We start from the raw sequence: 72,089 nt of genomic DNA, 5'->3' as shown, positions 1-72,089 counted from the left end.
TCCAGGAGGAAATTGCTGAGAGACACGAGTAGACCTTGTTTATGGTGGTGGATGAGAGATCGGGGGTATGGAGGTAAATCTGAGTGTCATCTGCATAAAGGTGGTAATTGAAGCCCAGGGAGGAGATAAGCTTGCCAATGGAGAAAGTGTATATGGAGAAAAGAAGGGGGCCTAGAACAGAGCCCTGGTGGACCCCAACTGAGAGGGGGGCAGGGGTTGAGGAGGAGCCATTGAAGGAAGTGGTGAAGGAGCGATTGGATAGGTAGGAGGAGATCCAGGCCAAGGCAAGACCATGGATGCCCATGGACTGTAGTGATTGGAGGAGGAGGGAGTGGTCAACAGTGTCAAATGCTGCAGAGAGGTCAAGGAGGAGCAGGATGGAATAACTGCCTTTGGCCCTGGCAAGGGTAAGGTCGTTGACCACCTTGGCGAGGGCTGTTTCAGTTGAGTGTGCAGGTCGGAATCCAGACTGTAGGGGGTCAAGTAGGGTATTGGTGTTGATGTATTGGGTAATGCGCTGGTGGACTAGGCGTTCGAGGAGTTTAGAAGCATAGGGAAGGAGGGCGATTGGGCGGTAGTCTGAGAGTAGGGATGGGTCGAGTGAGGGTTTTTTCAGCAGGGGAAGTACAGTGGCCTGTTTGAATGCTTTGGGGAAGATGCCTGTGGAAAGGGAGAGATTGAACAAGGAGGTGAGGACTGGGGCCAGGTCAGGGAAGTGGGGACGAAGAGTATTTGCGGGTACCGGATCACAGGGAGAGGATGTGGGGGGGGGGAGCCCAGGGCCGGGCCGAGGCATAGGCTGGAGAGGCTCCAGCCTCAGGGCGCAGTGTAGGAGGGGGCGCAGAATTCATTCAGCTGTCATTCCTAATTGTGTTTGAAGCAGAAAGAAATAAGAAAAGGGGATACATGGCAGTGAATGCAAGCCAGATAACTAGATATTAAGGTGTTGGGGAGGTTGTGGGCCCTGTGGCCCTCTTAGTCTAATAGCAATCAGTGTGTGACAGCTGGGGTGGGAGGGATGGAGGGGCGCACTTTGGTGTCTCAGCCTTGGGTGCTGGAGGACCTTGTCCCGGCTCTGGGGAAGCCACTAGCAGCAGGCTGACTTCATCAATGGTGGCAGGAGCAAAAGAGGCGAGGGGTGGATGAGACAGGGGAGCAGCTTGGAGGGAAGGCAAGGGGACAACCTGAGAGGCATTGGGAAGGGAGGGATGGAGGAGGGAAATTCCATAGCGTATTGTTGCAATTTTAGTGGTGAAGTGGTTGGCAAAGTCATTGGCTGAGAGGGAGGAGCTGGGAGGGGGAGGAGTGGGGTTGAGGAGGGAATTGAAGGTAGCAAAAAGCTGTCGAGGGTTGGAAGCTTGGGTTCCAATCAGTGCAGCAAAGTGTCTTTGTTTAGCCACAGAGAGGGCAGTGTGGAAGAGTAACAGTTTGGCCTTGTAATCTAGGAAGTCAGAATTGAGATGTGATTTCCTCCATTTCCGTACAGTCGCTTGAGTTTCTTTCCTGAGGTTACGTGTGTGGGTGTTGTGCCAGGGTTGGGGGGCTTAATAGGGCGGAAGATTGAGGGGGCAGCTTGATCTAAAGCAGATGAGAGGGCAATGTTATAATGTGCAGCTACTTCATTGGGGCATGTTAGGGTAAGTAGGTGGGAGGAGAGGGAGAGAAGGGGACTTGCTAGGACATTTGGGCTGAGATTACGTAGGTCTCTCTGCCATCGACCAGGCTGAGGGGTGGGGAGAGAAGTTGTTGGTGGGGAGATGGTGAAGGTGAGGAGGTGATGGTCAGAGATAGGGAAAGGTGCGATGTCCAGGTTGCTGAGGGAGGTGGACTTTGAGAATATGAGGTCAAGAGTATGACCAGCGCGGTGGGTGGCGGAATTTGTGTGCTGTGAGAGACCAAGGGATTTGGTGAGGGAGAGTAGCTGCTTGGCCGCAGTGGAGATAGGCTCATCGATAGGTAAGTTGAAATCCCCGAGTATAATGGTGGGGAGGTCAGACGACAGGATGTGGGGGAGCCAGGAGGCCAGGTTGTCGAGGAAGAGTGAAGTTGGAGCAGATGGGGGGTGATATAGGACCGCAATGATGGCTGGGAGAGGTTGGTACAGGCGGATTACATGGGCCTCAAAGGATGAGAAGTGCAGGGAAGGGGGTGGTGATAGGACCCGGACGGTGCAGGGTGCGGAGAGAAGCAGACCCACTCCTCCTCCAGACCTGTTGTCAGGTCTGGGGTTGTGACTGAGATGCAGTCCCCCATAGGAGAGAGCAGCGGCTGCGGTACAGTCAGAGGGGGTGAGCCATGTCTCTGTGAGGGCGAGGAAGGTGAGGGATTTGGAGAGGAAGAGCTCATGGATGGATGTGAGCTTGTTGCAGACAGATCTGGCATTCCATAGACCACAAAACAGAGGGAGAGAGTGCCTGGGGGTTGTATGGATGGGAATGAGATTATTATGGTGTGGACTGCGGATGCTAGAGGAGTGTGGAGGGGCTGGAAGGGGGGTGGCTGGGAGTTTAGGGACCAGTGGGGGTCTAGGGATGGGTGGGTTGAGGATGGAGGGAGAAAGTACTGGGACCAGCTGGAGAAGCAGGTGGAGGAATAGCATGTGGTTAACCTCAGATAAGGCACACTAACCTCAGATAAGGCACACTAACCTCAGATAAGGCACACTAACCTCAGATAAGGCACACTTACCTCAGATAAGGCACACTTACCTCAGATAAGGCACACTTAGCGCCGGTTAGTGAATCAAGCCCAATGTCTCATTCTTGACTAACACAACCACATGTTGATAAAGTCATGCTTACAGGGTCAATAGATTTATTGCAGATTGAATTAAAGTAGTTGAATCAACCAAGAAATCAAATAAGCAGCAGGTGCCCCCTGCACGGTGTCCTATGGGAAAATATTTATTTTTATAACAGTGTTATTTGAATTACAGGTTCCTCGCTCAGTCTGCAGTGACAGCTGCCCCTTGGGATTCAGGAAGGCCCCATTGCAAGGACAACCTAACTGCTGCTTTGAATGTATTCAATGTTTACAAGGAGAGATCTCCAATCAGACTGGTAAATTATATTTATTATCTATTGTTTATTTGGTGACAACATCTTCTGTATCGTTAAACATTTTTTGAAATGAATATATGATCGTTCAATGCGAAAATGTTCTCACATGTAGATTAACCTCCCAGCCGGTAACCTCGAGTCAGGCTCAGGGTGCAAATTTAAAAAAAGCCAGGAGCGGAAATTCCGAGCCTGAATCGGGGTAGCCACCGTGAGGTCTATGTAGAGCCTGAAGCGCAGCTATTTTCCTCCCAGTTCTCAGAGTTTCTGGATCCCTCTGGTGAGATTGCCATTTGTCATCAGATGGCAATCTCACTATAGGGCTACAGCGCCACCCAGAGGATGCAGGGAGAATTGCAGAGATGGATGCCAAGAAGGTGGGCTGCTGGAGATCTTACTGCAATATATATTTTTCCCTTGTTTTAAGATCTAAAAGCATGTGAAAATGACCCCTAAAATCTAGAATTAATCATACCGCCAGGGAGGTAAGAGTCAATGGCAACAGCTTTAGCGCTTAATAGCAAAGCCTCACTAAATTGCCAGGTATATTATGGAGAACAGTGAGAACATGGGGAAAATGTTTTCAAAAAGACTTTGTAGTTTTTGAAAAAAAATCAGTTTTAACTATTTGAGGACCACAGGCTTACAACCCCCTAGTGACTAGGCCATTTTTTACAATTCTGCACTCTGCAGATTTAACAGGCAATTGCTTGGACATCCAACTTACCACCCAAATTAATCTTGCCTCCTTTTCTTGACATCAACAGAGCTTTCTGTTGGTGGCATCTGATTGCTGCTGCAATGTTTTTTTTTATTACTTTTATTGTATTTTTTTATTTAGAAATCACTATTACTATATAAAATAGTGATTTCTATGGGTCTTTTCTCTGCTCTTATTCTCTAATGGGCGCAGTAAACCCCCTGAGTCCCGACATACCACATCTAAAAAATTACTCAAACTTTAACATACAAAACCTAACATTCTAGCCTCACCCAACACCACAACCGTTTCATAGACCGTACCACACTTAGCTATTTATAGATGCATTCCTCCCTCTGAAGAGATGTCACTGTTTTGTCATTCATGACGGCTGTACAATGCAGAGCACAGACCACGTGGGACTACAAAGCCTTAGCTATACCAGCCCACATAGTCCATGATATGTTGGGGTTTTGGAAGAGAGGGCTAAACTTCCTCCAGAACTTCTCCAGAGCCCCTTGTTCATACAGGGAGGGGTTGGGCTCACGCCTGTGGGTGTAGTCCCTGGGGGTGTTCATGGTGGCACATGACCACAAACAAAGTACTTAAATATTAATTAACCATGAACACTTGGGGAGACCCGGTGGTACTTTCAAAGATGTTCTTCTGGGATTGCTATACACTGTGACTGCCACACATCGGCACCCCATCCCCCTCCCCTGCTGAAACACATAGCACCCCTCCGGCACCCAGGGCACTCACAGCAACCTGCACTGACACCACTGTAATCCTACAAATAGCCAATTAGCCTTGGCTTTGTGCAAGTGTACCTATAAGGTTTAATACTGTTTTAAAGGAACAGGGTAGTCACAACAAACATTGATTGATTGAAATTTCCTTTGTCAGTTTACTTGGGGGCATGCGCAAAAAGCATTGGTAAAACTACCATAGGCAGAGAGCGCATAGCAATTCTACCAATACTTTTGAAAGGTAGCATGGGTTGGGCAATGAATGTAGCCTGTATCACCTAGGTAATACATTCCTCACCAGGGTACCGTGCGCAATGGCACATGCGTGATGGCAAAGCACGTGCTACTTAGGTAACAAGTGTTTTGCTACCTATCATGCTACACGCCCTACACACATGCAGTTTTACCAAGGTGTTGTGCATATGCCCCAAGTGAGCTAACGGAGGAAAAATCTAAATAAAGTTTTAATGATAACTGTTTCTGCATTAGTTACCAGCTTATTTTTTTATCTAGATTCCATTGACTGTATGAAATGTCCCTGGGATCGGTGGCCTAATTCACAAAAGTCCAGCTGTGTTCCTAAGATGCTTGAGTTTCTCAGTTTTAAAGAGCCTTTGGGAGCAATTTTGGCAGCTGTCAGCATTTTATCTGCCTTCACACCTGTGTCTATTCTGAAGATTTTCATAAAACATAAGAACACCCCAGTAATCAAAGCCAACAACTATTTACTAAGTTGCCTTCTCCTGGTATCACTGTCTTTGTGTTTCCTTTGCTCTTTGGTGTTCATTGGATACCCCCAAACTGAGACATGTCTTCTGCGCCAGACTTCATTTGGCCTAGTCTTTGCTCTCTGTGTTTCCTGCATCTTGGCCAAAACAATTATGGTGGTGTTGGCTTTCATGGCCACCAGACCAGGCAGCAGTCTGCGGAAATGGACTACACCTCAGCTGTCCTATTTGATTATTTTTGTGTGTTTCTTCATACAGTTTATTTTGTGCATTGTTTGGTTATTATTTTCTCCTTCATTCCCACAAAACAACATACAAATTAAGCCTGGATTCATCATTGTTGAGTGCAATGAAGGCTCACTTATTGCCTTTTGGACCATGTTGGGTTACCTTTTCATTCTAGCTACCATTAGTTTTGTAGTAGCCTTTTTGGCTCGGAGACTTCCTGACAGCTTCAATGAGGCTCAGTACATTACTTTTAGCATGTTGGCCTTCCTCAGTGTCTGGATATCTTTTATCCCAGCATACCTCAGTGCTCAGGGCAAATACACTGTGGCCATGGAGATCTTTGCCATCTTGGCCTCCAGCTGGGCTCTGGTTATCTGTATGTTTCTTCCAAAGTGCTTCATCATCTTGTTCAGACCTGCCATGAACTCTAAAGAACATCTAATGGGAAAAAAACAAAAAGACTGATCGGACTTAACAGTTTGAAAGCAAAGAAACCCCAAGTCATGCAAACTGATGAAATTAAGCAAATGAATGAACATATTGTACATGTGTGTTTATTAATGAAAACAGATTTTAATCTGATAGCAGTCATTTTTGCTGAGAAATTATTGTTCAAAATTGCGGGCAGCACCGTATGAATCAAAATTCAATTGTATTTCTTCCTTTAAGAAACCTTTTCATTTTACCGGCCACATGCAAGATCTTGTAGGGAGTGTAGTAAAGCAATCACTGGGGATCATGCAGTAGTACAGAGGCACCAAAGGAATAAAAACAGTTGATTAAAAAGGTTAAAATGAAGTGGGCAGTGGTGGACTCACCCCTTTAATATAGACAAAGCTTAGGGATCGTTCATTTAAAGGACCACTATCTTGAAAAATTGTAAAACTGAATATACATATTAATAAGGACATTTCTCCCAGAGTAAAATGCACCATAAATTACTTTTCTCCTATGTTGCTATTACTTGCAGTAAGCAGTAAAAATCTGACAACTCTGACAGGTTTTGGACTAATCCATCTCCTCACTGGTGATTAATAGTGTTTCCTTTATTCTATACAAAAGCACTCTATGGAAAGGATCTATATTATGTGTCAGCAGATGGTGTTCTGAAAGGAGAGCCACACCTCCCAGATAACACCTGGGTGTCAAAAGGCTGCCTACATCAAAGGAGGCCAGGTCTGCAGGAGGCAGGGCTGGCCCGCTCATGAGGCGGGATGAAACTTTTGCCTCAGGCGGCAAATTTCCAGGGGCGGCACCCGCCCGTCCGTGGGTGCGGGGAGCCGGCCCGCCGAGCTGGAGGGGTAGCTGGCAGGACGGGGGTATTGGGCCAGCGGCGGGGAGGGGGGTCGGACCCCCCCTCCCTCGCCTGGGTCCCCCGTCCTCCGCTCCCCTCCAGCCTAAATAGAAGCAGCCGTATGTGTAAGAGGCACGGGCGGGGAGACACTCACCTCCTCCTCGCTCCAGCGTGCGCTCCACTGACATCACTTCCTGCAGGACGCTGCAGGAAGTGACGTCAGTGGAGCGCACAATGGGAAGAGGTGAGTGTCCTCCCCGCCTGTGCCTCTTACACATACGGCTGCTTCTATTTAGGCTGGAGGGGAGCGGAGGACGGGGGACTCGCCAGCGGAGGACGGGGGACCCAGGCGAGGGAGGGGGGGACCCAGGCGAGGGAGGGGGGGGTCCGACCCCCCTCCCTGCCGCTGGCCCAATACCCCCATCCTGCCAGCTACCCCTCCAGCTCGACGGCCCCCCAGAGCGGCGGGGGGGGGGGGGGGGGGCGGTGACAATTTTTTAAAAATTTGCCTCAGGCGGCAAAAAGTCTAGGGCCGGCCCTGGCAGGAGGGCAAGTTAAAGCCAGTCTCCCTGGTTCCAAATCATCAGGCTGCCCTTAAGGTTTTAATATCAAATATCAAGGCATCAAGTCGGACCTATGCATATCATTTTTGTGTACATATCACATGCATAAACCACATTATTTCATTTATTTGTAGGGATGCTCATTGAGATTCCGCAGAATCTAAATGTCTGCATTTCCGATCGGAAATCCGCATTTCCAAACGAAATTTGGAAATCGAAAAATGAAAATTGGAAATCGGAAAATGGAAAACAGAATACTGCGGAAATCCGATTCACCGCACCTCTGTAATTTTAGCCCATTCATAGAACCCGGATGCATTCGACCAATCAGAGAGTTCAGTTTTTCTGATTTCTGTTTTTACCCTTTTTTTTTTATTTTTTCTATTTTTTGCATTCTCTGGTTCAAAAAAAATGACTAATAAAATACTCCTCAAAAATGGGAAATCAGAAAAATGGGAAATCAGAAATTGGAAAAACAGAAAATGGCATTGGCGGAAATCGGAATTACCACAGAATCGGAAATGGGTATTTCTGACCATTCCTAATAAGGAGACAGGCAGGAAAAGCCAAGTTTGGTCTTGGAATTGGAATTTTGTGGGTAACAGATCTGCTCTCATATTGCACATACAGTAGAAGGTTGTGAAGATTTGGCTATAGAAGTCATAACTTTAAAGGGGTTCTTTCGCGAAAAAAGTAGGCATTTAAAAAATGTGACAGATGACAGGTTTTGGGCCAGTCCATCTTTTTAAGGGGGATTCTCAGGGCTTTCTTTGTTTTCAACAGCATTTCCTGAACAACAGTTGCAAAATCTAACTGACATAATAGTGTGCAAGTGATTAGGGAGGCCGGCTGGTATCTTGCTATTTTGGCAGTTAAACTGCTGTTCAGGAAATGCTGTTGAAAACAAAGAAAGCCCTGAGAATTCCCCTTAAAAAGATGGACTGGCCCAAAACCTGTCATCTGTCACATTTTTTAACTGCCTACTTTTTTCGCGAAATAACCCCTTTAAATTTCTCCCTCCAAAATGCAAGGGGAGGTTCAACATAAGGGGGGGGGGGGGGGGGGCAGGACTTGTTAACTGGCCTCCCAAGCACAGTCTGGAAAAGAGAATGCTGCCCAGTGGGCATTAGTTCTCAAATTCCCATCAGCCAAGGAACACCTGGAGCCAGCAGAGAAATCGTAAGGCTGGGCTCCCATTCACATGGACTTTTGTTTGCTTGAATTATTACAAAGGACTTAGACACTTACCAGAACTTAAGAATTATTTTCCTTATTTTTTTCCTCTTTTATTTTATTGTTGTTTGCTACGGTACATTATTTCATTTTGTTACTTATAACATTTTTTCTATAATAAAAATATCTATACTATCTATATCTATTTGCACTTTCTAATAAATGGCCAAAAGTCATTTTGTTGGATATTACATGTTTTGAGTACCACAGAACTAACCTGCTCTCTAAGGCTGGTTTCACAGTGGGACGTTAAAGTCCCACGTTACAGCAGCCAGTAACGCAGCCTAACTCACAGCAATGTAACATCAATGTGCTGTTCACAGTGCACACGTTGCGTTACATAGTAACGTCAAACAAGGGAAGGTCCGCACAATGTCCATAAAAGACAAATAGTTTTATTATGGACGTATCCAGATCACCACTTCATGCAACTGACATGTTTCGAACCAGACTAGTTCTTAATCATAGCTATGATTAAGAACCAGTCTGGTTCGAAACATGTCAGTTGCATGATGTGGTGATCTGGATACGTCTATAATAAAACTATTTGTCTTTTATGGACATTGTGCGGACCTTCCCTTGTTTGACGTTTATCTTTGGACTGGCTGTCCTGGTCCTAGCACTGTCCTGGACGGAGTGAGCGGTTCCCTCCACTTCTCTTCACTTGTTACATAGTAACACCGCACGTTTAAACAAAGTGCTGCATGCTGTACGTTATACTGGGCTAAGTCACGTTAGACTGTTTGCACATGCTCAGTAATGTTGGAGGAGGAGGTCTACCCTCCTCCTCCAGCCAGCCACATGGCTAATTAATATTCACTGCACTGTGGTGACTCCTGGTGGGACTGTAGTGTTGTCCGGATCATGAACGAATCGTTCATTTGATCCGGATCTTTTTTGTGAGCCGAATCAACCGGATCATCATAATGAAATATTCGGTTCACAGTGGATGTCTGTCTGGAAGAAACAGGAACATACAGAATGTACAGTGCAGGGAAAGTCCTGTCCTGCTAGTCATTTCACCCAGTCTGCTTCCCTAGTAAAACGATTCAAATATTTGATTCAAAGATCAGGATTTTTTTCAATGATCCGATTCAAATAATCCGAATCCTTAAAAAGACCCAGACTTCCTATCACTAACCTGGAGCTTTGAGAGCCGCATAACGCAGCTCAATCTGACTTCCAACTTCAACACCACCATGCGTTGCGTTAGGGGCACGATATGCGACCATAACGTCCCCTAAAACGCAAACGTCTTGGTGTGAAAGTAGCCTAAAGAAAGCATTACCCAGAGAAACCATATTGTTTACAAAGATTAGGCTATGTTAACCTGTTATGTCCTTAGTGTAGAATAGTCAGAAGGGACCGATCCCCTATCTTTTTATATTAGACTCATTGGTGGCAGTTTTGTATCTTTGAATCATTTAGTTGGGTATAGCAATTGTATGTGTGTGCACACCCGTCCAATTCTCAGCCAATCTGCACATTTGGATTGTCTCTGTACCAGAGTGGATTGGGAGGCTTGAGCAGCAGTGTAAACAGTGTAAAGGGCATGTGACCATACATGATATATATATATATATATATATATATATATATATATATATATATATATATATATATCGCTGCACAGAGAATTTAAATGTGTGCATTAAACACCAAGTGAACACCTGACACAACTGGCTGAGCAAATTTGGCCTGATTGGCTATTCATGAGGCAATGCTCATGCAAATATGCATTTGCTTTCGCATGCCAACTAATGCAGGGTCCATTGAACCAATGCCGCAAAGCGGTTTGCCCTGCGGGAATTAGTTCATGCTATACAGCACTATCCAGGAGCGCCTCGGGGAGGCTTCCCAATGCCCCCATACAACCGGGGACCGCGGGGTCCCAGGCGCTCTCACTTCCTGGGAACCACAGCAGCACCCCGGAGGGGGGAGGCTGGGTGGCGCAGGCGGCCCCCCCAAGCGTGGCCAGCGCCGGGGAGAGGGCAAACCGCTTTGCAGGGCAAACCGCTTTGCGGCATTGGTTCAATGGACCCTGCATTAGTTGGCATGCGAAAGCAAATGCATATTTGCATGAGCATTGCCTCATGAATAGCCAATCAGGCCAAATTTGCTCAGCCAGTTGTGTCAGGTGTTCACTTGGTGTTTAATGCACACATTTAAATTCTCTGTGCAGCGATTTGTGAATTTCTTTCCCTTGGAGGCGGGTGGCGGATGGCTCATTCCAGGTAGTGTGAGTCCTGGAGTGGGCTGTCAGTGCCTGTCCTCCACCCCCCTTGGAGTGCAGTGTGTGAGCCAGCCCTGAGCTCCAAAGCTCAGTGCGACCCATGCTTCATTCCTTTCCTTTTCAAATGTGTTGCACCCAAGCTATGCTCAGCAGCAGAACGCAATGGACGTCAAGGTAAGTGCCTGTTTTTAAATATTGGGAGGTGAAAGGTGCGGATGGCTCTCCCCGGCGCTGGCCACGCTTGGGGGGGCCGCCTGCGCCACCCAGCCTCCCCCCTCCGGGGTGCTGCTGTGGTTCCCAGTAGTGTTGGGCGAACAGTGTTCGCCACTGTTCGGGTTCTGCAGAACATCACCCTGTTCGGGTGATGTTCGAGTTCGGCCGAACACCTGACGGTGCTCGGCCAAACCGTTCGGCCATATGGCCGAACTAAGAGCGCATGGCCGAACGTTCCCCGAACGTTCGGCTAGCGCTGTGATTGGCCAAACGGGTCACGTGGTTCGGACCCGAACGCGCTCTGATTGGCCGAACTGTCACGTGGTTCGGGTAAATAAATACCCGAACCACGTCATATCTCCGCCATTTGTCTGTGGGTTTAGCTTTGGGTAGGCAGGCAGGGTAGTTCGCGCTCCAGCCACGCTAGCCAGGGTCCCCCCCAGTCATTGTGTGTCACTGCTGGGAACAGTAGTACACCGCTCGTTCAGCCACACTATATAGCATTCTGTGTACTGTTCTGTGTCTGCTGGGAACAGTGGTACACCGCTCGTTCAGCCACACTATATAGCATTCTGTGTACTGTTCTGTGTCTGCTGGGAACAGTAGTACACCGCTCGTTCAGCCACACTATAAAGCATTCTGTGTACTGTTCTGTGTCTGCTGGGAACAGTAGTACACCGCTCGTTCAGCCACACTATATAGCATTCTGTGTACTGTTCTGTGTCTGCTGGGAACAGTAGTACACCGCTCGTTCAGCCACACTATATAGCATTCTGTGTACTGTTCTGTGTCTGCTGGGAATAGTGGTACACCGCTCGTTCAGCCACACTATATAGCATTCTGTGTACTGTTCTGTGTCTGCTGGGAACAGTGGTACACCGCTCGTTCAGCCACACTATATAGCATTCTGTGTACTGTTCTGTGTCTGCTGGGAACAGTAGTACACCGCTCGTTCAGCCACACTATATAGCATTCTGTGTACTGTTCTGTGTCTGCTGGGAATAGTGGTACACCGCTCGTTCAGCCACACTATATAGCATTCTGTGTACTGTTCTGTGTCTGCTGGGAACAGTAGTACACCGCTCGTTCAGCCACACTATATAGCATTCTGTGTACTGTTCTGTGTCTGCTGGGAATAGTGGTACACCGCTCGTTCAGCCACACTATATAGCATTTTGTGTACTGTTCTGTGTCTGCTGGGAACAGTGGTACACCGCTCGTTCAGCCACACTATATAGCATTCTGTGTACTGTTCTGTGTCTGCTGGGAACAGTAGTACACTGCTCGTTCAGCCACACTATATAGCATTCTGTGTACTGTTCTGTGTCTGCTGGGAACAGTAGTACACCGCTCGTTCAGCCACACTATAAAGCATTCTGTGTACTGTTCTGTGTCTGCTGGGAACAGTAGTACACCGCTCGTTCAGCCACACTATATAGCATTCTGTGTACTGTTCTGTGTCTGCTGGGAACAGTAGTACACCGCTCGTTCAGCCACACTATATAGCATTCTGTGTACTGTTCTGTGTCTGCTGGGAACAGTGGTACACCGCTCGTTCAGCCACACTATATAGCATTCTGTGTACTGTTCTGTGTCTGCTGGGAACAGTAGTACACCGCTCGTTCAGCCACACTATATAGCATTCTGTGTACTGTTCTGTGTCTGCTGGGAACAGTAGTACACCGCTCGTTCAGCCACACTATATAGCATTCTGTGTACTGTTCTGTGTCTGCTGGGAATAGTGGTACACCGCTCGTTCAGCCACACTATATAGCATTCTGTGTACTGTTCTGTGTCTGCTGGGAATAGTGGTACACCGCTCGTTCGCCACTGTATAGCATTGTGCTCTGTGTCGCTTCTGGGAATAGTGGTACACCGCTCACCCGTCACTGTATAGCATTGTGCTCTGTGTCACTGCTGGGAATAGTGGTACACCGCTCACCCGTCACTGTATAGCATTGTGCTCTGTGTCGCTGCTGGGAATAGTGGTACACCGCTCACCCGTCACTGTATAGCATTGTGCTCTGTGTCGCTGCTGGGAATAGTGGTACTGTATAGCATTTCTGTACTGCCACTGTACTGCTGCCAGTCAGCGTGTACTGTAAGGATAAGTGAAATGAGGAAGAAATCCGGTGAAAGAGGGAGGGGCAAGGGAAGAGGTGTTTCCCCTGACGGTTCACGTACAGGCCACAGGGGAGCACCCAAGAAAACCCACTCAATACCGCCCATGTTGTCCAGGACAACAACCCTCACAAATCCAAAAGAACAGGACCAGATAATTACTTGGATGACCTCTCAAGCGTCCAGCAGTGGGTTAAGCAGCACCAGCACATCACGCACGAGGTCCGAGTCCTCAGCCAGTTACAAGGAGCCAGTGGGCACAAAGCTGACACAACCGGCAGCGACACCACGCACACAACTGCCAGATAACCAGTCCGATGAATTACCTCAGGACACAATGGGGTATTCGCAGGAGCTATTCCCAGCCCAACAAACTTCCACCTTTCAAAGGTCAATGGAGGAACAGCCAGAAATGTTGTGCCTGGATTCACAACCGTTAACTGTGGGAAATGCACCGCGCACTGAAATACAAGGCGAGTCCGAAGAGGACTCGGAAACCCAAATCCCAGAGCAATTTGGGCAGGAGGGGTTGCAATTGCAGGAGGTCGGCCGACAAGATCTGGAAGACGACGTTGGAGTGTGCTGCGCAGAGGTTGTTGTGGGGAGCTCTACTCCACGGCGGTGGCCCACAATGACATATGACGAGTTTGAGGAGATGGAAGAGGAGGGTATGGACAATGTGGACAGAGACCCAGATTTTGTTTGTGAACGAGAACATCGCCGTCGTAGCAGCAGCACAGATGAGTCTGTTGAAGAACCCACTGCTGCACGAGTTCGCCTTGTGCCACAAGGTAGGCGGCGCGCAATTTCAGGCACCACAAGCGTGGAAGTTCAAGTGAGAGGCAAAAGAGGAGCAAACAGAAATCGCCAGCAAGGAGGCAGGTGCTCCAAAGTCTGGGCTTTCTTTGAAGACTGCACTGAGGATGTTACCATGGCGATTTGCAAGGTGTGCAAGACCCGCCTGAGCAGGGGGAAAAATATTAACAACCTCTCCACCACCAGCATGAGCCGTCACATGCTATCCAAACATCCCACTCTTTGGGCAAACGCGTCAGGACAGGGTACCAGAAACAACACTGCCTCCCTTGGGTTCACCAGACCCGCCTCAGCAGCAGCAGTAGCCCAGCCATTGCGTGGTTCACAACATTCACAAACATCAGACGACGCTGACACTGTCACTTTCCGGAGTAGTGCTCTTGAGGTCTCCCAGTGTTCATCAAACACAACAACCAACAGCCCTTCCGTGTGCAGCGCTACGGTTCAGTTGTCTGTGTCGGAGATGTTTGAGCGCAAGAGGAAATTGCCAGCAAATGACCCCCGGGCCGTGGCAGTAACAGCCAGCATAGCCAAGCTTCTGGCCTGCGAAATGCTGCCATATCGATTGGTGGAGACAAACAGCTTCAAGGGCATGATGTCAGTGGCCATCCCACGTTACGTGGTTCCCAGCCGCTACCACTTTGCACGCTCTGCAGTGCCTGAGTTGCATGAGCACGTGGTCAGCAAAATAACCCGAAGCTTGAAGAATGCCGTTGCCTGCAAGGTTCACCTCACCACTGACACCTGGACGAGTGCGTTCGGCCAGGGTCGATACATCTCCCTTACCGCGCACTGGGTGAACCTTGTGGAGCCTGGCAGCGATTCCTCACCTGCTACGGCACGGGTGTTGCCCACGCCACAAACAGCTGCACCGCCGTCCCTCCCACTGGATAACAGCAGCACCTACCTCTCTGACTCCTTCTCCTCCAACGCATCTCAAAGCTGTACCTCATCCGGAAACGCTAACCCAGCAGCAGTAGGATCGTGGAAGCAGTGCAGCACAGCTGTTGGCATGCGTCAGCAAGCGTTGCTGAAGCTCATCTGCCTTGGGGATAAGCAGCACACAGGGGAGGAAATTTGGAGGGGAATAAAGGAACAGACGGATTTGTGGCTGGCACCGCTGGACCTGAAACCGGGCATGGTTGTGTGTGATAATGGGAGTAATCTCATTCGCGCTTTAAGGTTGGCTAAGCTGACACACATCCCTTGCCTGGCGCACGTGATGAACCTAGTAGTTCAGCGGTTCCTGAGGACATACCCAGGCGTGCCCGATCTGCTGTTGAAGGTGCGTCGAGTGTCCAAACATTGTAGAAATTCCAGTACTGCTTCGGGGGCACTCGCCAAGATGCAGGAGCGCTTCAATCTCCCCCACCATCGCTTGCTGTGTGATGTCCCTACGCGCTGGAATTCTACGCTGCACATGCTAGCCCGCTTTTGCGAGCAGAAGAGTGCAGTGGTCCAGTACATGACGGCGCAGTACCGAGGCGCATCCGGCCAGCTGCCAAGCTTCTGTGGATCCGATTGGGCCAACATGTTGGACCTCTGCCAAGTCCTCCAAAATTTTGAGCAATCCACGTTGCTTGTGAGCAGTGACAACTCTTCAGTCAGCATTACCATACCACTGCTGTGTTTACTGAAGAGGTCGATGTTAAAAATCAAGGAAACAGCTGTCATGATGCAACTGGGGGAATCTGAAGGAGAAAACGATCAGCGTGATGGTACCAACATCAGGCCATCCGCCTCAGGGAACGCTGGCCCCAGCAGCTATGACGAAGAAGAGGAGGAGGAACAGCTGGAGTTGGAGCAGGAATTTCATGCCACCACTGACGAGGGCCAGAGCGGTGCACGTTGGACTTCCACAATTCAACGCGAATGGTCAGCAGAAGCAGACCAGGAGGAAGGTGACGACTATGATGCATCACAACAACTATCACAACGCTCACAAGAGGATGATGAGGATTCTGGTAGGACTCTGGCACACATGGCTCAATTCATGCTAGACTGCATTGAACGTGACCCACGCATTGTGCGCATTCTGGACAACACCAATTACTGGGTTTATACCCTTCTGGATCCACGGTACAAACACAATGTTCCAAAACTGCTTGAAGAAAGAGTCAGACAGGTCAAAATGGAAGAATACCAGCAGGCCCTTGTGGAGACTTTAGAGAGGAGATTGACATCCTCCCCCTCCTCTAGCCAGTTGTACGCAGACAGACTGACTTCCGCAAACCCAGGACGACCAGGAGGGCAGCAAACAACGCAAGCCGCAGCTAGTACCCAAAAGGGAATGGTATCGGCAGTGTCCTTGGAGTGGGAAAATTTTCTGACACCCATGCAGCCGCAGCCCACTGAACAGCAAGCGTGCAGATCCACCTCCAACACCGATCGCCTGGAGAAGATGGTCAAGGACTACATGTCAGATGGCGTAGCTGTGTCGAACCATCCATCTGCACCCTTCAACTATTGGGTATCGAAGCTAGACACCTGGCACGAACTGGCAATGTACGCAATAGAGGTGCTGGCTTGCCCGGCAGCCAGCGTTATGTCGGAACGCTGTTTCAGTGCTGCCGGAGGCATCGTCACAGATCGGCGTATCCGCCTCTCTACAGAAAATGCAGACCGTCTGACTCAAATTAAAATGAATCAATCCTGGATTGGAAATGACTACGCAACACTCCAGGACCCCAACCAAGTAACATGACCAATGAACATCTGGGATGGTGTTGCGTTTCCGGGCCCTGTTTATTGAACCTCTCATCTGTATTACATTTATGACTGCATGGCGGCAAAAAGCATTGCTGCTATATCCGCACGCTTTTTGTCCACATGCAAGGCCTGGGTTGTTGTGTCTCACAAAGCGTGGCCTTCTCCTCCTGCCCCTGCTCCTGTTCCATCACGTCTGCTGCTGCTGGGTTAGCGTTGCCGCGTGGTCCCTGTTTATTGAACCACTTATCTTTATTACATTTATGACTGCATGGCGGTACAAAGCATGCTATCCGCACGCTTCTTGCCCTCATGCAAGGCCTGGGTTGTTGTGTCTCACAAAGCGTGGCCTTCTCCTACTGCGCCTGCTCCTGTTCCATCACGTCTGCTGCTGCTGGGTTAGCGTTGCCGCGTGGTCCCTGTTTATTGAACCACTTATCTTTATTACATTTATGACTGCATGGCGGTACAAAGCATGCTATCCGCACGCTTCTTGCCCTCATGCAAGGCCGGGGTTGTTGTGTCTCACAAAGCGTGGCCTTCTTCTCCTCCTGCGCCACCCTCCTCCTGTTCCATCACGTGTGCTGCTGCTGGGTTAGCGTTACCGGTCCCTTTTCCTGGAACCTCTTATATGTATTACATTTATGACTGCATGCCGACAAAAAACATGTTACCTGTGCAAAGAAAACAGACATTTCCCGCATTTAAAAGACAGTTTTCCCTTTGAAACTTTAAAATCGATTTTCTCAAAAACTATAAGCTCTTTTTGCTAAAAAATTTTTTCCTCTTGTACCCACTCCCAAGGTGCACATACCCTGTAAATTTGGGGTATGTAGCATGTAAGGAGGCTTTACAAACCACAAAAGTTCGGGTCCCCATTGACTTCCATTATGTTCGGAGTTCGGGTCGAACACCCGAACATCGCGGCCATGTTCGGCCTGTTCGGCCCGAACCCGAACATCTAGATGTTCGCCCAACACTAGTTCCCAGGCAGTGAGAGCGCCTGGGACCCCGCGGTCCCCCGGTTGTATGGGGGCATTGGGAAGCCTCCCCGAGGCGCTCCTGGATAGTGCTGAATAGCATGAACTAATTCCCGCAGGGCAAACCGCTTTGCGGCATTGGTTCAATGGACCCTGCATTAGTTGGCATGCGAAAGCAAATGCATATTTGCATGAGCATTGCCTCATAAATAGCCAATCAGGCCAAATTTGCTCAGCCAGTTGTGTCAGGTGTTCACTTGGTGTTTAATGCACACATTTAAATTCTCTGTGCAGCGATATATATATATATATACATAATGCTGTGTTAGATGAAGCAGCAATGATATGCGGTAGCCAAACCCCGAATAACATATCCTTCTGAGTTGCAACAACTCTCGTGTGGCGCGCATACGCATGTATGCGTGTTAGATGGCTACATTTAAAACAGGCACAAAAGGAGATATCTGCAGATAGAATATCGATAGATTACCAATATTCTAATATGAACCAGTGAGTAATTCTGATACTAAAATATTGGTAATCTTTATCAATATTTAACAATGGACTAACCTAACCTTACTCTCTCAACAGCAGGGGGCGGTCCACCCATGACACTGCCTGAACGTCTTGCTTCAGGTGGCATCTTCCAAGGGGCCGCATCCTGTCAGCCACCTTCCCTCCCTAGGAGTCATCGGCCACTTTCTCCACGGTAGTCTCCAGTCCCCCTCAATACTAGACCTCAGAGGTGACTTGCAGCACCGCAGTGAAGACAGGAGAGTGGCTCCCATAGCAGCGCATAAACAGGAAGTACTTACTTTCTGTATATGTGCCGTTATCAGAGAAACCGCTCTACTTCCTTCACTGTGGCACTGCAGGTCACCGCTGATCTGAGGTAACTATAGTGATGATTAGACAAAAGCAACTAGATCAGATGAAAGCAATCTGCTGCTGCAGCCTACAGCATCTGACTTCTCCACTCACCAAACAGATATGTTCTGACCAGTGTCCACCCACCGGCAACAGCAGGGTCCCCCTTTCCTCACACTGCTCACAGGCATGTACACAGATACGTTACCTGCTTCCACTGGCATCATGGTTACCATAGTTCCCTTCCCGTCTGCTGGACGGTGCTCTCCCCAACAATCAATCAGATTTTGTGAAATTGAAATGTATGCATTTACAATCAGAAATCTGTATTTCCGGTCGGTAAACAGAACTCGGAAATTTAATTTCTGCAGTTCAGTAATTTAACCCCAATCAGCTCGGGAGCATTGGACTAAACAAAGAATACAGAGTCAACTAAGTATTTGGCCAATCAGAGAATGCAAAAAAATTACAAAAAAAAATGACTACTAGGAAATCGGAAAATGATCAGAAATCAGCATAATTAGTAATCGACAGAAATCGGAATTACCACAAAATTGGAAACTGGCACTCTGACCATCCCTAGTTGTGACCATACACTGAGCTCCTGTACAAGGAAAGCATGCCTTAATGCAACTGTAAATGGATGTGTTATCCGGTTAACACACAGCATGTCTTGTGATGATATAGTTGACTTGGTGTGAAGACAAGAGGCCTTTCCTGCAATGTGTGGTTGATTTTCCAGTATCTCTCTACACATCTGAATATGAAAAATAGATATAGTGTATTTACAATTCCAGCATATTTAAGTGTAAATGTAAAAATGCAAATTTCAATGTGAAAATGACTCTCATCTCTTTTAGCATTTACGATTAATGTAGAGAGCTTCCTTCCATCTAAACACTGGAGGGTTCACATCTGCGCAATTACCAGAGTAATTTTTCCACTAGGGAAGATATTTTATTTTAATTAATGTATGAGATTGTTATGAAGGGATGCTTTTTAATTGTGCAGTGATGCCACCATGCATGTTACAGAACAAAACACTCCTGTTATAAATAGTATAAATAGTAGGAAACCTCATGTTTGGTGCTTCAATCTGAACCTATAATGTGCGCACTTTCGGCATTCATCAAGTTTACAAGCAGATGCAGTCCGCACGGCTTACCCAGACCCAGTGTGGTGCTTTACTAATAAGCACCATCTCACTGTCTTTCTCTAGTATAGTTCACACTTTTATGGGTCAGGGATGTCAGTTACCAGCAATGTCAGATCTGGAGGGAGTTGCCCGGCCAGGAGACCTGATGGTCGGAGTTTTGTTACCTGTCCATTATGACAAAGTTTATCAAAAGGTTTCCTTCAGTGAAAAACCACCCAGGACCATCTGCACAACGTAAGTTTCAGTTTGTTTTTTATTTTTCCTCAATGGAGTAACAGGTTTCTACAGGTACTATAAACACGATAAAAATAGGTAGTTCTGTTCCACCCCTGAGAGTTACAACAAAACAAAATCCAAGAAATGTGGTTTTTGTATGAACAGTTTCTCTGTTCTTCATTCAAAATAACTTCAAAGTTGCGGACAAAGCGTATGGATACAAGTTCAGAGTTCCAATTCACATAAAAGACTGCCTGACACGTGTTTCACGGCCAAAAGCCGCTTCCTCGGAGGCAAACTGTATACAAACATCAACTGTGGACCAAAGGCAAGTATACCCACAATCTGCATTCTATAAAGAAACTGTGCTCAGCGACGATTCCATGCGTGCATGAACTACAGGAAGCCTTTCTACAGAAAAATGTCAACACGCACACGCACACACACACGCACACGCACACACACACACGCACGCACACGCGCACGCACACACGCACACGCACACACACACGCACACACGCACACGCACGCGCACGCACACGCACGCACACGCACACGCACACACATACACGCACGCACACGCACGCACACGCACACACACGCACACACACACACACACACACTCAATTAATTGCCCTCCTTACCCTTGAATAAGTCTGGTAATTCACCATTCCTTTACCCCAGTGATCTGCAAACTTAGCTCTCCAGCTGTTAGGGAACTACAAGTCCCACAATGCATTTGCCTTTATGAATCAGGACTGTGGCTGTCACACTCCTGAAATGCATTGTGGGACTTGTAGTTGGAGTGCCAAGTTTGCAGGTCACTGCCCTACCCCATAACAAATAATCAGTTCTGCCACCACATTTTTGTCTCCATAACACGCATGGCCAACATTCTCTCCACCCCCCCCCCCCCCCCCCAAAAAAATAAGGTTGGGCTACATAACCTTCCCTCCACGCTTAGCAAATATGGTCAGTGTAGCAGCCCCCTACTGACACACACACACACACTGCAAACTCCAATAATCGCCCTCCTTCCCATGAATAAGTCTGGCCAACAAATGTATTCACCATTTCCTTCCCCCATAACCAGTTCTGCCAACTTATTTTCCCGCATAACATGTGTGGCCAGAGGGGCAGCTCCATAATGTATGGAAGAAATCATCTGACTCCTCACCGCAGCTGTTACAAAGAACATGAGGTGTTGGGTAACATTTTTTTATCCTAGCTGAAAACTTATAGGCCCTCTGAAGGAACTGAGGGCAATTAGTTAGTCATTAGCAAAAACATTGATTACAAAAATGCTTCTAAAACTGCACACAAAGTGTACACTGATTCATCCTGAAATCTGTGGAGCCACCCCCTGCCATGCTCCCAGGTCCCCCCATCTAGTGTGCTCCCCCAAGGGGTTGTCGGTGGAGCTAACTTTCACCTGTCCACTGGCACACCTCCCCATGTCTTCTCTTCATACCGCAGCGCTCCACGCCTGTGTCAAGTAACAAATGCTAGAGGGCAAACACTAGGGGTCCGGCATGTAGGCCACCAGGCCTCTAGTGTTTGTCCTCTAGTGTTCGACACAGTTGCCTTAGGAGAGAAGACACAGAGAGGAGCACTGTGACATGATGAGAATACACTGGAAACAGGAGGAGGCATTCCAGTGGACAGAGGATAGCTAGCTCTGCTGCAAATACTCTTTGGTTGCCTCCAAATCAAATGCCGCTAAAGCAATGTCCTTGCCATGCTCCTGCAGCACTGCCAATATATTGCCAATGAAGCAATATTTTCCAGAACATATTTTCCAAACAAGCGAAGTCTAGGTATAAAGCAGAGTCAGCAACAGGTAATCCAATCAGAAGCAAATTTGCATACTCAGTAGTGGTGCATTGTGGGTAACCACAAATGTTCACTTATAGCTTAATTATTGCAAATTTCCTTCTGTTTTAAGAAGGCAAATTACACCAAGCATTGCTTTTTAGTAGTAGGGCTTTTTGGTCCCTTTTATCCCCCTATACATTCCAAGTGGTTTGGGTCAACCTGAGCTGCTTGGTTACTTTGTTGCTTAGACCTGTGATTTTTTTCCTGTCTTATGTTGTGAGAATTTAGATTCAGTAGGCACATTTTTGTTCTATTGGGGTTGATTCACAGACCTCAGCTCATGAATTGTCTCTCTTTACTTATTTTCCATCTAACTATAAAATATCTTTTCAACACTTGAAAGCAAAAACAAAATTAATACAAATAAAAATAAAAACTAAAATAAGCTGGTTTCTGATTGCTGAGTGCTGAAGAGTTATTTTGTAGTATTCATGAAAAATGGGCCCATTTGCATTTAACTTATTCTCCTGATTTTTCTCCTAGGTGACATTTTAAAATGTGACAATAAAATCACTTTTAAGCCACCAGCAAGCAAAAAATTCTCTAAATAATTTGGATAGTACCTTTTCACCTACCTTTTGGTGCTCTTTCAATTTCAAAGCACTGAAAAGTTTTTTTAAATAGAAGATTAAAAAAAAAATTCCTAAGAGAAAAATCAAGAGAAAAAGTGAATTGCATGTGGCCCATGCGCTCTTGAGAGGAAAACTCTAGAGAAAAGTGAATTAGATATGGACCAATGAAAGATAAATCATTGGAATATTCCTGAGGCTAGGTTTACAGTGGTCAGTTGTATAACACACATGTCATAATGAGTGTGAACTACAATGGAGACTGGGCATATACTTTAATACAAAGCCTGCATGCAATGAGTTAGGAATGCGACAGTACAAGAACAGGCCCTTCGAATTGTATGGACAGTGAGATGACATACAGAATTATTCTGCTACACAACTGAGCACTTTGAACTACCCCTGAATCCTATTCAATAAACTTGTCTTAACCATCTTAGCGGTATGGACGAGCTCAGCTCGTCCATCACCGCCGATGGCTGCCGCTCAGGCCCTGCTGGGCCGATTTTGCTGAAATAAAGAGCAGCACACGCAGCCGGCACTTTGCCAGCCGCGTGTGCTGCCCGATCGCCGCCGCTCTGCGGCGATCCGCCGCGAGCAGCGGCGAAAGAGGGTCCCCCCAGCCGCCTGAGCCCTGCGCAGCCGGAACAAATAGTTCCGGCCAGTGCTAAGGGCTGGATCAGAGGCGGCGGACGTCAGGACGTCGGCTGTCGTCCATGACGTCACTCCGCTCGTCGCCATGGCGACAGGAGAAGCCAAACACGGAAGGCTGCTCATTGCGGCCTTCCGTGTTAATTTTGGCCGCCGGAGGCGATCAGAAGAACGCCTCCGGAGCGCCATCTAGTGGGCTTTCATGCAGCCAACTTTCAGTTGGCTGCATGAAATAGTTTTTTTTTTATTTACAAAAAACCCTCATGCAGCCGCCCTGGCGATCTTAATAGAACGCCAGGGTGGTTAAAGTGGATCCGAGATGAACTTTTACTCATTGCATAGTTGCAGGGCTGATTTAAGGTGCCCAGGGGCCCTGGGGCAAGCTTGAGCTAGGGGCTCCCCCTACAACCCCGAATTAACCGAACCTGCTGGCAGAGAGAGAGAGACAGGATCTATATACATACCTCTGGCTCCGTTTCGGTTCCAGCGTCTGTCTCCTCAGAGTGGTTCAGTTCCAGCGTCTGTCTCCTCAGAGTGGTTCAGTTCCAGCGTCTGTCTCTGGAACCGAACCACTTGGAGTAGATAGACGCTGGAACCAAACCGTTCAGAGGAGACAGACGCTGGAACCGAACTGCTTGGAGGAGACAGACGCTGGAACCGAATGGCTTGGAGGAGACAAACACTGGAACCGAACCACTTGGAGAAGACATACTCTGGAACCAAACCGCTTGGAGGAGGTATGTATATAGGTCATGTCTCTCCCTCTGCCAGCAGGTTCAGTTATTTACTTCACTGCCCGCACAGGGAGCAGTGCGAGCAAGGAGAGTGTAGCAGGGTCAGCGCTGCTGGGGCCTCAGCAGAGGTCGGGACCCCGGGGCAAATGCCCCCTTTGCCTCTATGGTAGCGCCGGCCATGCATAGTTGGGTTCCTTTCACATAGTTTATAGGGCATTCCTCCAGCCAAATACATTTTGTTTTGTTTTGTTTTGTTTTAATACTCTAATTCTCTATAAAATAAACAAACCTAGCCCACAGCTCCTTTTGAGCCTTGGCACTCTTAGAGCCAAGTAGCAAGGGCTTATGGAAGCTCAGTCTGGGCAGGAGGAGGAGGAGGTTACTAGACAGAGATTTCAAAGGCAGAGGGGAGGAGGGAGGCGGAGTGGGAGTGAATTTGTCCCAGGCTGACCTGGGTTTGAGATGCTATCAGCTTGCCTGTGTAATGTGACAAGCAAAACATAGCTGCCCTCATTGTATCACAGGAAGAAATAATCATGAACTGTTGAAGCTGTTTGCAGCTAGATTTGCTGTGCATACTATCTAAACTTTAGATAAGATATATAGACAAGTTACTTGTTATAGTTAGTTTTTCATCTTGGATCCACTTTAAAGGAATTGTTTTCACACAAACTACCAGTAAAACATCTTTTTTTGCTGCTAGTAAGCCAAAAAGTGCTCACATTATGTTGTTACAAATTTATTTGAATTTAAAATTATATTTTTACATGTTGTGGTATGTTTATACGTTCTGAGTGCTTATATTGTGTTTTGCAGATTAATTAATTGAATTGGGCAGTACGGTGGCGTAGTGGTTAGCTCTCTTGCCTTGCAGCGCTGGGTCCCTGGTTCGAATCCCAGCCAGGGCACTATCTGCAAAGAGTTTGTATGTTCTCTCCATGTCTGCGTGGGTTTCCTCCGGGCACTCTGGTTTCCTCCCACATTCCAAAAACATACGGATAAGTTAATTGGCTCCCCCTAAAAATTGGCCCTAGACTACAGTACTTACACTACATAATTTAGACATATGGCAATGGTAGGGATTATATTGTGAGTTCCTTTGAGGGACAGTTAGTGACAAGATATATATATATACATTGTACAGCGCTGCGTAATATTTCGGCGCTATATAAATACTAAATAATAATAATAATAATTAGATGCAATACAATATAATTCATGAGATATGTTTTGGGGAGCAACCAAAATAATTTAAAATGTTCCATTTAAATTATATACAAAAATGTCAAACTGCTAAATGTACCCAGGTTCCCATATTGTTTTGCTTTGTTTTTTAAGATTCAGCTTGGATTATTACCACTTGCTTCAGACCATCTTCTTTTCTGTAGAAGAAATCAATATGAACCGAGGCATTCTACCTAATATGACTTTTGGATTTCAGATGTATGACACTTGCAATGTTCCTCATTATGAGCTGCAAGGAGCTTTAGAATTCCTCACTGAATCCAGCCCACTGGTGCCAAACTATAGATGTCCTTCTAGATCCCCTTTTACTGCAGTGGTTGGGTCTGTGGTGTCCTCAAACTCTATCATCCTAGCCAATGTTTTAGGTGTACTGAAGTATCCCCAGGTAAGAGAGCTGCATTTACAAATAACCTTTTCTCGAAATTCGGGTTATCAGCGTGTTAGCCCTAAAAGTAAAAGTATTTCGATTTCTTTTTTTTCCTTTTTTTCTAATTTTTCGAGGAGAATTTTATTGGTCATTATTTTACATTAGAGAATGCAAAAAGTGTAAAGAAAATTGGAAAAACGGAAATCGAAAAAACGGAAATTGGAAACATGAAAAAGAAAAAAAGTCTTGTGATTGGTCTAAAATTACCGCAGTGATACGAACAAGTTAACAAAAATTCTACATTCTCTACATGCTTCTGAATTTTGTGATTTGGCTAAAATGACCGAGTCGTGGTAAATTGGAATTCTGATTTCCATTTTACGATTTACGCTTTCCAAATTCCGATCGAAAATGCGGACATTTTAATTCAGCGGAATCCTAATGAGCATCCCTATTATTTAGTCCCCTTGGTTTACCTCAACTCTTTGCATAAGTCCATTGATGTATGTAAAAAGCTGCAAAGCAGTATTGCCATTTTCTCTGGAAAAAGGAGATCATAAAATTTCATCTGCCACAATTTTGTTAAGTTTATTAAGTGCTCTACCACCATTAAAACCTGGAGCTTGTGTTCCTATATGTGCAAGCTCTATCTACTTCACTGAATTACATTAAGTCGCTATTATATTATTATATTATAGTGATGCATCCCAGAAAATGACAAGAACTGAGAAATGAACAAGAATTATCACAAGCAGAGGCGTAACAATAGACCCTGCAAGGGATGCCTCCGCAGGGGGGCCCAGAAGCCACAGGGGGCCCGTGGGGGAAAAAGTTTGAGAGACTGACAACTAAGGGCAAGGAGAGAAAACATATTCTACTCTTGTACCATTGTTATGTTGACTGCATGTGTCCACCACACAGATAAGGAATCACACACAGTTTCGAATTTGTATACTGTCCCTGCTCCCTAGGGTTTGTAAAAAAAAAACATCTGTCTCACACTGCAGCAGAGTTCTGATAACTTCATGTCCAACTTTACAAACAAAGCAGCCACAGTTAAAAAAAAGTTGTAGACCTTCCCTCAGAAGAGATTCCTAGATTCTTATCACACACAGGCTAGTGACCTTATGGTGTTTGATTACTGGACAAAGTGGAATGGGTAAGACTGATGTCTGACTGCCGCTGCCTCATTGAGAGCTTGTTGTCTCATACTGAGTCCAAGATCCTGTAATAACAGTATCAATAAGTGACATTCTGAATGTTTTGGCAAAGTTACAGTGAATACTATATCTTACGTTCAGCATGTCATTGTTGTTCCTCCATATAGCATGTGCTCTCATCTAGTAAAATAATACGACTGTGTGTGTATATGTATGTACTGGAAGCAGAGCTGCGACAAGGGACTTGTCAGCTGCAAGGGGCTGGAGGAAGCCCAGGGTAAGTAGATCTGGGGGTAGCATAGATTGCCTGATGTTTCCTTTAAGTCTAAGTGTTTTTATCCGCATGGGGAAAACACATTGGTCCTCAGTTTTCCTGTGCAAAAAGCGAGGGGGCTGGAGGGGGGGGGGGCTTCCAAAGTTTTGCAGGGGGGCCCAGTGATGTCTAGTTACGCCCCTGATCACAAGCGATTCTTTTGGTTACCCTGCCTTGTCATGAGATCTGACTCATGTGATGTATGACAAGGGAGGTTATCCCATGAATTCCCACATCCCATGAAATCCTGCATATGTATGAATGACAAAGGCCTGTACTCTGAGATGGGGAGAAGTGATTTCCACTTGGAGAGAGATACCCTGCTGGCCTCATTAGTCCTCTCTCACATTTTATCCAATTGGGTATGAGTTTCACTGAAGATAAGATCGTATGTGTAGAATAAGATTGTGTCCACTACATTCAAATCTGGGCCAAGACACTATCTGCTTGGAGTATGTAAGTTATATACGCGTTCCCCTGTTTGCTATTGATGCTGGCGACGATCGCACTAGAGGGTCACATGCGCCCTCTAGTGGTGTTTCATGTAGCTACCACTCTGGTAGCTTTACATGAAACGAAAAAAACAAAAATGGATTTCTGCCTATTTGGCAGAAAACATTAACCCGCCAGGAGAGTTAATATCAATTCCCTAACTGAACGCCACATCCCCATGGCTGAACACTAAATAAATCACTCCAAACTCCTGGGACAAAAAGCCATGACTTTCCTGGTTGTGGATTTTGCTGCGCGGGAAGGCAGAGCTTTGGGCTGTAGCTCTGCCTCCATGTGCATCAATATGCGCTGATCGCTACCTCTCCCCCACGCCTCTCAGTGAAAGAAGACTGAGAGGGGCGGGGAGAGGCGGCGATCAGCGCAGATGGACACGTGTAGAGGCAGAGCTACAGCCTAAAGCTCTGCCTCTTCACGGAAGCGCTCCCCGCAATGTGCCCCGGGGATTTTGGGGTGATTCATTGACTGTTCAGGCACAGGGATGTGGCATTTCAGTTTGGGCATTGATATTAAAGAGGATTTTAAAAGAAAAACAGGGATTTTGTGAGACTTCAGTCTCTCTTTAAGCCTTGCTTAAAAAATCTGTTTTACTCACCTGGGGCTTCTAAAAGCCCCTGCAGCCGCCCTAAGCCCTCGCAAGTCACTCGCGGATCCTCCTGTCCCCTGCCGCCATCTAGTTTCGTTCTTGGATGACAGGCTCCCTGCACCTGCGCAGGCTTGGCCACACATCTCCTTTTTTGCGTTTCTTTGCGTTCCAATCTGCATTAGCGTCCTGCACAGGAAGCTATTGCCGACAGGAACGCAAAGAAAGCGGCGTGTGGCCAGGCCTGTCGGGCCTGTCGACGAGACAAAACTAGCTGGCGGTGGGGGACCGGAGGCTCCGTGAGTGGCTGCGAGGGCACGGGACAGCTGCAGGGGGCTGGTGGTAGAAGCTCCAGGTGAGTAAAATTGATTGTTTTTTATGCCAGGCTTAAGTATCCCTTTAAGTAACTTGATTATATTCATCTAAGTTTACATTTTGGTATATGTGGTGCATACAGGAATTATGTTTAATCATATAATATAAAGTAATCAAATAATGAGTCAAGGAGAATTTCAATAGGCTTTGTATTTTTTGTGTTATTTTGTGTATCTGAGAAAATAAATTCATAAAATTATCATTAAAAAACTGTTATGTTAATAAATGATGTGTCCAATGGTTGAAATTCAAGTCAAGACCTCCAGAAACCGAGAAGGAAAAAAAGAACAGAGAACACCCAGGTCCTTATTTATTTCCCTTTTTCTCCTAAATATTCTCCTTGGTGATATTTTCACAACTAATCAATAAAGTGCCTTTTATACCAGCAGCAAGCAAAGCAACAACATACTCAGACTAATTTTGACAGTACTTTTTCACCTCAATTGAAAATGGCTGAAAAGTTATTTAAGGTATGTCCTAAAAGAAAACTTGGGCAAAAAAATGCCCATATGCATTTCACTTTTTTTTTCACTTTTTTTCTTTTGAGTTTTCTCCTAGATAATATTTTAACATCTTGTCATAAAATGCTTTTTAAATCCCCATCAAGCAAGAAAATACTTAAAATAATTTTGATGGTACTTTTTGTCCAACTTTTGGGTACTTTTTCAGTTGAAAATGCTAAAAAGTTATTTTTAAGAGAATTTGAAAAATTATCACCTAGTAGATTACTCAGGAGAAAAAAAATATTGCATAGGGGCCCAGGAGTAATACTATACTGTAGTACTTGCAGACAATTGGGTTAAACAAATGCTGGGTTGCTAACAGGCAAGCACAGTAACAGCAATGTGGAGAATACTATAAGTAGGCCTTCTTTACAATATGTTGGTTAGTTTCACTCCAAAGAAAACAGAAAAAAACACTGTATATGATATAACAAGGGGTGCCCTTAGTAAAGGGCGAAATAGCAGATATGGTGGGAGGAGGCACCCCAAAATATGCCCCAAAAAATGTTTGTGTGGTGTAATGGTGCTGTCTTACCTCAAGAAGAAGATTAAAGAAACTCTGTAACAACATTTTCAGTCTTATTTCTTCTATCCTATAAGTTCCGATACCTGTTCTAATGTGGTCTGTCTTACTGCAGCCTTCCCTAGTTGCACAGTGGCTGTATTATCTCTGTTATATAATCTAATCTTCTTTCCTCTGACGGCTTTGTCAGGCTCAGGCACTCAGGCTGTTATGTGCTGCTCTGCTTGTGATAGGATAGAAGTTATACTTACCCTCTCCACGCCCCCTGCAGGCTCTGTAGGAGTCACAGACTGAGCTCCTCTCAGCTTTTCACACTCTGGTTAGCAGCCATGTCTTTTGTTTGTAAACACTGCCTAAAACTGGCAATTACAAGCCAGGATTGCAGCAGGGAGGGGCATAAACAGCACAGAGGGGCCCAGGAGAACATAATGAATAGAATGGTATGCTCTTTATTGTAAGAATTTTAGAGTACAGATTCTCTTTAAGAGAAACTGTTTTATTTATTTATTATTATTATTATTATTATTATTATTATTATTATTATTATTATTATTATTATTATTATTATTATTATACACCAGAAAAAAGACAACGTGTTTCATGGGTCTTGCCCACCTCAATAGGTACAATGTCTCTGTAGCTGCAAACATGGACTCTGAGCACCTTTTTGAGGTAAGAATGTTTTGTTACACTATGCAAGTCGTTTTTATGCATATTTTGAGATGCCTTCTCCCATCAATTCTGTTTAATAAACTGTTTGTCCTGAATTAATCTGTTGATCCTATTCATGTATTTATATTTCAGGTTAGCCCTCTCTCAACTGTTTCTCTCCTTAGTAATCGACCAGTGTTTCCATCTTTCTTCAGGACTGTTGCCAGTGATAAATTTCAATCGGATGGTTTGGCTAAACTTGTTCTTCAGTTTGGTTGGACTTGGGTAGGTCTGCTGGCAGCAAATAATGATTATGGACAGCTTGGAATTCAGCCAATCAAAAAAGAGATAATCAAAGCTGGAGGGTGTGTGGCCTTTACAGAAACTCTTCTTCTGGGTCAGCCGGACCGTAATGCACCTCATGTAGTGAAGGTCATCAAAGAGGCAACTGCAACCGTGATAATTGCCTTTGTTCTTGATGTTGATATGGTTCCTGTCATGAATGAGATGTTGAAGCAGAATGTGAATGGGAAACTTTTAGTTGGCAATGCTGGCTGGTCCAAGAGTAACCTGTTTTCAATGGAGAAGTATTCCCAAGTTGTTACTGGAAGTGTTGGTTTGGGACTCACTCATAAAGTAGTTCCAGGACTGAGTGATTTTCTTCTCAGAACTGAAAACTCTTCCAATATGGAACACAAGTGGATGAATTTATTTTGGGAAAAGGTTTTTAAATGCATTTTTTTGGTTGCAATAACCAATTCTAGTTCCTTGGATGCTCCTCTCAAACAGTGTACCAGGAATGAAAGCGTTAGTAGCATAAGAAACAGCTACACCTACATTAACAGCTTAAAGTACGCTCACAATGCTCATGATGCAATACAGGTTGTAGCCAGAGCTTTGGAACATATGATAACATGTTCTTCAGGGAACTGTGCAAGTATTTGGAATTTCAAGCCATGGCAGGTAAATAACTTGTGTTTTTAAGGAGCTAGCATGTTCATGGGAAATAAAAGTTAATGCATCAATGCTTATCTATGTTGTATTTATTTAGTGTGTTCATGTCTTCTTTAGTGCTTTACTAAGTACATATTCATGTCACTGACTGTCCTCACAGGAGTTCACAATCTAATGCCTAGTCATATAGGCAATATAGTTTTGTTGTTTTTTGAGTAAGTCAGTTACGTTAAGTTTTTGAGATGTTGGATGAAACCAGAAAGACCAAAGGTAATCCACACAGATAAAGTGAGAACTTAAAAAATCCATACAGATGTTGTCCATGTCAAGATTTTACCCAACGGAGACCCAATGAAGAAAGGCACAAGTGCTATCCACTGTGCCACCAACATTTTTAATCTGCATATTTAATTCGCATCAAAAACATTTGATGTTCGGTAATATTTTAATCAAGTATTATAAGAATTAGGTGAACATTGCGCCAGCCTGTATCAGGCAAACCAAAAATTGCGGGGGGTCACAGAGCACACAGTTCCAGAAGTCAACGATGAATAAAAAAGATATGCTGCGCTCTCCACATACACGAGTCCTACAATAGAAAAGCTAACATAGCATGATACTGTCACAGGTAACAATGAGAATCTGTGGATAAACGACAACCAACCAGTGATATGTGTGCATCCAATGGAGGTGACAAATCGCCTGAAGCCCAACAGGTTCAAACTATGCCCACACAGAGGCTCACCAGAAGGTTGCCACCTCAGTTACCAGGTGGTTCTAGCACTTGTGTGAATCAATCCTCACTGGAAATGACAGCAACTCCATTTCCATGATTACCAACAGCACCGCTTTCTCAGATTAAAACTTTACTTACCCACTTAAAGGACACCCGATGTGACATGTGACATGATGAGATAGACATGTGTATGTACAGTGCCTAGCACACAAATAACTACGCTGTGTTCCTTGTTTTCTTTCTCTGCCTGAAAGAGTTAAATATCAGGTATGTAAAGTGGCTGACTCAGTCCTGACTCAGACAGGAAGTGACTACAGTGTGACCCTCACTGGTAAGAAATTCCCCTTTTTTACCCCTTTCTTGCTCTCAAAAGCCAATTTTCTGCTAGGAAAGTGTTTTATAGTTGGAATTTCTTATCAGTGAGGGTCACACTGTAGTCACTTCCTGTCTGAGTCAGGACTGAGTCAGCCACCTGCATACCTGATATTTAACTCTTTCAGGCAGAGAAAGAAAAAAAGGAACACAGCATAGTTATTTGTGTGCTAGGCACTTTACATACACCTGTCTATCTCATCATGTCATATGTCACTTCGGATATCCTTTAAGCCTGTGCCAGTGGTCTCTGCTCCCTTCAAGAACCAGAGACTGCTGGTACCATAAATGGCAGAATGCTTTTCAATTGCCACACATACCTACCCCAACTGCCATCTATGCCGTACGCCAGGAACCTCAGGAACCTCTCCATGACGGCAGAGTTCCTGGGAGCCGGTCAGAAGCCACTTTCATTGGCTCCTGTCTGTGTGATCATTGTAAGCCAATGGGAGTTGCTTACATTGATAGACTGGGTCTGGAGCCAATGACTGGCTCACAGGACTCTACCGTCAAAGAGACAGCAAAGCGAGTAAGCTGCGGCAGGCAGAGAGTGATGCGATTGGTGGGTGTGGCGAAAGTGGCGAGAATTTGCGGCATCGGTGAGCTGAAATCTATGCCCTGGCAAGCAGAACAGTATCAAAACAAGGCGTACATTTCAACTAGTGTCATCCTTGACTGGTTAAAATACATCTCAAAACAAATATGAACAGTAACCCATAGCATAACATGTACAAAGGAGGTTGCTTCTCAGGCTAAGGAATAACACTTACACATCTAGCATGTGAAATCACATATAAAGATGTCTTTAGGCGTCCATCCAGGCACTAGTAGGAAAGAAATGTGGCATCCCGCTAAGTATCCCGTTCTAGATAATCCAGCTGCTATGGGGACTCCTCTGCATCGGTATAGTTCCTGAAGGATGACGTCAAGCAGCACTGGCTCTGCCTATTATGTTTCGTCCAATAGGACTCATCAGGGGCTACAGAGCCAGTGCTAATAGGAGTACATATAGAGACAGCCACAGGGGGAGTGATCTTCCCCCTGGCTGAAGTGTGAATTACTGATAGGCTGACACAGTTAGAACCAATGGGTGCAAGAAGTAAAAGTATAAGCTTAAATGGGGGGAATGTCCGCCTTGGCAAACAGAGATATTAAAACTGTGCAAAGAAGGTTAAAAATTTGTATAGTGTATAAGACTGCTACAAAGCATCAACTCAATTTTTATCAAGACAGTGCACGGGATTGGCCTTTAAAGCCCTGGTTCAGGTGTTTTTTCTTTGGTAGGATCAGAGGATTATTTAATTTTAATCACAGGCTGCAGAGTAATGATGAGAAGAACAAATAGCTTTCAGAATAACACTTAAAGAGAAACTCCGACCAAGAATTGAACTTTATTGCAATCAGTAGCTGATACCCCCTTTTACATGAGAAATCTATTCCTTTTCACAAACAGACCATCAGGGGGCGCTGTATGGCTGATATTGTGGTGAAACCCCTCCCACAAAGAAATTCTGAATATGTACTCTTTAGTTTCAGTTACTCTACAGTTCAGTTACAGTTCAGTTACTCTACAGTTTCCTGTCTGTGAACCCTGTTGCATTGTGGGAAATAGCTGTTTGCAGCTGTTTCCAACTGCCAAAACAGCAAGCAGCAGCTACATCACTTGCCAGCAGTAAAAATGTCACCATGTGATAAATGTCAGAATATAAATCAGGGATTTAAAATATTTTACAATAGGCAAACACTGACCAAATCATTTATACATAATTATTGTAAAAATGAAGCACTTTTTTATTACATTATTTTCACTGGAGTTCCTCTTTAAGAAGATGCATAACAGGTGAAATGTTGTGTTCCACAATACGTAAACAGGAACTCTGCAGCATTGTTGTTGCAGTGCTGGTCACAAAGAGTTTGTAAAAAATAAATATTTTCTGCATTACAGTTACTCCATTATTTGAAGACTCTGAGACTAACACTCAGCAGTGGACGTGAAATTTACTTTGATGAAAATGGAGACATTCCGGCCACACATGATATTGTCAACTGGCAGATGAGCTCAGATGGCTCCATGCACTATGTTGAAATTGGGACATACGACAGCTCAACTTTACCAGATCCAACCTTCACCATCAACTTCAGTTTATTGAGATGGCGCATGGGTGACTCACAGGTGGTCTTTTATTATTATTATTTAATACTAAGCATGTAACATAGCGGTGACACATTTTTCACAACACTTTACAGAGTACATCAAATAATTCATTCTCATTTAGAGAGGCTCACATCATAAAGTCCCTGCCACATTCTAGAGTACATTTTTTAGCTGGGAAATTGGATTAGAGGCAGCAGAATCCAGTGTTGAGGTGTTTTGGCACAGGATTCCTCTCTGGGTTTGTTGTTTGTTTTAATTAAGGTTGTTGTTTAAAGTAAACCTGTTCAATTTAAGAATTGCAATCATTTTTTCTGACTGATTGTATCATTTCAAAAATATGACCAATGTACCACACACGTATGTTCAGTTTTTACCCAATTATGATAAAAATGATTGGAAACTCTGACAAAATTGCTAGGGTGTGTTTATTAATAAATTGACAATCTAACACACACCATACAATCTTTAGAAAGATTGAAGAAATAAATCTGGCATTGTGGATCAATAAAAATAGAAGAAAACGGGAAATCCGATCAGATTTTTTAGTCGAATGAAAAAAAAGGTTTCGTTTTTTTCGGGAGATCCGATCGTTTTTATCGAATTGCCGTAAAAAGGATCATTTTATTGTATCGTGTGTGGCCACCTTAAGATTAATAGCATCATAAGATTTTTTCATACCTGGGGCATCTACCAGCCCCCTGTAGCACATCTGAGTCCATCCGGCCCCCTCCGTTGCACAGATGTAAGGCCTGTGAGTCCAGAAGGGTTGCAGGTCAGTGCGTATGCATGGTCCCGGACATGTGCACCCAGCTGGGTGCAGTTATAATCTTTGTGAACTGCACATGCATGGAATGCTCCCAGCCATGAAAGAATAATCAGGGAGAGGCCACATTTGGAACCGTGCATGTGGCTTACGACTCAGCTGAGTTGCAGACTTTATAAGCCTGACAGTGGCAATGCCGAGGGGAGCTGAAGGATGCTAAAGGAGCTAACGAACCCCAGCGGCTGGAGGAAGCCACAGGTAAATATAATGCTATTCATCTCAGGTACACTTTAAGTAAAAAATTGGCTGCTTAAAGTGAACCTCCAGACTAAATCTACTCAGCAGCACTGAAAAGACTTGGTGTTTCTTTAACAGGTTCACAGCAACAGAACTTTGTTTTTCTTACCCAAGCCGCATTTTTTAGCTGCAGAAGCTAAGCTCCGCCCCATCAAAGAAAACTGCCTGGGCATTTTTTCCCCGATGCTGTGCAAAGCATGATGGGGTTTCTCATGTTGTTGTTCTCATTGCCGAGCAACTGGGAGGGGTGATCAGGACACAGGACAGTGGGAACTGTGTCTCATTCTCCCTGTCACCTCCTTTCAACCAAAAAGATGGCTGCCCTCATGAAATCACAAACCTTTGCCTGTTCTTTTAAAACAGGGTGGGTAAGAGATTACGGTATATTACCTATCTTTTTGTATTAACATAACTAATGTAGCTTAATGATAGTTTGTTTGTTTAGGTACGGTGACCAGTTGTCCCGCTTTACCCGGGATGCGTCCCGCCTTCAGGGTCTGCTGTTCCAGGATGCCTTGCGTCCCAGGAAACGTCCCGCTTAAAGCAGCGGGACGTCCCAGCCTCGGGACTCTGGCCACCGTAATTACGTCTATTAGATGCCGCGCCAGTTCGCAGCCCCGCTACATCCTGCATAGTGTTCGGCAGGCAAGCAGGGCTACGGGAAGATGGCGTCCGAAGCCCTGTACTGGAGACTATTTGTGTCTCCAGTACAGGGCTTCGGGGCCATCTTCCCATAGCGCTGCAATTCCATCAGCGCGGGAGACTGCAGGAGGAAGATCTCGGAGGAGCTGCGTGCCAGAGGAGAGGAGACTTCTGTCAGGTGAGTAAATTATTTTTTTTTGCAGGTGTTTTGCTGCCCACATTACATTTATTTACTGCTAAAATGTTGCCCACATTGCGTTTATTTACTGCTAAAATATTGCCCACATTGCGTTTATTTTCTGGTGAAATGTTGCCCACATTGCATTTATTTTTTAGTGAAATGTTGCCCACATTGCATTTATTTACTGCTAAAATGTTGCACACATTGCGTTTATTTTCTGGTGAAATGTTGCCCATATTGCAGTTATTTTCTGGTGAAATGTTGACCACATTGCGTTTATTTACTGCTAAAATGTTGGCCACATTACGTTTATTTACTGCTAAAGTGTTGCCCACATTGCATTTCTTTACTGCTAAAATGTTGCCCACATTGCGTTTATTTACTGCTAAAATGTTGCCCACATTGAGTTTATTTTTTGGTGAAATGTGGCCCACTGCGTTTATTTTCTGGTGAAATGTTGTCCACATTGCGGTTATTTTCTGGTGAAATGTTGCCCACATTGCGTTTATTTACTACTAAAATTTTGCCCACATTGCGTTTATTTCTGGTGAAATGTTGCCCACATTGCGTTTATTTCTGGTGAAATGTTGCCCACATTGTGTTTATTTTCTGGTGAAATGTTGCCCACATTGCGTTTATTTACTGCTAAAATGTTGCCCACATTGCGTTTATTTACTGCTAAAATGTTGCCCACATTGCATTTATTTACTGCTAAAATGTTGCCCACATTGCGTTTATTTTCTGGTGAAATGTTGCCCACATTGCATTTATTTTTTAGTGAAATGTTGCCCACATCGCATTTATTTACTGCTAAAATGTTGCACACATTGCGTTTATTTTCTGGTGAAATGTTGCCCACATTGCGGTTATTTTCTGGTGAAATGTTGACCACATTGCGTTTATTTACTGCTAAAATGTTGCCCACATTACATTTATTTACTGCTAAAGTGTTGCCCACATTGCATTTATTTACTGCTAAAATGTTGCCCACATTGCGTTTATTTACTGCTAAAATGGTGCCCACATTGCGTTTAATTTATGGTGAAATGTGGCCCACTGCGTTTATTTTCTGGTGCAATGTTGCCCACTGCTTTTATTTTCTGGTGAAATGTTGCCCACTTTGCGTTTATTTACTGCTAAAATGTTGCCCACTTTGCATTTATTTTCTGGTGAAATGTTGCACACATTGCGTTTATTTTCTGCTAAAATGTTGCCCACATTGCATTTATTTTCTGGTGAAATGTTGCACACATTGCATTTATTGACTGCTAAAATGTTGCCCACATTGCGTTTATTTACTGCTGAAATGTTGGCCACATTGCATTTATTTACTGCTGAAATGTGACCCACTGCGTTTATTTTCTGGTGAAATGTTGTCCACTTTGCGTTTATTTACTGCTAAAATGTTGCCCACATTGCGTTTATTTTCTGGTGAAATGTTGCACACATTGGGCTTGATTCACAAAGCGGTGCTAACTGTTAGCACGCCTGTGAAAACCCCCTTAGCACATCTAAACAAGCTTTTCGCGCATAAAACTTTAGGCGCGCAAAACTTTATGCGCGTAAAACTTTACGCGCGTACTGCACAGAGCACAGGGCGCTCCGCACGAAGTGCCCATTAAAGCCTATGGGACTTAGCGCGCGTAAAACTTTGCGCGCATAAAACTTTGCGCGCATAAAACTTTGCGCGCGTAAAGTTAGCGCGCGATCTGATTGAGAAATCCGGTGCTAACCTACTTAGCACCCTAGTTAGCGCGTCTAAAGACTTTAGATGTGCTAAGTAGGTTAGCACCGCTTTGTGAATCAAGCCCATTGGGTTTATTTTCTAGTGAAATGTTGCCCACATTGCGTTTATTTTCTGGTGAAATGTTGCCCACTGCGTTTATTTTCTGGTGAAATGTTGCCCACTTTGCATTTATTTCCTGCTAAAATGTTGCCCACTTTGCGTTTATTTTCGGGTGAAATGTTGCACACATTGCGTTTATTTTCTGCTAAAATGTTGCCCACATTGCATTTATTTTCTGGTGAAATGTTGCACACATTGCGTTTATTGACTGCTAAAATGTTGCCCACATTGCATTTATTTACTGCTGAAATGTTGGCCACATTGCATTTATTTACTGCTGAAATGTTGCACACATTGCGTTTTCTTTTCTGGTAAAATGTTGCCCACATTGCGTTTATTTACTGCTAAAATGTTGCCCACATTGCATTTATTTACTGCTAAAATGTTGCACACATTGCGTTTATTTTCGAGTGAAATGTTGCCCACATTGCATTTATTTTCTGGTGAAATGTTGCCCACTTTGCGTTTATTTGCTGGTAAAATGTTGCCCACATTGCATATATTTACTGCTAAAATGTTGCACACATTGCGTTTATTTTCTTGTGAAATGTTGCCCACATTGCATTTATTTTCTGGTGAAATGTTGCCCACTTTGCATTTATTTACTGCTAAAATGTTGCCCACATTGCGTTTATTTTCTGGTGAAATGTTGCACACATTGTGTTTATTTTCTGCTAAAATGTTGCCCACATTGCATTTATTTTCTGGTGAAATGTTGCCCACATTGCGTTTATTTACTGCTGAAATGTTGGCCACATTGCATTTATTTACTGCTGAAATTTTGCACATATTGCGTTTTCTTTTCTGGTAAAATGTTGCCCACATTGCATTTATTTACTGCTAAAATGTTGCCCACACTGCATTTATTTACTGCTAAAATGTTGCACTCATTGCGTTTTTTTTCTAGTGAAATGTTGCTCACATTGCATTTATTTTCTGGTGAAATGTGGCCCACTTTGCGTTTATTTGCTGGTGAAATGTTGCCCACATTGCGTTAATTTACTGCTAAAATGTTGCCCACATTGCGTTTATTTTCTAGTGAAATGTTGCCCACATTGCGTTTATTTTCTGGTGAAATGTTGCCCACTTTGCATTTATTTACTGCTAAAATGTTGCCCACATTGCGTTTATTTTCTGGTGAAATGTTGCACACATTGCATTTATTTTCTGCTAAAATGTTGCCTACATTGCGTTTATTTTCTGGTGAAATGTTGCACACATTGCGTTTTTTGACTGCTAAAATGTTGCCCACAATGCATTTATTTACTGCTGAAATGTTGCACACAGTGCGTTTTATATTCTGGTGAAATGTTGGACACATTGTGTTTTCTTTTCTGGTGAAATGTTGCCCACTTTGCATTTATTTACTGCTAAAATGTTGCCCACATTGCGTTTATTTTCTGGTGAAATGTTGCACACATTGTGTTTATTTTCTGCTAAAATGTTTCCCACATTGCATTTATTTTTTGGTGAAATGTTGCACACATTGCGTTTTTTAACTGCTAAAATGTTTCCCACATTGCATTTATTTACTGCTGAAATGTTGCACACATTGCGTTTTATATTCTGGTGAAATGTTGGACACATTGTGTTTTCTTTTCTGGTGAAATGTTGCCCACATTGCGTTTTCTTTTCTGGTGAAATGTTGCCCACATTGCATTTATTTACTGCTCAATTGTTGCCCACATTGTGTTTTATTTTCTGTTGAAATGTTGCACACATTGCGTTTTCTTTTCTGGTGAAATGTTGCACACATTGCATTTTCTTTTCTGGTGAAATGTTGCCCACATTGTGTTTTCTTTTCTGGTGAAATGTTGCCCACATTGCGTTTTCTTTTCTGGTGAAATGTTGCCCACATTGCGTTTTCTTTTCTGGTGAAATGTCGCCTACATTGCATTTATTTGCTGCTAAAATGTTGCCCACATTGCGTTTATTTTCTGGTGAAATGTTGCCCACATTGCGTTTATTTATTGCTAAAATGTTGCCCACATTGCATTTATTTTCTGGTGTCTGGAGAAACTGTTGCTGCATTTATTATTTAACGGTCATATTTGGCTATATTTGCTGCTTTGGGGTTACGGTATACTAATAAATACAGTAGCATCACACAGTTTCTGCACACCCATGATGCGAATCCTCGTTTCACCACATCATGGCGGAAACTTTCGGCGCCCCTTTTTTCGGCACGGCGCAAAACGCCCCCCCCCCCCCCAGCCTTTTTTGGGCGCAGCTACTATAACTATAATTCTTTTTTGTGGTTAGTGGGATTATATCAGTAGAGCACCAGAGCTTGAAGAGTGAAAATACTGGCCTCTGCTTTCAAAATGACATAAGCTGACAAAGCTCCATAGTTGGCATCATTCAAGCAACCAGGGCTGGATTTCCAATAAGGCACTCTAGGCACATGCCTACAGGCGCCTTATAGGGTACAGGCACCTCCTGAATGTCCCCCTATATGGATTGAAAGAGCGGCAGAGCGCCTGCAGCACAATTCCAGGTGTCCTGTCCCCGGCAATAGACAGCTGCACAGCGAGTGTCCCGCCTACCACTGTGTACATTACCACCACACACACCCACGGGGGGAGATAGGACCCAGCACTGCTCAGCACTTCAGTTGCGTGCAGGCTGCGGAGTAAGCATCGGGTGAGGCGTGCACTAAGAGGATGTATTGCAACAGCAAAAAAAATTTGGGTGGAGTGGGAAATAGTTAGAATCCCCAGTAGTCTTTATCGTAACCTCTTATTTCCTGATTCTGGGACTACCAGTTTTCAAACTAAGGTTACAAAGCTCAAGAGAGGGCCCAGAAACAGGAAGTGAGGTGACAACTAAACAACTTGGTTCCAAATAATCAAATACCCAATTATGTCTTCTTCTGCATTATAACGAAAGCTCATTGGTTAACTCAGCCAGGATTCTTATAGCAAAACATTTGAAGTCTGCCCAAGCCCCTACAGTATGGTAAAGGGTTAGAGAATTAATTGGAAGATGGTGAACCTTACCAGTTACTTGCAGGGAAACTGAGTTAGCCAAGAGAAGAGGTGAGATGGAGACAATAGCAAGAGTTTAAAAACTCAAGCGAATACCTACTGTTAATTGAAAGGAACAGGGAGACAGTATCTAATAGCGATGGGCCTAATATCAAATTTTGGGTTTGTGAATTTTGAATCCGAATCTCCAGATTCACGAAAAAAATTCACGCACGAATCTGGCGAATCTGAGAATCTCCATAGACTTAGATGGCTGGTGAATGGCCGCTGACTTTAGCGGTTAATAGCACAGCCCCTTACATGCTAGAAACACAACATTTGCAGGGTATGTGGAGGGGGACAGTGGCTACAAGAGGAAAACAATAAAAAAGACCTTATAGTTTTTGAGAAAATCAATGTTAAAGTTTCATGGGAAAAAAGTATACATTTAAATGCGGTAAATACCAGATAATGTAGTAAACCTAACGGTAGTGTAAATTTACGTATATCAAAAGAAAGATCAATGAATTTAATGACAGGGGTTTCCAGGGGGTCCATACGCACTGCGTACGCACCCCCTGGAAACCCTCCAAAGCCGCAACACTTTTGCCAGGGATTGCTACACAGCCGCAATATAAAGATATAAAGCTCTCTGGTAACTTTACCTATTTTTTAAACTTTTTTTTCAGTGTTCAGAGTGTGGGAAATTAAAAAAAAAATTGATGTGGCGTCCCCCCTCCCAAGCCTCTTTAACCCCTTGTCCCCCATGCAGGCTGGGATTGCCAGAATGTGGAACCTCAGGCGAGTGGGGCTTCGCACCCTGAGCTATACTAGCCCGCATGGTGCATGATGTGAGGGGCTCCATTGGGGAGGGGTGGCCAAGCCTTCCCCTCCCCCTCTGGAGCTCTTGTCCAATACATGGACAAGGGGCTCTTCCCCACGTTCAGTGCCCCAGGAGGAGGTGGGGTGACGACTCCCGAGGGAGGGGTTCATTGTGGAATCTGGGAGTCTCCTTTAAGTCGGGAACCCCCTGATGCCAAAGTACTCCTTACCCCTTTTCACAAAGGGTTAAATGAAATAAAAACACAACCACAAAAAAGTCCTTTATTTTCTTAATTAACCATAAACACTTACCTGTACCCTTAAGAAAATGTTCCCAGTCCAATATCCCCGGAAATATCCCACACCAATATCCTCTCATCTTGTAAGCTTGATTGTAGCAAAAGATCAAAGATGTGTATCCGACACTACACCCCGCCATCTGCCGCACAGCACGAAAGCATCTTTGAATTTTGGTTCCAAGTCTCCCCATTGGTCTTTTAACAGACCAATGGGGATCCTCCTATGGGGGGAAGTGAAATTTGCCTGTAATGGAAACAGGCCCATTGAAATATATTACTGTGGGAATTTGCATGCAGATAATAGTGGAAACAGGCTCTAAAGTGTACTTGTAACGCTGGGGGGGCATACTGTCTGACCACCCAGCACAATGAAGCTAAGAGCTAGATAATGAAAGAGGCTACACAGGCTGCCCAGAGCGACTGCAGCTCTAGGCTTTTGATAATATGCAATGGCAGCGCAGAGCGATGTTGCGCTGCCCCTGCAATAACAAACATAAAGACAGATACAGGACAGACTGGAGTGAGGTAGCCAATAGCAATCACAGCAATGGCTACCTGCAAGGACAGGACTAGGAGGACAGAGGCTGACAGAATGAAAGCTTGCTAATCTAGTCACTGTCTCAGTGACAGCAAGCATTCACAAAGACAAGAGTGAGGTAACTAATAGCAACCGCAGCAATGGCTACCTCGCAAGGTCAGGACTAGGCTAGCTAAGCACGGGTGATCACGCTAAGCGCAACCTACCAAAACATGCTAAAACTGACTAGCTGAACACAGGATATCAACAGTTCGAGTACGTATATATCAGCGGCACTGATATATCACCGTAGCACGAATTCAAGGAAAATAACAAACGCTGACTAGAATATGTATGTATATATTGGCGATGAACCGATATATAACATAAGCAAGGAATACTGACTAGAATCAGGAACAATACAGTGAACAAAGCTAGGTAATACAAAATCTCTATACTAGAAGGAGTATGTATATATGTCCCTGTGGGAAATATATAACATAGCTCCACAGGATAACTGAACTAGAACGTAACAAGACAAGGGCTATATTTCACAGTATCAAAGGACCCAGTCACAGCTTAAACTGAGCTGAAGCTGAAAACTATGATGGGCGGAGCACGCTTGCAGGAAGCAAACCTTTATACTGAAGTCATCCAATGAGAGCAGAGATGCAAATCTCCACACAGGTGAATGGTAATCAGTCACAAGCAGGCTGGCTTGACTACCATCCCCTAGCTGACAGACTATCACAAGCAATGCATGCAGAACTATGCTAGCAACTGCATGTAAAGGAATCAGAACTGCTTGGCTGCAGTACCTCTGCAGCCAGCAGTGCATGCTGCAGAAGCGATCATGACAGTACTCATACAGGGGTAACAGTAAAACACCTCAGAAACTAGGAAAAGTAACTAGGGACCCCTGGAGCTATGGTTGTTTGTATGTATTCATATCTTTGTATGGAAAAATTGTGTGTGTCAAAAAATTATTTAGTAAAAAGAATGTAATCAATAAAAAAATAAATAAATAAATAAATAAATATATATATATATATATATATATATATATATATATATATGTATGTATATATATATATATATATATATATATATATATATATATATATATATATATATATATATATATGTATATATATTTCTAACTGTATTACACAGTATTTAAAATTAAACTAACAAAATGGTATTTAATATATTTTAAAAGTTAAAAATAGGGTTTTTTTGCTTACAATGCTCTATGCATTTGCCCATAACAATGTAGTAAATACAAGAGAATTTCTGTTTTGAGTATTGAAAATTTTAACTTTAACTTAAGGTACCCAGCTCAGTGTGTAGTCAGAGTTGCCCTCCAGGATTCAGAAAGGCCCCACTGCAAGGACAACCTGCCTGCTGCTATGAATGTGTCCCATGTCTACAAGGAGAGATCTCCAACCAGACTGGTAAAATCCCACAAAGCACTTGACAATGTTAGCACTTGATTTTTAAAGCAAATGTGAAGCGATTAAAAAAAAAAAAAAAAGTTACATACTCACCCATAAGTAGGAAGACTCTGGCCTTCCAGATCCTCTCACGGTGTCCTCATTCCAGCACTGTCTCCAGTTCAAACTTGCCACCTCTAGGAGGAGCCCTCAGGAGGTTTTGGAAGCACTTGTGTCACCAAGTGCTTCCAAAGACACTGTGACATTGAGCAGTGACAAAACAATGTACTTAACCATAAGACACACCTATGTTTGGAGGACAAAAACCAAGGAAAAAACATATACAAAACCTGTTGCATCCATGGTGCATCCAGCTGAGCTTGGCTGCTACACTCCGATGCACATTATGCTGCAAATTGGTGCAGAAAGCATTGCCACTCTTTCATCCTCCATCCCGAGAGTGGCAGCTCTCTCTCCATTCACCCTCCATTCACTGGTGGCCCCGTGGGCATTTTTCTGAACTACGTCTTTAAGGGTCCTCACTTGATGACCCTGCCAATCCTGATCCAGCCTACAGCAGCTATCACTCTGAACTTATTGAGGTCTTTCCTACCTAGTCAGCTGTCAACCATATGTAAGGGTCTACTGTTGACCTAACAACTGTGACATTGATTTTATCAGATTTGCAAGGCATAAAGGGGTGTAATGTGGTAACTTCACCTTATTTTAAACAAACCTTATTGTTAAATTAGAAGATTTATTTGGCCTCATCACTAATTCGGGATGGTCCCTATTGAGCCAGAATCTGCACAACTAGAAAAAAATGTGGTTCCTGGCTTCAGAAAAGAGTCATCTATCAGTGCCTGGCTTTAGCAATATCTGAGTCATGCATGCTTGCAATCAGTAAATTCACACTTGAATCAGAATATCATCTGTTTGCAAAGAAATGAGTTGTAGAGGATCAACCAGCCAGGACAAAAACAGTTAAAACATCTAAAAGGGAAGGATTAGAATGAATATAGCAGAATAGATATTTATCTCATTACAGATTTATATTTTTTGTGAAAAAAAGTAGAATTTAAAATGTATGTGTATGCATATGTATAAAATGTACATGTGTCCCAAAGCAAAAATGCACTATTATCTACTTGTTTTCTACATTGCTGTCCCTTACAGTTGGTGGCAAAACACTGACAGATCTGACAGTTATTGAACTATTCCATCTCCTAATGGGAGGTTCTCAGGGTTTCTTCATTTTTAAAAGCACTTACTGAACACCTGTTGTTCAGCCCAACTGTCAAAACAATGTGCAGTTGATTAGTAAGGAGGACTCCTGGCATCGTTGTATAAATCTATTTTTGTAAAGAATAAAGGAAATTTTGAGGCGTACGAGAGGAATCGGCGCAGGAGACTTGGGCGCAGGATACAGCGGTATATGGCTGATCCGTCTGCTGCACATGTCCCGGTCGTGTTAAATACTATTCCCCCTCCAGGCCGCCATGGATGGTGGGGAATGAAATAATTCAGCTTCCAGCCCTGGAAGCCGAATGATTGTGTTTTAAAAGTAGCTTAAGCTTCGTCTTCTGATGGCGCCAAGGTTACTCCCTGTGTGCCCAAGTCTCCTGTGCTGGATTCACTGTGTTCGATTTTGAGAATATTCCATGAGGATAGAGATGAGCGTAATGACGTAATTACGATTTCGCGAAATTTCGCGTAATTAGTGTAATTACGATTATGGCCGTAAGTACATAATCGTAATGAAGAAGGATTTAGCGAAATTTCGCGTAAGCGTAATTTTCGCATAATTTTCGCATTACAATGGGTATTTGTTCATGCCGTAATTTCACATTAAACGCTACCGTAATTTCGCGTTAAACCGTAACGCTCCGTATAATGTAAAAAAGCCGCCGACTTTAAGGGTTAATAGCAAAGCCCCCTTAAATGCTAAGAGCCTCAAATTTGGAGAATATATTAAGGAGATCAGAAGGAATAAGAGGAAAAAAAATTTTTTGCCCTTGAAACTTAAAAATCGATTTTCTCAAAAACTATAAGGTCTTTTTGAAAAAAAAAAAATTCCTCTTATTCCCACTGATCCCCTTAATATACCCTGGGAATTTGGTGTTCCTAAACTTTAAGCAGGCTTTGCTATTAACCGTTAAAGTCGGCGGGTTTTCAAATGTATACATTTTTACTTTGAAACTTTAACATCGATTTTCTCAAAAACTATAAGGTCTTTTTGAAAAAATTTTTTCCTCTTATTCCTCCTGATCTCCTTAATATATTCTCCAAATTTGAGGCTCTTGGCATTTAAGGGGGCTTTGCTATTAACCCTTAAAGTCTGCGGCTTTTTTACATTATACGGAGCGTTACGGTTTAACGCGAAATTACGGTAGCGTTTAATGCGAAATTACGGCATGAACGAAACGCGAAATTACGCGTTGAAAATTACGCTTACGGTATTTTCAATTACGATTTTAATGGCAATTACGCTACCGTAATTTCGCATCGTAATCGCAAATTTTGCATGCGTAATTATAGTAATGCGAAATTACGAAAATTTCGGCTCAACTCTACATGAGGAGATGGACTAGTCCAAAACCTGTCAGATCAGAATTTTACTACTTCCAGAAAGTGACAGCAATGTAGGATAAAAGTAATGTATAGCTCATATTACTGTGGGAAAAATGTACTTCTTTACATTCATGTGTATTGTACAGTACATTTTAATTATTATTTTTTTTTTTTGTGATAGAGTCCTTTAAGTATGTTTCCTACCTTAAAGTGCTTTATAATTAAACGTCTTACCAGGCTGTAGACTTCTTAAAACCTTTTTCATGATTTCAAACCACATGGGCTCATATGCAATACCCTTTATCCCCTAGGAGACAATTTTTAAACTTTTTTAAAAATAACTTCTCAGCACTTTTCCATTGGAAAAGTACTCAAAAGTAGATGAAAAGTACTATCAAAACTATTTTCTCGTTTGCAAGTGGTTTAAAGGGTATTTTAGTGACAATTGTGAAAATATCACCTAGTGGAAAACTCAGGAAAAAAAAGTTAAATGCATATGGCCCATCGACATTAATTAATGCATATCCTTAATTATATAACAAATTATTTTTTTTGGCCTAGATTCCATTCATTGTATGAGATGTCCCTGGGATCAGTGGCCAAATGCAAAGAGAACCAGCTGTATCCCGAAGATATCTGAGTTTCTACGTTTTGATGAACCTTTAGGAGCAATTTTGGCAGCGGTCAGCATTTTTTCTTCCTTTATTTCTGCTTCTGTTTTGAAGATTTTCATGCAGCATAAACACACCCCAATAGTAAAAGCCACCAATTATGCACTGAGCTGTCTTCTCCTGGTGTTGCTGTCTTTGTGTTTTCTTTGTTCTTTGGTTTTTATTGGATACCCCCAAGAAGAGAAATGTCTTGTACGTCAGACTTCATTTGGCCTGGTCTTTGCTCTCTGTGTTTCCTGTATCCTGGCTAAAACCATCATGGTGGTGTTGGCTTTCATGGCCACCAGACCAGGCAGCGGCCTACAGAAGTGGACTAAGCCTCTTGTGTCTTATGTTTGTATTTTCATATGTTTCTCCATACAGTTTATTTTGTGTGTATATTGGCTATCCCTCACTCCTCCATTCCCACAAAACAACATTCAAACCAAACTTGGATTCATCATTGTTGAGTGTAACGAGGGTTCTCTCATTGCCTTCTGGACCATGTTGGGTTATCTCTTTCTCCTGGCTACCATTAGCTTCATTGTGGCCTTCCTGGCTCGGCGACTTCCTGACAGCTTCAATGAGGCCCAGTTTATTACATTCAGCATGTTGGCCTTCCTCAGTGTCTGGATATCTTTTATCCCAGCATACCTCAGTGCTCAGGGCAAGTACACTGTGGCCATGGAGATCTTTGCCATTTTGGCCAGCAGTTGGGCTTTGATCATCTGCATGTTCTTTCCTAAATGTTTTATCATCTTATTCAGACCTGACATGAACTCCAAAAACTATATTATGGGAAAAAAATAAAAAATGTGATATAACTAAGATACTATAATTCAAAAGAATCCATACGTAATTAAATCAGGGAAAATTTAATAAACTAAACTTGTTTACTTTTGCTAGCAAACCTCACTGATAACTGACAATACACGACAAGATGAACAGTCTTGTTGTAACAGTCCTAACTGATTTAGAAGTAGGCTGTGTTCCTTCTGAGTTTTTTCCTAGGTGATATTTTTAAACTTTTTAATAAAATGCCTTTTAAGCCACCATCAAGCAAGAAAATATTATTTTTGATAGTATTCTTTACCTACTTTTTTGGTACTTTTAAGTTGAAAAGTGTTGGAAAATTATTTTAAATAGAAGATGAAAAAATCTCCCGGGAGAAAATTCAGGAGAAAAAGTGAATTGCATATGGCCCAGGTCTCATATCCAATTAATGGTTTCTCCTGAGTTACCTCCTAGGAGATAATTTTCATCTTCTCTTTAAACTAACCAATATGTTATCCAGCTGTGCCCTTTTCTTCTGCAAGCTTTCATGCACTTTTAAAAGGAGGTAGTGGTGGACTTATCTCATAAAACAGTTTTATTAGTTTAAATTGACTTTTGAGTCCATTTGTGGAAAGTAAGTCCACAACTACCTCCTTTTCAAACAGTTTTTAACTTTTTTATCCTCATCTGGTCCTCATTTTATCCTCATCTGGTCTGTTTTACCAACTGTAAATATTACTTTTTGTATATAATGGTGACCACAACTTCTGTAGTGCTGTACAGATTTCAAAACAGACAATAGTGGGGGCCATAGTTACATAAGTAGCACAACACACAGTACAAGCAGCACTAGAGATGAGAAAAAATGCCTCTGATGTTATCGCAAAAAAATGTCAAATATACAATCGTTCCTTGGATTTTGCAAAAACGTTCCCGTGATGAATAGATGAAAGGACTACTATTGCGAAAAGTGTAACATTTAAAATATACATACACATATAAGAATAAGAAGTAGTAGGAGTAAAGTGAGCCATAAATTACCTTTCTCCTAAGTAGAGATGGCCCGAATGTGATGAAACGCGGAAAAGCCGCTGTCTCTCAAGGCGAGGCGGCTGTTTCCGCGTCCAGCATGGCGTCGCAACGCGGAAAAAACGCTGCATGCCGCATTGGGAACGGCGGAATCCGCATTGGAGGCGGCTCCCGCACTCAGTTCACTGGATACATTGCAAAACAGTACTGGTGTGGCTGGGACTGATAGTCCACCAAGATTCAGACTTACACGCGCGCGAGCACAGAGGCAGAGTTTAAATAGCAGTTAGAAGGGTGTCGGCTGACCAGCTGGGTCAGCTGACAAATTCCACTGCTCCCATTGGACCAACAATTAGGGAGGTCCTGGAAAGGTCCTAGAGTATATATACTGCTGGTTGTTCACTTGCTCTTGGTCTGGCGTGCGATCACATATGTGGGAGCACCCAGATCCGTAGTCAGATCCGCAAGTGTGCCGGGACCAGCTGGAGCTGTAATCCTACACTTAGCTAGATTCTGTTGATAGCTAAAGTACTAGTTTGATTGTGATTATTTGTTATGACTTTTGCCTGCCTTGACTATCCTCCTGAACTCTGATCTTGCACCTCGATATTTCTGATACTCTGTTGCCGAACCCTGGCTCATTCCTTGACTCTGCTTCTGCCTCCTGATTTTGTACCCCGATATTTCTGATACCCTGTTGCTGAACCCTGCCTGTACTTTGACTCCGCCTTTGCCTTCTGATCTTGTACTTTATCTGTCCGTGTGTGTACGACCTGGCTTGTCTGACCTCGAGAACCGACCTTACTGTTAGAGGCGGTTCCTCGCTCTGTTAGTGATCCTTCCTCCTGAAGGTTACTTTCAGTCTGTCCTTCCTACTGTCAGTCTGACTCCTCCCGTCTTGGAGAGCTCAGGTCTGCGGAAGGAATCTGTGCAGTACTCCTTGCTGCACTGAGGCCTAGTCCTCAAAGTGTTACTGTTACACCAAACACTACACTCTACTCAGGTGAACAGAGGTTAGCTAGTATATCGGATTATCAGTGATACTGCAGATCACGTATAATCTGGTATACATCTGTATTCCCAGTGATTCTGCAGATCACTGGTAATCAGGTCCTCTTTGTGCTTCACCGATCGTTACACCGAACCTCCGATTTTAGGTTCGCGAACTAACCACGAAAGTTCGGTTTGCGCGAACTTTTGCGAACCGCCATAGACTTCAATGGGGAGGTGAACTTGAAAAATTAGAAAAAATTATGCTGACCAGAAAAGTAATGGAAAAGATGTTTCAAAGCATCAAACACCTGGAGGGAGACATGGTTGACTGGGATACAAGTCAAATGTCCCGGAAAAAACTTTGGTTTTCACACAAAGCAGGGCAGAAATCCCATTCAATGCTTATTTGCAGACCTACACTACTATATGTTTATACATCAATCAGGGAGTGTGTGTAGTCCTCCCTTCCTCCCTCTCCAGAGGAGGAGCTTGTCCTCCAGGGATTTGTAGGATGTCAAAAGCATGCTTACATACCTTGGCCAGGAATCGAACCCAGATCAACTGCTTGGAGGGCAGCTATGCTCACCACTATACTACCAACAGTACAGGCTGAAGCCAGCCTAGCTGGCCTGGGAAGGATGAAAAGCTAGGTGGCCATGCAACCATACCTGCTAAACTAAAGCTTACTTGTGTCTTACAACACATTGGCTTAAGACTTTACCAAATCCAATGCTCCAATATGGGGAAGCTTCTCTGTTTGCTGGTTTTTTTTTTTAAGTGTGGTGTCACAGTTCACTCATCTCTTCAACTACAAGAAGGGCCCAGGAGTAGTCTTAGCTACTGTAATAGCTTTGTTACGGCAGGGCCCTTATTACACTTTCTCTTACAGGGCTATGGAAACCGTTTTGCCCATGCGATAAAGCGAGGTGCAAAAATCATGCCTAGCAGAGTATGGTTTCGATCCATCCACCTCTGGTAGTATAGTGGTGAGCATAGCTGCCCTCCAAGCAGTTGACCTGGGTTTGATTCCTGGCCAAGGTATGTAAGCGTGCTTTTGACATCCTACAAATTCCTGGAAGACAAGCTCCTCCTCTGAAGGAGGGAGGAAGGAATGCTGTTGTGGGGTGCTATATAAGGAATAACAATCAGCCAGGAGCAAGCTAACAAACCTACAAGAGCCTAACTAAGCTTTCCCTAGCAGAGTCTGTCAGCAGCTGTCCCTTAACTAATTACTGTAGGCAGACGAGTGAGTAAAACGGCTGGAGAACCTTGCCTTTTATAAGGGGGGGTGGGGCTGCAGGAGTGAGTGTAGTCTGATTGGTGACAATGTGCTTGCTGACTGTGATGTAGAGGGTCAAAGTTGACCTTAATGGAGCATTATGGGGGCGAACCGAACTTCCGCAAAAGTTCGCCTTCGCTGGCGAACGCGAACCACCCAAAGTTTACCTGGAACCATTCGCAGGCGAACCGTTTAGGCCATCTCTACTCCTAAGTTGCTGTCACATACAGAGGTACAGTAGTAGAAATCTGACAAACCCAACAAGTGTTGGACCAGCTCATCTCCTCATGGGGGACTCACAGCATGGCCTTTCTTCTTTATAAAGACACTCCCTGCAAAGGATTTATACAAATATGCTGGCCAGCCTCCCTGCTCACCGTACACTTTTTTGGCAGTTAGATGGAGCAACTGCCATTCACCAAGCGCTTTTAAAAATAAATTAAGCACTGAGAAACCCCCATGAGAAGATGAGCTGGTCCAAAACCTGTCAGTTCTGTCAGATTTCTACTACCTACTGGAAGTGACAGAAACATAGGAGAAAAGTAATTTATGGCTCACTTTACTCTGGAAAAAAAAATACTTTATTCATGTGTGTTTGTATAGCACTCTCACAGCACCCTGCACTGACACCCCTGTAATCCTACAAACCCTGCAACTCTCCTAGCCCTGACTTTGTGCAAATGGGCCTATAAGGTTTGATACTGATTTAAAGGCAAAGGGAAGTCACAACAAAGATGTATTTAATTTTTCCTTTGTCAGCTCACTTGGGGTCATGTGCGCAAAGCAAGGGTACCATATGCAGAGAGCGGATCAGTGAATAATGGCGCACAGCACCTATGCATAAAAATGGTGCCACATAAAAAAGATACGCTTACCGCTATTTATCGTTAGTACTGCATAATAATGGCGCACAGGGAAAAAAGAAGAAAAATGGCACACAGTAACGTTATTTATCAATAGCACCGTTCATATGCCAAACAGCAGACGCTATTGCGCTCAGTAACGTAATTTATCAATAGCGCCCTACATAAGCCAAACTGCAGAAGTTATTTAACTGCAAAGCAGTGAATGGATTTAATGTAACACTGTCAAGGTTAGGGTTAGGCACCACCAGGGGAGATTTAGGGTTAGGCACCACCAGGGAGGTCTTAGGGTTAGGCACCACCAGGGGGTGCTTAGGGTTAGGCACCTTCAGGGGGGTGGTTAGGGTTAAGCACTACCAGTGGGGTCTTAGGGTTAGGCACCACCAGGGGGGTGGTTAGGGTTAGGCACCACCAGGGGGTGGTTAGGGTTAGGCACCACCAGGGGGTGGTTAGGGTTAGGCACCACCAGGGAGGTTGTTAGGTTTAGGCACCACCAGGGAGGTGGTTAGGTTTAGGCACCACCAGGGGGTGGTTAGAGTTAGGCACGACCAGGGGGGTGGTTAGGGTTAGGCACCACCAGGTGGATGGTTAGGGTTAGGCACCACCAGGGGGGGTTTAGGGGTTAGGGATAGGTACAGATAGGGTTCTGTGTGTTAACGCTAAATAACGATAAGGCTTTAACGCTAAATAACGATAAGGCTTTAATGTTAAATAGCGATAAGCGACAAATGGATTAGCGGCAACACCGTGTGCCATTATTCGCAGGCGCCATTTTCAGATGGATCTGCAGAGAGCGCATAGCAATTTTACCGATACTTCTGATAGTTAGACAGCATGCATTGAGTAAATAATGTGATCTGTATTACTTTAGATAACATATTCCTCACCAGGGTACTGTACAGAAGAACGGGTAGCATTGCAATGTGCTCTCTACACACAGCAGTTTTACCAATGTTAACGGTAAAATACCGCTCACCCGCGGTGAAGGAAAATGCTGGAACTTGGATCTGGACTACAGATAACACCTAAGAACAACGAAAGAATTCCGCACTTGTCCAAACTGGTTCCACTTTATTCAGGATGTATCCAGCATCATATAAAAATTTTATATGATGCTGGATACGTCCTGAATAAAGTGGAACTAGTTTGGACAAGTGCGGAATTCTTTTGTTTGTTCTTAGTTTTACCAATGTGCTATACATATGCCCCCAAGTGACCTAACAGAGGAAAAATCGAAATACGTTTTTAATGATCACTGTTCCTACATTAGGCTACAGCTTATTTTTTATTATCTAGATTCCACTTACTGTATGAAATGTACCTGGGATCAGTGGCCTAATTCACAAAAGTCCAGCTGTGCTCCTAAGATTGGGTTTCTCAGTTTAAAGCGGGATTGTCACCTTAAAAATCAAATTTCTACAGCAACTGGTCTGAGTGTATTAAGTGATAAAGATGCTAATCCTGCATTCAAAACTTTCAAAACTTTTTCTGCTGTTATGATTTGGAGTTATCACATACTTAAGGAGCACTGGCCCTTTATTAGTCAGTGCCAAACAGTTGCATGCTGGGGGTTCTTTTTTATCTATACTATATTCCTCCTTTTCCATTTATATCCCTGCCTAGCTGCCTATCTGAAACACGATCCCCTGCTCACTTGTGTTTACAAGCAAGGCTGAGGTGACTCGGCGATTAGAGGAGAAAGGAAAGAAAAGTAAAGGGCAGTAATGACATCAGGATTTAGCCTAAACTATGGGCAAAAGACATGGTTCCTACCAGGAACAGAATTCTCTTCATTTACTATATAACATTCACTGAAATCAAAATGTGGACAGTACAATACATCTGTTATGTAAGTAAATCTATATACAGTATACGTATATATATCTATAATATATTTAGCTGACCTTTTTTATCGTAACAACCAACAAATTATACAGGAAAATCATGACGATTAACAAGGCTGTCCAAGCTCTCGCATGCCACTATATATATATCTATATATATAAAAGAGTAAGTGCCTCAACCCAAGCAAGAAGAAGAAGTAGCGCCCTGCCCCCAGGGCCGGTCAAAGCAATAGGAAGGGGCTGGTCCAAGCAAGAAGAAGAAGTAGTGTCATATCAAACCAAGGGCAAAGAGGGATAATTTGCATATTCAGTAGCAGTGCATTGTGGGTAACCACAAATGTTCACTCATAGCTGAATTATTGCAGATTTGCTTCTGTTTTAAGAAGGCAAATTACACCAAGCTTTGCTTTTTTTTTAGTAGGAGGGCTTTTTGTTCTCTTAACCTCCTATACATTCTTAATAGTTTGGGTCAACCTGAGCTGCTTGGTTACTCTGTTGTACTGGTCCAAGCCCTATCTCATCCAGCCTAATCATTCCCTGCTATTTACTGATGAGGACCAAACTTCTGAAATAGGCTGTCACATATGGGTTTGAAATGACTGCGTAAAACTTAAAGCTATAGGCTTGCTTGACTTACCAAGGGTGAAAAGGAATAATTTGCATATTTAGCAGCAGTGTATTGTGGGTAATTACACATGTCCACTTATGGTTTGAAATGACTGCGTAAAACTTAAAGCTATAGGCTTGCTTGACTTACCAGGGGTGAAAAGGAATAATTTGCATATTTAGCAGCGGTGTATTGTGGGTAATTACACATGTCCACTTATAGCTGAATTATTGCAGATTTTCTTCTGTTTCAGGAAGGCAAATTACACCAAGCTTTGATTTTTTTTGGTAGAAGGTCTTTTTGGTCCTTTTTATCCACCTATACATTCCGAGTGGTTTGGATCACCCTGAGCTGCTTGGTTACTCTGTTGTACTGGTCCAAGCCCTATCTCATACAGCCGTATCAATCCTTGCCATGTACTGATGAGGACCAAAAGTCTGAAACAGGCTGTCACATGTGGGTTTGATATGGCTGTGTAAAATTTAAAGCTATAGGCTTGCTATACACCAGCTGCTCTGGATGCTTGCTTGGCTTACTAAGAGTAAAAAGGAATTATTTGCATATCTAGTAGCAGTGCATTGTGGGAAACCACAAATGTTCACTGATAGCTGAATTATTGCATATTTCCTTCTGTTTTAGGAAGGCAAATTACACAAAGCTTTGCTTTTAATAGTAGGAGGTCTTTTTGGTTCCTTTTATCCCCCTATACATTCTGAGTGGTTTGGGTCACCCTGAGCTGCTTGGTTACTCTGTTGTACTGGTCCAAGCCCTAGCTCATACATCCATATCAATCCCTGCTATGTACTGATGAAGACCAAAAGTCTGAAACAGGCTGTCTACATGTGGGTTTGATATGACTGTGTAAAATTTAAAGCTATATGCTTGCTTGGCTTACCAAGGGGGGGAGAAAGGGGTAATTTACATATTTAGTAGCAGTGCATTGTGGGTAACCACAAATGCTCACTTATAGCTGAATTATTGCAGATTTCCTTTTGTTTTAAAAAGGCAAATTACACCAATACAGTGTGCGGCATTGCAGGAAGTGACGACAGTGGAATGCACGATGGAACACGGAAGAGGTGAGTCATCCCCGCCTGCTGCCTCTTACTAATAGTGGCGGCTGCTACTGTGCTTAAGCAGGAGGGGGAGCGCACATGGGGGACCCAGGGGAGCTTAAGCTGGAGGGGGAGTGCACATGGGGGACCCAGGTGAGGAGGGGGGGGGTTCCTGCTGAGCTTAAGCTGGAGGGGGAGTGCACATGGGGGAACCAGGTGAGGGGGGGGGGGGTTCCTGGTGAGCTTAAGCTGGAAGGGGATCGCACATGGGGGACTCAGGTGAGTGGGGGGGTTCCTGCTGAGCGTAAGCTGGAGGTAGAGCACACATGGGGGACCCAGTTGAGGGGGATCCAACCCCCCTCCCCGCCGCTGTGCCCGATACCCCCTTCCTGCCCTCTACCCTCTTATGCGGCGTATGCTACGCTGCGGGTCGGCTAGTATATATATATATATATATATATATATATATATACATATAAACTGTATGTACAATTCTAGAATATGTTAGTATAAAATTCAGACAAAAAAGATTCAGGCAAAAAATGCTAATTTCAATGTGAAGTTGACTCTTAAGTTTTTTACCATTTACGATTAAAGTAAGGAGCGTCTTTCCCTCTATATACACTGGAGGGTTCACATCTGCACAATTACCAGGGTAATTTTTCCGCTAGGGAAGATATTTCATTTTAATGTTCATATGAGACTGTTAAGAAGGGATGTGTTTTAATTGTGCAGTGATGCCAATATGCATGTTACAGAACAAAACACTTCTGTTATAAATAGTAGGAAACCTCATGTTTGGTGCTTCAATCTGAACCTATAATGTGCGCACTTTCAGCATTCATCAAGTTTACAAGCAAATGCAGTCCGCACGGCTTACCCAGACCCAATGTGGTGCTTTACTAATAAGCACCATCTCACTGTCTTTCTCTAGTATAGTTCACACTTTTATGGGTCAGGGATGTCAGTTACCAGCAATGTCAGATCTAGAGGGGGTTGGCCGGCCTGGAGACCTGATGGTCGGAGTTTTGTTACCCATCCACACTGATAAGGTTTATCAAATGATTTCCTTCAGTGAAAAACCACCCAGGACCATCTGCACAAGGTAAGGTTTTTTGTCCCCCATCAATGGAGTAGTAGGTGCCTACAGGTATTGGTGCAACTAAAAACTATGTGGTCCCCTGTAAAAATGTCAACTCACCACCACCACCACCACCACCACAAACTCCACTTATCGCCTTCCTTCCCCATGAATAAATGCCAGTGCACACCTAAAAGTGCCAGCGTAATCGCAAACACTCAGGACTTTTTGAAGTGATTTTGCTACGCGATTCTAGGAATGTGCATAGCAATTTTTGGAGTGTTTTAGTGTAGCGTTTTTGTTGTTGTTGTTGTTTTGTTTTGTTTTTTGTTACAGTAGAGCTGGAACTGAACAGCTTCTGTAACAAAGATGCTTGGAAAATCACTCCGATCTAGCTTTTTTCAGAGCGGTTTTCCACTTTCCTATACTTTACATTGAGGCTCTGGTGTGATCCATCCCTTTAAAATACATTAGCCACTCGCTTTAAAAAGCACTAGCGTTTTTAAAAGCGCTCAGAAGCGCTCTTGGTGTGCACCAGCCCTCAGTCAGGCCAACACATGGATTCACTATTCCCCTCGCCATAACAGATAATCAGTTTTACCACCACACTCTCCCTCATGACATTCATAGCCCACGTACAGTGATCTACCACCCCCCCCCCCCCACCACCACCACCACCACCACCACCACCAGGAGACCTGTCTTCACTCAGGATTAACATGTCACTCTCTGTAGATAGGGAGGAGAAAAGGGGGAGTCAACCCCTCCATCAGGGGTGGATGCTGATATTGTATGGAGAACAGAGGCGCCAAAAGAATCAAATGTATTAAAAGCTTTAAAATTCCTCGGGAGGCAGTGGTGGACTCATCTCCCAGAAGTAGACATAATACCGTCAATTTTAATACTAACAAGTTTATTTATATACTCCAATAAACAGTGCGTTTTGCAGGTATATTCCCGCTTCTTCAGGCAATAACAAATAGGAGTACGCACAGTACAGTCTCAAGGCCACAATAATCGCCTCCGAGGAGAAAAAACATTAATTGCATGTGGCCCATGATGTCTTGAGAGAAAAACTCTAGAGAAAAGTGAATTAAATAAGGACCAAGGAAAGATAAATCATTGGAATATTCCTGAGGCTAGGTTCACAGTGGTCAGTTGCATAACACACATGTTATATGAGCGTGAACAGGGGCATATCAACAGGGGGTGCAGAGGTAGCGACCGCATCAGGGCCCTTGGGCCAGAGGGGCCCCGAAGTGCCCTCCCTCAACTACAGTATTAGCTCTATATTGGTCCTGTGCTTATAATAATCACTTCTATAGATATTTTGAATGGATCCATCTGAAAATGGCGCCTGCGAATAATGGCGCACGGTGTTGCCACTAATCCGTTTGTCGCTTATCGCTATTTAACGTTAAAGCCTTATCGTTATTTAGCTCTGTTTATTTTATTGAAAATTAGCGTTAACACACAGAACCCTCTCTGTACCTATCCCTAACCCCTAGACCCCCCTGGTGGTGCCTAACCCTAACCACCCCCCTGGTGGTGCCTAACCCTAACCACTTCCCTGGTGGTGCCTAACCTTAAGACCCCCCTAGTGGTGCCTAACCCTAACCAACCCCCTGGTGGTGCCTAACCCTAACCACCCCCCTGGTGGTGCCTAACCCTAACCAACCCCCTGGTGGTGTCTAACCCTAACCACCCCCTGGTGGTGCCTAACCCTAACCACTTCCCTGGTGGTGCCTAACCTTAAGACCCCCCTGGTGGTGCCTAACCCTTACCAACCCCCTGGTGGTGCCTAACCCTAACCAACCCCCTGGTGGTGCCTAACCCTAAACACCCCCTGGTGGTGCCTAACCCTAACCAACCCCTTGGTGGTGCCTAACCCTAACCACCCCCCTTGTGGTGCCTAACCCTCAATCTCCCCTGGTGATGCCTAACCCTAACCACCCCCCTGGAGGTACCTATCCCTAAGCACCCCCCTGTTGGTGCCTAACCCTAACCACCCCCCTGGTGGTGCCTAACCCTAAATCTCCCCTGGTGGTGCCTAACCCTAACCTTGACAGTGTTACATTAAATCTATTCACCGTTTTGCAGTTAAATAACGTCTGCAGTTTGGCTTATGTAGGGCGCTATTGATAAATAACGTTACTGTGCGCAATAACGTCTGCTGTTTGGCAAATGAACAGTGCTATTGATAAATAACGTTACTGTGTGCCGTTTTTCTTCTTTTTTCCCTGTGCGCCATTATTATGCAGTACTAACTATAAATAGCGATAAGCATATCTTTTTAATGTGGCGCCATTTTTATGCATAGGCGCTGTGCGCCATTATTCACTGATCCGATTTTGAATAGTGGTAATCATTAACCACTTGAGGACCGTGGGCTTTACCCCCCTAAAGGACCGGCCACTTTTTTTCCATTCAGACCACTGCAGCTTTCACGGTTTATTGCTCGCTCATACAACCTACCACCTAAATGAATTTTGGCTCCTTTTCTTGTCACTAATAAAGCTTTCTTTTGGTGCTATTTGATTGCTCCTGCGATTTTTACTTTTTATTATATTCATCAAAAAAGACCCGAATTTTGGCAAAAAAATGATTTTTTTAACTTTCTGTGCTGACATTTTTCAAATAAAGTAAAATTTCTGTATACATGCAGCGCGAAAAATGTGGACAAACATGTTTTTGTTAAAAAAAAAACCCACTCAGTGTATATTTATTGGTTTGGGTAAAAGTTATAGCATTTACAAACTATGGTGCAAAAAGTGAATTTTCCCATTTTCAAGCATCTATGACTTTTCTGACCACCTGTCATGTTTCATGAGGGGCTAGAATTCCAGGATAGCATAAATACCCCCCAAATGACCCCATTTTGGAAAGAAGACATCCCAAAGTATTCACTGAGAGGCGTAGTGAGTTCATAGAAGATATTATTTTTTGTCACAAGTAACCGGAAAATGACACTTTGTGACAACATGTGGTATTGCCGTACTCGGGAGAAGTAGTATAATGTGTTTTGGGGTGTATTTTTACACATACCGATGCTGGGTGGGAGAAATATCTCTGTAAATGACAATTTTTAATTTTTTTTTACACACAATTGTCATTTACAGAGGTATTTCTCCCACCCAGCATGGGTATGTGTAAAAATACACCCCAAAACACATTATACTACTTCTCCCGAGTACGGCAATACCACATGATTGGCACTTTTTTGCAGCCTAACTGCGCTAAGGGGCCCAAAGTCCAATGAGTACCTTTAGGATTTCACAGGTCATTTTTGTTTCAAGACTACTCCTCACGGTTTAGGGCCCCTAAAATGCCAGGGCAGTATAGGAACCCCACTAATGACCCCATTTTAGAAAGAAGACACCCCAAGGTATTCCGTTAGGAGTATGGTGAGTTCATAGAAGTTTTTATTTTTTTGTCACAAGTTAGCGGAAATTGATTTTAATTGTTTTTTTTCACAAAGTGTCATTTTCCGCTAACTTGTGACAAAAAATAAAATCTTCTATGAACTCACCATACTCCTAACGGAATACGTTTGGGTGTCTTCTTTCTAGAATGGGGTCATTTGTGGGGTTCCTATACTGCCCTGGCATTTTAGGGGCCCTAAACCGTGAGGAGTAGTCTAGAAACAAAAATGACCTGTGAAATCCTAAAGGTACTCATTGGACTTTGGGCCCCTTACCGCAGTTAGGCTGCAAAAAAGTGCCAATCATGTGGTATCGCCGTACTCGGGAGATGTAGTATAATGTGTTTTGGGGTGTATTTTTACACATACCCATGCTGGGTGGGAGAAATACCTCTGTAAATGACAATTGTTTGATTTTTTTTACACACAATTGTCCATTTACAGAGAGATTTCTCCAACCCAGCATGGGTATGTGTAAAAATACACCCCAAAACACATTATACTACTTCTCCTGAGTACGGCGATACCACATGTGTGACACTTTTTTGCAGCCTAGGTGCGCTAAAGGGCCCAACGTCCTAATCACAGGTCATTTTGAGGCATTTGTTTTCTAGACTACTCCTCACGGTTTAGGGCCCCTAAAATGCCAGGGCAGTATAGGAACCCCACAAGTGACCCCATTTTAGAAAGAAGACACCCCAAGGTATTCCGTTAGGTGTATGGCGAGTTCATAGAAGATTTTATTTTTTGTCACAAGTTAGTGAAAAATGACACTTTGTGAAAAAAAAACAAAAATCAATTTCCGCTACCTTTTGACAAAAAATAAAATCTTCTATGAACTCGTCATACACCTAACAGAATACATTGGGGTGTCTTTTTTCTAAAATGGGGTCAGTTTGTGGGGTTCCTATACCGCCCTGGCATTTTACGGGCCCAAAACCGTGAGTAGTCTGGAAACCAAATGTCTCAAAATGACTGTTCAGGGGTATAAGCATCTGAAAATTTTGATGACAGGTGGTCTATGAGGGGGCGAATTTTGTGGAACCGGTCATAAGCAGGGTGGCCTTTTAGATGACAGGTTGTATTGGGCCTGATCTGATGGATAGGAGTGCTAGGGGGTGACAGGAGGTGATTGATGGGTGTCTCAGGGGGTGGTTAGAGGGGAAAATAGATGCAATCAATGCACTGGGGAGGTGATCGGAAGGGAGTCTGAGGGAGATCTGAGGGTTTGGCCGAGTGATCAGGAGCCCACACGGGGCAAATTAGGGCCTGATCTGATGGGTAGGTATGCTAGGGTGTGACAGGAGGTGATTGATGGGTGTCGCAAGGTGTGATTAGAGGGGGGAATAGATGCAAGCAATGCACTGGCGAGGTGATCAGGGCTGGGGTCTGAGGGTGTTCTGAGGGTATAAGAGGGTGATTGAGTGCCCTAGGGGCAGATAGGGGTCTAATCTGATGGGTAGCAGTGACAGGGGGTGATTGATGGGTAATTAGTGGGTGTTTGGAGGAGAGAACAGATGTAAACACTGCACTTGGGAGGTGATCTGATGTCGGATCTGCGGGTGATCTATTGGTGTGGGTGGGTGATCAGATTGCCCGCAAGGGGCAGGTTAGGGGCTGATTGATGGGTGGCAGTGACAGGGGGTGATTGATGGGTGGCAGTGACAGGGGGTGATTGATGGGTGATTGACAGGTGATTGACAGGTGATCAGTGGGTTATTACAGGGAAGCACAGATGTAAATATTGCACTGGCGAATTGATAAGGGGGGGGGGGGGGGGTCTGAGGGCAATCTGAGCATGTAGGCAGGTGATTGGGTGCCCGCAAGGGGCAGATTAGGGTCTGATCTGATGGGTAACAATGACAGGTGGTGATAGGGGGTGATTGATGGGTGATTGATGGGTAATTAGTGGGTGTTTAGCGGAGAGAATAGATGTAAACACTGCGCTTGGGTGGTGATCTGATGTCGGATCTGCGGGCGATCTATTGGTGTGGGTGGGTGATCAGATTGCCCGCAAGGGGCAGGTTAGGGGCTGATTGATGGGTGGCAGTGACAGGGGGTGATTGATGGGTGATTGACAGGTGATTGACAGGTGATTGACAGGTGATCAGGGGGGATAGATGCATACAGTACACAGGTGGGGGGTCTGGGGGGGGGGGGTCTGGGTAGAATCTGAGGGGTGGGGGGTGATCAGGAGGGGGCTGGGGGCAGGGGGGAGTTATAAAAAATAGCGTTGACAGATAGTGACAGGGAGTGATTGATGGGTGATTAGGGGGGTGATTGGGTGCAAACAGGGGTCTGGGGGTGGGCAGGGGGGGGTCTGAGGGGTGCTGTGGGTGATCTGGGGCAGGGGGGGGAGAAATCAGTGTGCTTGGGTGCTACATAGGGTGGCTGCAGCCTGCCCTGGTGGTCCCTCGGAAATTGGGACCACCAGGGCAGGAGGCAGCCTGTATAATACACTTTGTAAACATTACAAAGTGTATTATACACTTTGTATGCGGCGATCGTCGGGTTAACATCCCGCCGGCGCTTCCGTATGGCCGGCGGGATGTTGCGGCGGGTGAGCGGAGACAGGCGCCGGCGGAGGATCGCGTCACTGATGACGCGATCGCTCCGCCCATGCCCCTACAAGGACCGCCGCCATTTGTCAATACGGCGGTCCTTGCGGGGTCCACTTCCCGGTCGCCATTTGTCAATACGGCGGTCGGGAAGTGGTTAAAAACTGACACTTGCACCTCTGACACTGTAGTTGGCATTTTCAGGTTTTGGTGTGCCGTATCAATTGTTATGTATAGAGTGCTTGGGGGGACCCAATGTAAAACTTGCATCGGGCCCACAGCCCCTCAGCTACAACACCGCACGTGAACTACAATGGAGACTGGGCATAGACTTTAATATTAAGCCTGCGTGCACCAGTGAGAATAATGTGATCAGTTATAGCACAGTACTGTGAGCAACCACATAGAATTGTATGAGCAGTGCTTTGACATGCCGAATTATTCTGCAACACAGCGGAGCACTTTGAACTGGCCCTGATTCAATTAACTTGTCTCAAAGAAATTGTTTTCACACAAACTTTCAGTAAAACATATTTTCAACTGCTAGTAAGCCAAGAATCGCTCATTATAGGTTGTATCAAATTAATTTGAAGTTTCTTTATAAATGTTCTGTTATTTTTATACGTGCTGGGTGCTGAAATGTGTTTTGCAAATTAAAGGGAACTGAGCATAATTTTTAGCACCCAGGGCATCTCAATAGCACATTAAAGAAAACCTGTAACATTGAAAACCTCCCCTGGAGGGTACTCACCTCGGGTGGGGGAAGCCTCCGGATCATACTGAGGCTTCCCGCGTCCTCCTGTGTCCCACGGCGGCGGAAATAAAGTTTCACGAACAGCGGGGATGTAAATATTTATCTTCCCGGCTTCAGCGCAGGCGCAGTATCAGCTCTCCGCCTCGGAGATAGGCGGAAATTGCTGATTGCTGTCAGGCCACTCTACTGCACAGGTACAAGTCTCCTGCGCAGTAGAGCTGACCCAACAGAGATCGGCTATTTTCACCTATCTCCGTGTGGAAAGATGCAACAGCGCCCCCGCTGGAGCCAGGAAAGGTAAATAAATCAGCGCTTGTCAGGCTTGTCGAGGGAGGATTCCGGGACACTTCGGGGAGCCAGCGCTGGACTGCCTACAGCTACAGGGGAGGGGGAAGCCTCATTGGTACCCTGAGGCTTCCCCCTACCAAGGTGAGTACCCCCCAAGGGAACTTTTTTTTTTGATACAGGTTCCCTTTAAGTAAAAAAACGCCTTCCATTTTACATCTTCTTTTTACATTTAAAGGTCTAGAAGAGGTTTCTATTACCCTACGTCTGAGGACAGTAGGGCCCACCTGAGCTCAGAGATTTCAGGCAGATAAGGACTACTGTAATTATTTTCTTGCACAGATTAGCAGAGAGCAAACAAAGCTTTCATCAGCAGGGGGTTGGGAGATAGGACACTGTGCTTCAAAGAGTTTACTAAAGTCACAGATGATATCTTCACACCTACCCCATGGATAAATAAGGGTAGCTAGAAGGGGAGGGGTGAACATGACAGCTCCTATCACCATTAGAAACCGGGACAAACTGCAGGGGAAAATATGGTGCTTGCATCACTTTAAGTACTTGAATTAGGTGTGATACGATATAATACATGAGATACTGGACAGTGTAATGGTTAAGGGTTCTGCCTGGGACCTGAGTTTAAATCTCATCTCTTCCTATTTAGTAAGCCAGCACCTATTCAGTAAGGAGTTCTTGGGCAAGACTTCTTAACACTGCTACAGCCTACTGAGTGCGCTCTTGTGGCTGCCTCGCAAGCGCTTTAAGCCCGAAAGGAGAAAGGCGCTATACAAATACTGAAATTATTATTATTATTATTATTATTATTATTATTATTATTATTATTATTATTATTATTATTATTATTATTATTATTGTACATTATTAGGATGAACCAAAATATTTTTTAACAATTCCACTGAAAAAAATTGTGTACAAAAAATTCTAACTTATGAATTTATTTAGGTTCCTAATTTTTGTCCTTTATTTTTAAGATTCAGCTTGGATTATTACCACTTACTTCAGACCATCTTCTTTTCTGTCGAAGAAATCAATATGAACCGAGGCATTCTACCTAATATGACTTTTGGATTTCAGATGTATGACACTTGCAATGTTCCTCATTATGAGCTGCAAGGAGCTTTAGAATTCCTCACTGAATCCAGCCCACTGGTGCCAAACTACAGATGTCCTTCTAGATCCCCTTTTACTGCAGTGGTTGGGTCTGTGGGGTCCTCAAACTCTATCATCCTAGCCAATGTTTTAGGTGCACTAAAGTATCCCCAGGTAAGAGAGATGCATTCTACTCTTGAAATTAGGTTGTCAGTGGTTATCAGTGTGTTAGCCCTAAAAGTGGAAGTACTTTTAACATTTACTCCCACTGCTGTTTCCATATGAGCGATTTTAGCCACACTTATTGAAACGCGATCACAGGGACATCAGATGTCCGATGTTTCCATACGTGCGCTGTGATTCACCAGTGAATCGCAGACATGGTTGCCTTCACTTTGGTCAATTGCACCCGCGATCATTATAATTATTATAATGAATGGGATCGCAAGTGAGAATCCCCCCCCCCCCCCCAGGAAGTCATGTGCAACTCAGAGCTGAGTGGAAATGAACCCTTATTTATGTATCTAGCCCCTCCCCCTGTGAGATACTGCCCGAGCAAGGCACCAGGCGCAGTACTAGTCATGCCAGGAGCTAGTAAGTTCTGAGCTCAGGTCCACTTTAAGACCTACCTGACTTTGGGCTGTGATCCATATTTTTAAACAAACTAAAAACATGGCTTTCAGTGTCTGATGTGGATCATTCCTTGCTTGCAAGATCTGGAGTAAGGCCTCTTTCACATTACATAACGCTTGCAGGAGACAATTTCCTGCAAGCGTTATGACCTGCGGCGTGACGTCGAGATGTTACAGGGTGACACTGATTAGCAGCAGCAGTTCTAATTCACCCACAGGGAAAACACTGGCACCGGACGATTAAAAGCTCCCAGGTGTGTCGAGCCCCAACACACCAAAACGCAGCGTTAGATGTGAAAGGTAAAATGAAAGTCAACGGACTTTCATTTTACCTCGGTTAACGCAATCTATTGCCGTTGCGTCAAAACACCAAAAAACAGCTCAGAGGTGAAAGAGCCCTAAGGAGGCAGCACTTGTGGTATTTACTGATACTGAGCTGCTTAGCACAACATACCCATGGCAGCATAAATCAGGGAGGTCCTAGGCAGGTACACAAGCCCATCTATATTTAGTCCACCTGGTTTACCTCAACTCTTTGCATAGGTTAATTGATGTCTGGTCATGTAAAAAGCTCCAATGATATTGCCATTTTCTCTGAAGAAAGGAGATCAGCACCTATCATCTGCCACGATTTTGTAAAAGAGGAACTCCAGCCTAAACAAACATACTGTCATTAAGTTACATTAGTTATGTTAATTAAAATAGGTAATATAATCTCTTACCCACACTGTTTTAAAAGAACAGGCAAATGTTTGATTTCATGGGGACAGCCATCTTCCAACTGTCCTGTGTGCTGATCACCCCTCCCAGTTCCTAGGCAACGTGAATAATAACATAGGAAATCCCATCAAGCTTTGCACAGCATCAGGTAAAAAAAGCCTCAGCAGTTTTCTTTGATGGGTGGAGCTTAGCTAAAAATGCAGCTAAAAATGATGCTTCAGTAAGAAAAACAAAGTTCTGATGCTGTGAAACTGTTAAAGAAACACCAAGCCTTTTCAGTTCTGCTGAGTAGATTTTTAGTACAGAGGTTCACTTTAAGTTGCCACCATTGAAAGCTGGAGCTTGTGTTCCTACCTGTGCAAGCTCTGTCTACTCCATGGCGTGGCATTCAGTCACCAAGTGATGCGTCCCAGAAAATGGCAGCTGAGCAAGGGTTACCACACGAGATTCTTTGGTTACCCTGCCTTGTCATGAGATATAAATCATGTGATGTATGATTCAAGGGATGATGAACCATTATGTTAAGGACCTAAGATCTTATGTGTAGGATGACATTGCATATACCACTAGCATAGGGACCCGATTCAAATCTGGACCAGGACACTATCTTCATTTTGTATGTATATTCTCCCCATGTTTGTGTGAGTTTCCTTCAGGTTCCCCAGTTTTTATCCATAACCCAATTGGTTACTAGTTGGAGGTACATGTTAATAGGTGGATGCTTTCTACTTGGAGAGAGATATTCTGTAAGCCTCATTAGATTAGTCCGCTCTAAAATGTTGTCCGATTAGGTATTTATCCCATGTAAGATCTTATTTGTAGAATAAGATTGCATCCACCACTAGCGTAGGGTCACGGTTCAAATCTGGGCAGGACACTATTTGCATGGAGTTTGTATTTTCTCCCCATTTTTGTGTGAGTTTCCTTCAGGTTCTCCAGTTTTTACCCATAACCCAATTGGAGGAATAGATTCATAGCAACACTACAGAGGCAGCTCTTTAAAGGAATTCCGTGACAAGGAGGATTGCAATCTGTGTAGTCACCTGGGGCTTCTTCCAGCCCCTAGCAGCTGTTTCAGTTTCTCGCCGCAGCCCTGGTCCTCCTTGGTGTCCCGCTGGCCGCACATAATGATTGAGACCCACCTCTGAGGTTGGCTCTTCTGCATGCCCATGCATCCACATCATCTGGCACGTACTGTACCTGTGGTTGGTCATGATCATGATAGGTGATCAGAAGGATCCCATAATATGCAAAAAAAAAAAAAAAAAAAAAAAAGCTTGCGTAGTGTAAAGATGTAATCTTACCTCAAAAAGGAGGTTAATAGAAATTCAATTTTTGGACACGAGAAAAAGGTCAACGGGCTCACCTCTTCAAGTTAAAAGGTACAGTGTCTCTGCAGCTGGAAGCATGGACTCTAAGAACCTTCTTGAGGTGAGAATGTTTTTATTTTGGGATGCCTCTTCCCACCATATCTGTTAATAAACTGTTCCCCTGAATTAAGCTGTTGATCCTATTTATGTATTTATATTTCAGGTTAGCCCTCTCTCCAGCGTTTCTCTCCTCAGTAATCGACCAGTGTTTCCAACTTTCTTCAGGACTGTTGCCAGTGATAAGTTTCAATCGAATGGTTTGGCTAAACTTGTTCTTCAGTTTGGCTGGACTTGGGTAGGTCTGCTGGCAGCAAACAATGATTATGGACAGCTTGGAATTCAGCCAATCAAAAAAGAGATAATCAAAGCTGGAGGATGTGTGGCCTTCACAGAAACTCTTCTTCTGGGTCAGCCGGACCGTAATGCACCTCATGTAGTGAAGGTCATCAAAGAGTCAACTGCAACCGTGATAATTGCCTTTGTTCTTGATGTTGATTTGGTTCTTGTCATAACTGAGATGTTGAAGCAGAATGTCAATGGAAAACTTTTAGTTGGCAATGCTGGCTGGTCCAAGAGTAACCTGTTTTCAATGGAGAAGTACTTTCAAGTTGTTACTGGGAGTGTTGGTTTAGGACTCACTCATAAAGTAGTTCCAGGACTGAGTGATTTTCTTTTCAGAACTGAAAACTCTTCCAATATGGAACACAAGTGGATGAATATATTTTGGGAAAAGGTTTTTAACTGCAATTTTTTGGTTGAAATAACCAATTCTAGTTCCTTGGATGCTCCTGTCAAACAGTGTACTGGGAATGAAAGCATTAGTAGCATAAGAAACAGCTACACCTATATCAGTAGCTTAAAGTATGCTCACAATGCTTATGTAGCCGTCCAGGTGGTAGCCAGAGCTGTGGAACTTATGAGAAAATGTTCTTCAGGGAACTGTGCAAGTATTTGGAATATTAAACCATGGCAGGTAAATAACTTGTGTTTTTAAGGAGTTAGCATGTTCATGGGAAATAAAAGTTAATACATAACCATGTATTTATTTATTTTGTATTTATATAGTGTTGTGCTTTACTGAGTACGTAGTCATGTCACTGACTGTCCTCATAGGAGCTCACAAGCTAATACCTACCATAGTCATATAGGCATCACAGTCTAAGTTGCTTTTTGAGTGCCGTCCGTAAGTCAGTTAACTTAAGTATTTGGGATGTTGTAGGAATCCTGGAGTGACCAGAGGTAAGAAACACAAACACAGGAAGAGCCTACAAAATTTATACAGATATTGTCTATGCCCAGATTTTAACTGGGGGCTAATTGAGCAAGGCTCAAGTGCTATCCACTATGCCACCATGCCACCAACATTTTGAATCTACATTGACAACCTTTGAATTTCTGTCAATACATTGTATGGCATTGACCTTTAAAGCCTTGGTTCAGGTATTTTTTATTTCCTCCGCTCAGTATGAAATAAAACATGTAACCCTCCACAAAACCTTTGCAGTCTTTAGAAAAGACTTAGGTAAGAGCAGAAACGTATTTACTTTTTATCGCAGGCAGGCAGACTAATGATGAGAGGAATAAATGGCTTTCATAAAAACATTAAGGAGGGTGCATAACAGGTTAAATGCTGTATTCCACACCCAGTAAACTGGAACTCTGCAGCATTGTTGTTGCAGTGCTGGTCACAAAGAGTTTGTAAAAAAAATATTTTCTGCATTACAGCTACTGCATTATTTGAAGACTCTGAGACTAACACTCAGCAGTGGGCATGAAATTTACTTTGACGAAAATGGAGACATTCCAGCCACACATGATATTGTCAACTGGCAGATGAGCTCAGATGGCTCCATGCACTATGTTGAAATTGGGACATACGACAGCTCAACATTACCAGATCCAACCTTCACCATCAACTTCAGTTTATTGAGATGGCGCATGGGTGACTCACAGGTGGTCTTTTATTATTATTATTTAATACTAAGCATGTAACATAGCGGTGACACATTTTTCACAACACTTTACAGAGTACATCAAATAATTAATTCTCATTTAGAGAGGCTCACATCATAAAGTCCCTGCCACGTTGTAGAGTCAATTTTTAGCAGGGAACTTGAATAAGAGGCAGCTGAATCCAGTGTTGAGATGTTTTTGCACGTGATTTTTCTCTCTGTGTTTCATTGTTTGTATTTATTAACCCATTTGTGGTCCGTCGTTTTCACTTGAGCAATGTTCACCTCCCATTGATTAGCCTATAACTTTATCACTACTTATCACAATGAACTGATCTATATCTTGTTTTTTCCGCCACCAATTAGGCTTTCTGTGGGTGGTACATTTTGCTAAGAGCCACTTTACTGTAAATGCATTTTAACAGGAAGAATAAGAAAAAAACGGAAAAAATGCATTATTTCTCAGTTTTCAGCCATTATAGTTTTAAAATAATACATGCCTCCATAATTAAAACTCACGTATTGTATTTGCCCATACGTCCCGGTTATTACACCGTTAAAATTATGTCCCTATCACAATGTATGGCGACAATATTTTATTTGGAAATAAAGGTGCATTTTTTCCGTTTTGCATCTATCACTATTTACAAGTTTAAAATAAAAAAAATATAGAAATATTTCATCTTTACATTGATATTTAAAACGTTTAGACCCTTAGGTAAATATTTACATGTTTTGTTTTTTTTATAGTATTTTTTTTTTTTAATATATATTAAACATTTTATTTGGGTATTTTTGGGAGGGTGGGATGTAAACAATAGTTTTATAATGTAAATGTGTCTTGAGTTTTATTTTTTTAACTTTTAGTTGTAGTTCAACTTTTTGGCCAAGATGGCGGCCATGAGTTTGTTTACATGACGTCACTCTAAGCGTAACATACGCTTAGAGAGACGCATGGGGGAGGCAACAGTCAGAAAAAGTGCAGCTTCCGAGAGAAGCTGTCGCTTTTTCACCGGGGGAGAGGAATCAGTAATCGGGCACCATAGCCCGATTCACTGATTGCCTGGATAACAAACCGCGTACACTTGCGCGATCGGCCGCGGGAGCGCGCATGGTTCCTGGACGTAGTTTCTACATCCAGGAACTAAAATGGGTTAAGGTTGTTATTTAAGGTAAACCTAAGATTAATAGCATCATAAGCTTTTTGGGGAGGTGTGTAGTGCAGATGAGTCCTAAGACTTCCAACAGGAAAAACACATGGGGCTTGATTCACAAAGCGGTGCTAACAGTTAGCACGCTGGTGAAAAGCCTTTTATCACGCCTAAACTCAGTTTAGGCGTGATAAGTTTAGGTGTGATAAGTTTAGGTGTGATAAGTTTAGGCGTTATAACTATAGCACCAACTGGGTTAGCACCGCAGTGCACAGCTGATCAAAAGTTTTGCGCTAGCAAAGTCTGGTGCACTTCGCATAGAGTTTAATGGCGCTGCTTTGCCTGCGGGACTTTGCGCGCGATCTAAACTTATCTAAACTTATCACACCTAAACTGGCTTTTCACCAGCGTGATGCAATGGTATCACGCCTGAAGTGTTTTAGGCATGCTAACTGGGTTAGCACCACTTTGTGAATCAGGCCTATAGAGAGACCAGGAGCCGCTTATGGTTAGGGATGGTCGTAGTCAGCCAACTTCGCTACGCTGGAACTACACGTATTTTTATGCAAATACGCTTCGCAATCTACGGCTTCGAAATCAGCAACTTCTCTACATTAGCATACCGTAGACTACGCGTTAAAATACACAAGCTTCCCGTAGTGCGTAGCGTAGTTGATGCTTATGCCCTTATGCGGAAAAATTTCCGCAATAATCTGCTAACTATGCACATATATAAACTAATATAAGCATACATTCAACCATCCAATGCGGAATTGTATGCGTATAAAGGGCAATACAATTTCTGCGCATGCGCAATGATCCATATAGATGCAGTTACTGCACGCGTAGTTGACTTCGCAATACATACGTCAACTACGCGTAGCGGGCGAAGCTTCGCTTAGCGGGACTACGACTACGCGGAAATACGTACGTGTAGTTTTTAAACTTTGCCTACGAACTACAATGCGTAGTTGCGTACTACGATGCGTAGATTCGCGCTGGCGTAGTTTATGAGCAACCCTGCTTATGGTGTAGTATATTAAAGAAAATCTGTAATGAAAAAAAAACTCCCCTGGGGGGTAATCACCTCGGGTGGGGGAAGCCTCCGAATCCTATTGAGGCTTCCCCTGTCCTCCTCGGTCCCACGGCGGCGGAGAAAATCCTCCCGGAGCAGCGGCGATGTAAATATTTGCCTTCTGGCTCCAGTGCAGGTGCAGTATCCGATCTTTCCACGAAGATAGGCGGAAATAGCCGATCTCCATCGGGCTGCTCTACTGTGCAGGCGCAAGTCGCCTGCGCAGTAGAGCGGACCCAACGGAGATCGGCTATTTTCGCCTATCTCCGTCAGAAGAGCCGCAACAGCGCCCCCGCTGGAGCCCAAAAAGGTAAATATTGCACAGGCTGTCGGATTTGTCGCCCGTGCGTTCCGGGGGCTGCAGCGAGACCGTCGTGGGACACAGGAGGACAGGGAAAGCCTTGATAGGGTCCA

General features: G+C 44.0%; 2 protein-coding genes across 2 annotated transcripts in view; both read left to right on the top strand.

Moving 5' to 3' along the window:
- Positions 1 to 5,926, top strand: part of LOC137562034 (extracellular calcium-sensing receptor-like) — a 19,951-nt gene extending 14,025 nt beyond the window's left edge. The window contains exons 4-5 of the mRNA XM_068273376.1: positions 2,936 to 3,059; positions 5,019 to 5,926. Of these exons, the coding sequence (XP_068129477.1) occupies positions 2,936 to 3,059; positions 5,019 to 5,926 (1,032 nt within the window). The remainder of the gene's footprint in view (positions 1 to 2,935; positions 3,060 to 5,018) is intronic.
- Positions 5,927 to 19,749: 13,823 nt separating this feature from the next.
- Positions 19,750 to 47,932, top strand: LOC137562033 (extracellular calcium-sensing receptor-like). The gene is made up of 7 exons (XM_068273375.1): positions 19,750 to 19,877; positions 23,442 to 23,691; positions 25,130 to 25,318; positions 30,072 to 30,530; positions 33,926 to 34,153; positions 43,799 to 43,922; positions 47,034 to 47,932. Exons 1-7 carry the CDS (start codon positions 19,750 to 19,752, stop codon positions 47,930 to 47,932), a joined length of 2,277 nt encoding a protein of 758 aa, XP_068129476.1.
- The last annotated feature ends 24,157 nt before the right edge of the window (positions 47,933 to 72,089 follow it).

The sequence above is a fragment of the Hyperolius riggenbachi genome, chromosome 3, assembly GCF_040937935.1.
Source record: "Hyperolius riggenbachi isolate aHypRig1 chromosome 3, aHypRig1.pri, whole genome shotgun sequence".
NCBI classification, from domain to species: domain Eukaryota; kingdom Metazoa; phylum Chordata; class Amphibia; order Anura; family Hyperoliidae; genus Hyperolius; species Hyperolius riggenbachi.
This window is presented reverse-complemented; position numbering and strand designations above follow the sequence as displayed.

Bases quoted from the DNA above. Each gene is read 5' to 3' on its own strand.
- LOC137562033 (XM_068273375.1), top strand. From the start codon at position 19,750: ATGTCAGATCTGGAGGGAGTTGCCCGGCCAGGAGACCTGATGGTCGGA. The intron at 23,692-25,129 runs GTATGTATATAG...TTTGGATTTCAG, and splicing joins AACCAAACCGCTTGGAGGAG to ATGTATGACACTTGCAATGT. The intron at 34,154-43,798 runs GTGGTCTTTTAT...CTTTAACTTAAG, and splicing joins GGCGCATGGGTGACTCACAG to GTACCCAGCTCAGTGTGTAG.